This window comes from Arachis ipaensis, chromosome B4 (genome assembly GCF_059453495.1).
Source record: "Arachis ipaensis isolate K30076 ecotype BB chromosome B4, ASM5945349v1, whole genome shotgun sequence".
Classification (NCBI taxonomy): domain Eukaryota; kingdom Viridiplantae; phylum Streptophyta; class Magnoliopsida; order Fabales; family Fabaceae; genus Arachis; species Arachis ipaensis.
This window is the reverse complement of record NC_142439.1, coordinates 20,540,428-20,612,516: the sequence shown is the minus strand read 5'-3', so window position 1 is coordinate 20,612,516 and position 72,089 is coordinate 20,540,428. Positions and strand designations below refer to the sequence as shown.

Sequence of the window (72,089 nt, the reverse complement as noted above, 5' to 3'; positions counted from 1 at the left end):
AAAATAAAGGATTTTCCCCGCTTAATAGGTAAGCATTTGCTACCAATGGGAAAATTTGTCTCATCTTAAATTGTAAATTGAGGTGATTGGATTTCTACCAACCAAAAAACCATAAATTTGATACACAATAGAAGAATATATATAGATATCATTTTTTTTATTATCCATTTCTAAATTTTATAGATTTTTTTCAGTTAAGATAGTGAAGGGACCAAAAAAAAGGTGAATTGGATTATTCTTTGTTTACAAATATCCAAACTTTGATCCCTAATACGCCATAAATAGTTCGAATCTCCTTCATTTTTAATTGAAATTAAAAGAGTATCCCTAAATTCATAAGAGATTTGCTTGTCTATCTTATGTATAATTTCATGTGATCTTTTAGGCCCAGACTTAACCTCGATGGCGCAAGCCTCCCAGGTAATTCAGTCTTATGGTTCTTCATTATCTGCATATGGTCTCTTTTTCTTGGGTGCCCATTTTGTATGGGCTTTTAGTTTAATGTTTCTATTTAGCGGGCGTGGTTATTGGCACGTGCTCTAATCCTCTGAGCTACAGGCCCCATCCTGTCTCCACTGGATCTGTTTCCCGGAGTATCCTAAAACTAAAAAAAGGGAATCTACCTGATTCAGAAGGGAAGAACTTGCATCAAATATACGCAATACCAAGGCAATATCAATAAAAAAGAATTTGATCACGGAATAGGGTTATATACATTTTCATTATGAGAAAGGGGTCATTCGAGCGTATCTAAATAGATACTATGTTTACATATAATAGATCTCTGGTTCGAACAGGAGAAGTACGCCATGCTAATGTGCCTTGGATGATCCACATCTCAGGGTCAGGCGCACTTCAATTCGGAAATGGAACAAAAAATTCGTAGTTTTTCATTTATTATCAAATCTTTTTTATTTCTATTTCATTTTGGAATCCAAAGAGATGCATATTCTTTTTTTCCGCCATAAAAGGTCCCAGCCATAATAGGTGAAAAGCTATACGACTCAATTCCAACATAATTACTCGAATATAGCTGGCTCCTCCTGTTCTTTGAAACACATTGGTAGTGCTCTTTGATTGTAATAAAAATAAAAAATCAGAGCACAGGGAATCATCTTCTTATTCTTTCTATCAAGAAAAAAGATGGTAGACTAACTGATCGAAATATCAGTTAATGAAAAAGCCCAATATTCGGGAGATCCCTTTCCCGAACCCATACGCGTTTCGGTAGACCTCTCAGTAGGATTCGAACCCAGATGCAGTTCTGACCATCTGTCAGAGAAAAAAGAACGATTGGCTCTTGTAGGATTCCCAAGAAATTCTTCGATTTCTTCCGGAAGCAGATGAATATAAGAAAAAGAAAAAAACGTGAATGGTGATTGGATTGATGATAAAATTGAATCGATTCATTAAAAAGAATCGATTCGATCGCAACTTCGAATATGGAATTCAAAGGTATCAAATAGAAAATGATACTATGAATCATAGAACTATAATGAAATACACGATCAACCACCAGTTATCAAATTTGAAAAAGAGTCAGAAGAAATGGTTCGATCCTCTTATTTTGATTTCTCGAACCGAGAGATCCATGAATCGGGATCTTAATGCATGTAGATACAGATGGTCCAATGGGAGCAAGAATTTCCTCTCTTGTGGCTTTTGTGGAAATATTATCCTTATCCTTGTCTTTGTTTATGTCTTGGATTGGAACAAATTACTATAATTCTACCTCGTCTACGGATCAATCTACATTTTTCACAAATTTTACGAACAGAGGCCCGTATTTTCATATTTAGGGTTTAGGATTTAGGGTTTAGGGTTTAGGACCAATGTTAGAGTCTAATAGAGTAAGCCTGTAAGTTATTGTTCCCTAGAATAGTGAAAGTATAATTCCTTTGGGTGTTTGGCCTTTGGCTCCTGTCTTAATAAAAAAAAGTTTTTTTATTTTATATTATTTAATTATTATTAAAATAATTAAATAATTTACTAATTTTATATGTAAAAATATATAATTATAAATATTATGTGTATAAAATTATAGATATTAAATTAAATACAACAATTTTAAGTTATTTTCTTTTCAATATTATCATAATTTATCTAATGTCTCTGGTAAAACTTAGGGTGTTTCTAGAAGAACATAAAAATTAATCAAAAATCAATTACTAAAAGTTGACATATTGCTAACATTTAAAAACTATATAACTAAAGTTTGATTTGATAAAATTTTTTAAAAAAGTATTTGTACTTTTTCAAAGTATAAATTTTTTATTTTGTATTTGATAAATTAAAAATTATGTATAAATATACAATCTTTTTTATTTATCAAACGTAAAATAAAAAAAACACAAACACTTTTTTAAAAAAATTTAGCAGACGATGCCTAAATTTATATTAGCTAATTATTAATTGATTTTTCATTATTTTTTAAACAATAAAAAAACATACCGTTTAAGAAAATTTGCACTGTATCTAACATGACGCCTGATGCAGTCATACAAATCCACGTCCTTTGAGGAATCTTACACCTTGCCTTTATGGATCAACTTATCATCATTCTATATTTTTGTTTATGCCTAAGAAAAAAATTAAGAAAAGGAAGAAGAAGAATTATTAGTGTTTATGGTGTTGAACATCCTATATCATTTTTAGATTATAAGAAATATTTAGGATTTATTGTTCAGAGTTTTTAATTTTAATAATTTGTTCAAATATATCATTAATCAATGGATATTAGTATTTATGGTATTGAATTTTTCATGGCATTATTGGGTGAGTTAAATCTTAAAGTGGTCTTTGAAATTGGCGTCGTACACTAAAATCGTTTTCGAGATTCCAATTGTACTAATTACGTGTTTGAAATTGACAAAAGTGCACCACATTAATTTCTAACCTATATTTTGTTAACGACGTGATGACATGACTTGATGATGTATTGACCAGTGATATATGGCATATTAACGTGGATGATTGTGCCACGTGTCATAATACTATTTGGCCATGTGTCAATTTGTGTCACATGTTGCAACATTATTCATTTATGTGTCATTTATTATATTATCATTGTAGATGCACCAAATTAATCTCTGACTTTGCATTAAATGACTCATTTTAGTCTTTAAAATTGAATGTAGTGCACTAAATTAGTTCCTTCACCTACAATCGGTAGCCGAAGGTCCCATACTTGCTCTTCATGCGATTGATGGGAGGAATAGACCAATTTTACTACAGGGCCGAGAGGTTCCGCAACTGTGGGTGCAGTGGGGACCGGGTGCACGAGCTGAAAGGACATGGGGAGAAGCGGAGGACTTCTTCAAGACTTATCCAACTTTTAACCTTGAGGACAATGTTGAGGTTGAAGGGCGGGGTAATATAACGAACAAAGTTAAATATGAATTTGTGAGAGATTTTAAAGAAGGACAGAATGACTAAATTGGAACTGAATTAGTTAAAAAGAGTCGACATGTGGCGCATGATCCAGAGAATCAGGGACTGAGACGCAGCATGAAAGAACACACTATTAGTAGGAAGTTGCATAATCATGTGGAGTAGCCTGTTATAGTGTTGCCTCTCTCCGTGAATTTCATTCTTTTCTTTTTTCTCTGACTTCTCTTTCTGCATCTCTGACTTCACCTCTTATTTTCTTAGGTTTTGACCTTTCCTCTATCACACTTTTAACCTCAATAATTTTAGTCACTATTTTTCTATTATACTTCATGTAGTTGCATTTTTGATTCTGTCTCTGTACTACTTTTATACTATTTAATATAGAGTAAATGCCCAAAATAATCCCTAAATTTCAAATCGCTACTCAATTTAGTCCTCAACTTTTAAAAATGACCAACTAAATCCCTGAAATTCCCAGAAGTGCATCTCCGTTAGTCCACCGTCTAAACATTGATGATGTGGAGCGTGAAGTGCCATGTGGACATTACAGTTGTATGCTGATGTGTACTAAACTTGAATTTGATTCAAATTGGTATCTGAAATTTCTTAATAATACCCAAATTAGTCCATTTTCAATTATAAAGCCCTAATTCCCAAATTATTGTCTTCTCTTCTTTGACCTCTCTGTTGTCTTTTTCTCTTATTCGATCTCTCCGCTATCTTCCAGTTCATCTTACTTTCTCGTTTGCATGAGTGATGATGGGTGGTTGGGAGAGAAGACAAAGTAGCTCAAGTAGGAACAACTCTGCAGTGAAACCTTATAGCAGCAAAGAAATGCGTAATAAGGGAGGGAAGAACGCTGTTTTCTGCAGCTGCAAGCTTCAGATAATGATGAAGTACTCAATGACAGCTGAGAATCCTGGTAGACCATTTTATGGTTGTCCAAACTATGAGGTAAGGTTTTGGCTCTGAAGAAAATATTAAGATGGTTTCACTTTGAGTTTGGATTCACCTGCGTTTTTTACTTTGCAGTATGGAATTCATTGTAATTTCTTCCGCTGGACTGATAGATGTGAAGAACCAGTTTGTGCAATACCCATTTCACAAGAAGTTTTACATTAGTTTAATTAGAGAATGATAAGCTTAAAGAGTGATGTTAAAACCTTGAAGATGATGATAATGGTGTTGCTAGCTTTTGTAGTTACCTTTGGTATGTGTTTAAGTTTAGCTTGTTGGATTTTATTGTCAATAAATGATGAATGAATGTGTTATGAAATTTTAAATTTCTTAAGTGGTATGTAATGTTTTGATGAAGATGCAATAAAATAAAATACTAATTTTACATGAGTTCAACTCTTGATTCTCATTGAATTTCTAGATAGTCATTCACCTTCTTTATTGATTGCATATGCCCATTGAATTTTTGGACAGTCATTGCTCTAACACACTTCCAAAGCAAGCTCTTTAAGTGTGAGTCCTTCCATTATTTCTAGAAATTTTTCCACAGGGGCCACGCACAGAAGTGGTGATGTACGCCTGGCATAACCTCAGGCAATGCTAGGATCAGACCTTACAAGGTAACAAAATAGTCATTCAATATATGTTACAGTCACCGATAACACAGATAACTTAATTCGGAATAGTCTTTCAATTTTTTGTTATTAATACAAAATAGTCCTTCAAATTGTGTTCATTAATTCAAAATGATCCTTAAAATCATATATTGTGATTCTAATTGAACCTTATAGCCTATAGGTTACTTTCTACATGTCAGAGATGAAGCACTAACCATGCTCTGTCTGATCTCAAATATCTTCATGCAAGAGCTCCAAGAACCACTTTCAGGTGTCTTTGTTCTCAACATGAACAGTAGCCTATGCAATTGGGTATACATGATTATTTGCGTCCTGACCCATGACGCACAATAGCCAACCTCCAAAATAGGTCTTCAAAAAAGCACCATCTAGTCTTACCAAGGGTCTGCAGTCACCCACAAAACCTTTCTTACACCCATCTAAACAGACATAAAACCTTTTAAATACACCGTCTCTGTTAGGCATTGGACTAACACCTAACTTGATAGTTGAACCCGGATTAGATCTCAACAACTTCTCTGCATAATCTCTGAGTTTAGCATGTTCTTACTTAGCTACTTTAGCTTCTCTCTCCACCACCCATCATCACTCAAGCAAACGAGAAAACAAGATGAATTGGAAGATAGCAGAAAGGTCGAAGAAGAAAAGAAGACAGCAGAGAGGTTGGAGAAGAGAAGACAATATTTTGGGAATTAGGGCTTTATAATTGAAAATGGACTAATTTGGGTATTATTAAGCAATTTCATATACCAATTTGAATCAAATTCAAGTTTGGTACATGGTGCACAAAATCGTGATCGTTCATTCCTTGGTAACGGCGTTAAAAACTTAATACGCATATTCATAATTTTAGTTCTTTGTCGCAACTTCGCACAACTAACCAGCAAGTGCACTGGGTCGTCCAAGTAATAAACCTTACGTGAGTAAGGGTCGATCCCACGGAGATTGTCGGCTTGAAGCAAGCTATGGTCACCTTGTAAATCTCAGTCAGGTGGATTCAAATGGTTATGGTGAATTGATAATTAAAATATAAATAAAATATAAAATAAAGATAGAGATACTTATGTAATTCATTGGTGAGAATTTCAGATAAGCACATAGAGATGCTTTTGTTCCTTCTGAATCTCTGCTTTCCTACTGCTTTCATCCAATCCTTCATACTCCTTTCCATGGCAAGCTTTATATAGGGCATCACCATTGTCAATGGCTACATCCCGTCCTCTCAGTGAAAATGGTCCAAAATGCGCTGTCACCGCACGGCTAATCATCTGTCGGTTCTCGATTATACTGGAATAGGATTCAGTAATCCTTTTGCGTCTGTCACTACGCCCAGCACTGGCGAGTTTGAAGCTCGTCACAGCCATCCCTTCCCAGATCCTACTCGGAATACCACAGACAAGGTTTAGACTTTCCGGATCTCAAGAATGGCCGCCAATAATTCTAGTCTATACTATGAAGACTCTGATCTCACGATCAGGAGGCTAAGAGATACACATTCAAGCTTGGTTGCATGTAGAACGGAAGTGTTTGTCAGGCACGCGTTCATAAGTGAGAATGATGATGAGCGTCACATAATCATCACATTCATCATGTTCTTATATGCGAATGAATATCTTAGAGAAGAAATAGGCTTGAATTGAATAGAAAAATAATAGTACTTTGCATTAGTTCATGAGGAACAGCAGAGCTCCACACCTTAATCTATGGTGTGTAGAAACTCTACTGTTGAAAATACATAAGAACAAGGTCCAGGCATGGCCGAATGGCTAGCCCCCATAAAGGTCTAAGATAGCATAAGACTAATCAAAGATCAGTTGCCTAACATGATAGTAAAAAGTTCTATTTATACTAAACTAGTTACTAGGGTTACAGAAATGAGTAAATGATGCAGAAATCCACTTCCAGGCCCACTTGGTGTGTGCTTGGGCTGAACATTGAAACTTTCACGTGTAGAGGTCTTCCTTGGAGTTAAACGCCAGTTTGTAACCTGTTTCTGGCGTTTAACTCTGCTTTGCAACCTGTTTCTGGCGTTTAACTCCAGAATAGGGTAAAGAGCTGGCGTTGAACACCAGTTTGCATCATCTAAACTCGGGCAAAGTATAAACTATTATATATTGCTAGAAAGCCCTGGATGTCTACTTTCCAACGCAATTAAGAGCGCACCATTTGGACTTCTATAGCTCCAAAAAATCTACTTTGAGTGCAGGGAGGTCAGAATCCAACAGCATCTGCAGTCCTTCTTCAACCTCTGAATCTGATTTTTGCTCAAGTCCCTCAATTTCAGCCAGAAAATACCTGAAATCACAGAAAAAATACACAAACTCATAGTAAAGTCCAAAAATGTAATTTTTATTTAAAAACTAATAAAAATATATTAAAAACTAATCAAATCATACTAAAAACTATGTAAAAACAATGCCAAAAAGCGTATAAATTATCCGCTCATCACAACACCAAACTTAAATTGTTGCTTGTCCCCAAGCAACTGAAAATCAAATAGGATAAATAGAAGAGAATATACTATAAATCCCAAAATATCAATGAAACTTAGCTCCAATCAGATGAGCGGGACTAGTAGCTTTTTGCCTCTGAACAGTTTTGGCATCTCACTTTATCCCTTGAAGTTCAGAATGATTGGCATCTATAGAAACTCAAAATTCAGATAGTGTTATTGATTCTCCTAGTTCAGTATGTTGATTCTTGAACACAGCTACTTTATGAGTCTTGGTCGTGGCCCTAAGCACTTTGTTTTCCAGTATTACTACCGGATACATAAATGCCACAGATACATAATTGGGTGAACCTTTTTAGATTGTGACTCAGTTTTGCTAGATTCCCCAATTAGAGGTGTCCAGGGTTGTTAAGCACACTCTTCTTTTTGATTTGGACATCGACTTTAACCGCTCAGTCTCAAGTTTTCACCTGACACCTTCACGCCACAAGCACATGGTTAGGGACAGCTTGGTTTAGCCGCTTAGGCCAGGATTTTATTCCTTTAGGCCCTCCTATCCACTGATGCTCAAAGCCTTGGATCCTTTTTATTACCCTTGACTTTTGGTTTTAAGGGCTATTGGCTTTTTGCTCTTGCCTTTTGGTTTAAAGAGCTTTTGGCTTTTTCTGCTTGCTTTTTCTTTTTCTTTCTCTTTTTTTTTCGCCATTTTTTCTTTTCTTTTTTTTTCGCAAGCTTTTGTATTCACTATTTTTTCTTGCTTCAAGAATCAATTTTATGATTTTTCAGATTATCAATAACATTTCTCCTTTTCATCATTCTTTCAAGAGCCAACATATTTAACATTCATAAACAACAATATCAAAAGGGGCCCTTCTATGGTAAAGATTTAAATTGATACAGATTTACAGATTTTCTATCCCAATTATCATGAGATCGACACGTTGCTCTCTTTTGCAGAGCTTGTCTACTGGTTGATGGCATGGTTGGCTGAGCCACCAGCCGAAGCTTTTTGGTTGCACAGTCTGTTAGTGGACTTGTTAAGATGGGTTATGCCAAGAAAAATATTTGGGTATCCAATAGAAAATGGGTTTTGTTTTTTGGTATTGAAATTAGAAGGGAGGAAAAAAAATACAGACGCAGACCCTGATGCATCAAAGGGAAGCGAATCAGTGACGACGGTGTTGTGGCCAAAAATGATGCGCTAGGTTCGAGGCAGAGGGAGATAGTGTTGCTGCAGAGGCAGAAGTCGAAGGCTGGAAACAAACTCCAGTGTAGTTTGATGGTTCTTGTCGTATCTGGCGCTGATTAGGGCTGTGCGATAGACGTAACCGCTGCCGGCGGGGGAGAAACCCGGTTCTGCGCTACTTCCCGTGTCGATTTAGGTATGAAGTATGGTGGTTGTTGATCTGGTGGAATATAATCTGTTGAAAATGGTGTCTCGCTTCAGAGGTCTGAAGCATTGGGTGTGTTGAATTCAACTCAGTCCATTAATATGTTGTGTTGTGCCTGGCTTCGGGCTTCCGCTAGATGCATGAGGTACGGGGTTTACCCAGTTCTGCCATATATGTTATTGCCTGGGTGCTTTCCTCTTCTTCAATTTTTATGAGAAGAATGCCAGCTTGTGTCGTTCAACCTGAATACTGAATTGTTGGTGATATAGACTTTTGGAATTGATTTCTAATTGGTAATTGTCACACGAAATTTCTAATCCCTCTTTGTCTTTTTTATGTTTGACATTCAAGTCTTCCTTCCTTAGTGTAGCCTGTCATTGCGTAGAACACATGAATTGAGTCCTGTGCACATTGCCGTGCATCAGTTTAGTCTTCAAGGTACCTTTTTATGGAGTTGCCAACACTGTAAGAACGAAAATGAGATTACGGAGAAAAAGAAGTTAATTGTGATAGAAAGCAGGGTTCATAGAAAGAAAGGTTGACATGTTTGTGGATGTGTAGCGGGAGGTCAGAGATCGTGCAAGTAACAGTTGTATAGTCTTTACTAAGGATAAGTAAAACCATGGAAGGTCTCAGTGCATTAGTATGTTGTGTCTGTCTCACACCGAAGGTACCAATAAAAAATCAGACGAATAATAGTGTGAGAGTTGGCTTAAGAGAGGAGTTATAAGGTTTACATGTTCCATTGGTTGAGTAACGTGAGATATCTATTACATTGTGCTAGTTTTGTTTGTATGGCGTTAGGCTATTATTAATTTTTTTTTTAATTTTTGATAAGTCAATAATAAGTGTAATATATTTTGTATGGGGAGGTGTTGAATTAGATGTATTCAATGTAGGTTCCCACTCCATAGATCAGTGGCATAAGAAAGACTATTTACTTTAGTCAAAGATAACATTTCCTATACTAATGTTGTGATGGAGCATGGCTCCCATTCTTTCTGTTTTCTTTTTTTTGTTCTTGTTATGATCTCAATTAAAAACAGTTATTGTTGTTATGGTTTTTCTTTTAGAACATTTGGATAATTTTGCTGCATTGCTTAAATAATCCATTCCTCCAGGTTGAAGAAATTGGACAGAAGGCAAGTCTTTAGTGTTGATTGAAATCGATAAAGCTTGTTCATGGTATCCACATTGTGTCCATAAGTTGGACCCGAATGTATGTAAGTATGTTGGACTCGTGGCATTGTTAATGAGTTCACCGGTTAGTCAATGTGCGGTAAAATACGTAGCATCATCTATAAGCATAGACTTGTTGTGTATTTAATTATTTGAATATTTGAATATTTATGTATGGTTAGCCTGTTTTAACTACCTATTCCGATGCGGGTGTTTCATTAAGTCGCATAGTAAGTCATGATAGGTTTCCTGCCGATTAGCCATCTTCTAGGTGACTGACATCCTTTGTTGTTTGCTTGAAGAATGGATTCGCAGTCGCATTTCACTGTTGGAGAAGATGACTCGGGCAGTCTTAGTGAGGAGGAGTATTTCCGCGTGTCTTCTCCGATTGGGGATGACGAGGATGAATCCTTTCACAGTGACTCCGAGACGGCCGAAACGGGTGAGGAAACCCATGGGAACGGGGTCGGGCCAGGGCAGGAGACATGTGAACCTGATGCTCCCGGTTTTAGGTCGACGGACGATTTCTTAGACAAAGTGTTCAGTACCGAGGAAGATGCTTACGCGGCATACAAACAGTTTGCCAGACTCAGGGGGTTCGGTGTAAGGAAGGGTGACGTGGCCCGAATGAATGGTCTTTTGGTAAGACGAGACTTTTTTTTGTCATCGTCAAGGCACAAGGCATGAGAAACACTACGATCGTCCAGAAAGAGTGAGGGAGGAGAAGCTGGAGAGTCGCACGGGTTGTTCAGCGAAGCTGAAAATTTACTATGATCTTCAAGATCAGGTTTGGAAAGTCCGGAGAATAGACGACAACCATAACCACCCTCTTGCTACAACTATGTTTCGACATCTTCTTCCGAGTCATCGCAATCTGAGTGACAGTGACAAAGCTCAAGTGGATAGTCTAAAAAAGTTTGGCATTGCGACGTCCAAGATAATGGCGTACATGGCCGGGCAGTCAGGGGGTTACGGGATGCTTTGGTTTACTAAGAGGGATCTGTACAATTACGTTCATAGCCAAAGAATAGCACAAATTAACAATGGAGACGCGGCAGCGGCAATAAGTTATTTGGAAGGCAAGGCCAACGCGGACATGATGACTGTCGCCAGATATACCAAAACAACAGAGAATCAACTTGGTAGCCTATTTTGGGCGGATGGGCAGATGATGGCGGACTACCAGTTGTTCGGTGACGTCCTTGCATTTGATGCAACATACAGGTCCAACAAGTACAAGAAGCCTCTGGTGGTGTTCTCCGGATCAAATCATCACAAGCAGACAGCAATTTTCGGCTTTGCATTGCTAGAGGACGAGGAGGTCCGTACATATAAATGGGTGTCGTTGAATATTCTTGATGTCATGGAAAACAAGAAGCCTTCCGTTGTGGTCACTGACGGGGATAAAGCCATGCGGGCAGCGATCGCCGATGTGCTTCCCTTAGCCAGGCATCGCCTATGCGGGTGGCATTTGGAAAAAATTTGTGTCTTACGGGTCAAGGAGCCTGAATTTCGGAAGGTGTTCAAGAAGGCAGTTTATGCAAACCTCGATGTTACCGAGTTCGAGGAGTACTGGAGCACGGCGGTGGAAAGTTTAGGCCTAATGAACAACAGCTGGGTCAAAAGCACCTACGAATTAAGGCATAGCTGGGCAACGGCATATCTACGGGGCACCTTTTGCGTGGGTTACAGGACAACTTCCAGGTGTGAGGGCATAAATGCATTCATCAAAGGGTTCCTGAAGTCCACAAACAGCCTTCTTGAATTGGTTCAGAGCCTGGATAGGGTGGTAAAGGATTATCGCAACAATGAGGTCACAACTCAATTCTATTCATCGTACTACACGCCCGTACTGACCACAGGTCTTGATAACATCGAGCTGTTTGCTGCAAAAACATACACCAGGGCAGTCTTCAAGGAGGTTAGGAAACAGATAAAGGGGGTTGGGAGTTTACTGTTTCTGGGGAAAGACAGCATTAGCACAACCTCTGTCTACAAGTTCTCTAGCGTGGGGAACCGTCGTAAGGTTCGCAAGGTGCTTTACGATCCAAGCGAACCGAAGATTGAATGTGATTGCATGCTGTGGAACAGTGAAGGGATTCCTTGCTGCCATATATTTTGCGTGATGAAGTATGAGGGTTGGGACGAAATCCCACCTGGTTTGGTAGTCAGGCGTTGGTGTAAGGATGCAAAGGAATGGACAGCATCCAAAACATGTGATCTATCGGGCAACAGCAATTGTTTATTGAGGTACGGCGCGCTGTGCAGTGCAATGAGTGTCGTGGCGAAACTAGCTTCCGACGATGCAGCTGACTTCTTAGTGAGGGATGCACTAACATCTTTGGCCCGGAGGCTTCAGGTGCGTAGGGGCAATACCGTAGACCACGAGGCCAGGGAGAGGCAACAGGACGTGGTAAAGGATCCGCCGGTCGCCCGGACTAAAGGGGCCCCAAAACGCGGTAGGGAGGCTGGTTCCTCGACAAATGCAGAACTTGGGGGAGTAGGCGTTGCTGCACTTCTTGTGGGCATCCCGGGCACACGAAGAGGACGTGCATTTCTCAAAGGGAGATGAGCCAAGCTGGCATTCGAGAAGGGACTTCAGCGACGGTCGAGATTCGATCCTCCGGAGAGACTAGCGGGAATCGTTCGGGGCGTAGTTGCTCGGAGGTATGTTTTGTTCTGTTGGTTATTTTTTACATGTGATTTCAGTATGCACGGTGAAGTAAATTGACTTGGAAAATTACATGAGAATACTACTTTTCACTGATTATTGATTAATTTCATTCGTATTATATGCTGGATAACATCTTTCCACGATCATGATATTAAAAGTTTGTCTTTTAAACTTGGCTCGTTGTATGTGATTTACACTCTTCGTTGATGTCCGTCTGACGTAAGATGTTGCTTAAGTTTATTGACTTGCCTTTTGCCTCACGACGGTCGCTTCATTCTTCCGTATCCGTCTCCTGTGAATAACTTGTTTATCTTGTTGCAGGCTGCACCTGGCATCTCTCAACCTGGTTTTCCCGGCGGCACCGACCAATACGTACCAAGACCCCCCGAACCGAATGCAGCAAAGTCTAGTCTACCCCGGATAAGCCCAGGGGTTGCCGGCGGCAACTTCTTCCTCGGGGGGCAGCAGATACACCAGTTCTTTGCAGCTCCCAGCTGTTCAACACTCCACCGGGTAGAGCCTAGTCAAGCAGCTGCGGCGATTTCCTCACCTGAAGAAGCTCCCGCTATGACTGCTACGCACTTTAGTACGCCGGGTTCTGATGCCTTCCAACAGTGGGTTCTAGAGGTAAACATGTATCGAATTTTTTATTCATTGTGTTGCCAACGTGACTCATACCCCTGTTAATACTACCACAGTTATGGCTGACATCATGAATGTTAAATCTTATTCTAGAATGCATTGGGTAACTCTCGGTCCGCCAACAGGTCCGGAGGGAACTTCTAATAGGCTGAGCATGAAGAGTTTGCGGGAGAGTGTGACTCCGCTTCGTTCCAAGGCGCAGGTTTTGATAGGTGTTCGTTGCCCGACGGTGTTCCTTTCACATTTTAATGGTTGACATTAAAGGGTGTTCCGTCTAGTTCAAATTTGCGAGTAATGCGTACTTCATGTTAGTCGGCTTGTATTATTTTTACGTATTCCTTACGCACAGTATCAGAAAATGTTGTGGTAACATGTTTCCCATACATGACATCCATCTTGCGTTCAGTTATCTTTATGGTTCTTTTATGGTCCTGGGTTTTGTTAACAACATTTCATAAGCGTTAGTTAATTACAGGTTCAATCTGTGGTTGCCGTAAGTCATGCTGAGTTGTGGCAAGTGTTTCATCTGTAAGTGTGGGCTTGTTGATTGTTAAATTAGTCCAATGGTTTGTGTTGTGCGTAAGGATAGGCACAACTCATAATATACATGCCGTTGACGGCCATCGCATGCTGAGCTGTTCCAGATATTTAAGACCGTAATTGTAGTCACGTAGTTTAATAATTCAGAAGAATGGTGGATGAGAATAGCAAAAATTAATGCAGTTTCTTTAAAATTCTGTTACTTGCTTAGTCGAATATGGATGCAGTTAAAGTTGTTCCACACGCTAAAATTTGTTATACACGGTGATAAAAATTATTGAAGTTGGGGTCAAAAAGATTCAACACTGAACTCAACTAAAGTAACCATGCTTCATGCTTCCAACCCTTACATATACATACATAGATGACACTAATGTTGTAGTTTACAGCGAACAACTGCTAAAAATTTTTACAAACAAAAAAATTGCTTGTACACGGTGCAATTTGATTCCAAAAAAATGATTGCCTGTACAGATTCTGATCATCCTTAGTGACATTGTATAAGTAATAATTAGAGTGAGTTTCCAACTTCTGAAACTGGTTTCATACCCCATAAATAGTTATACCGAGTTTGCATGGCGACTCCTCTTGTTCTTACTATTCGTATCAATACTATGCGTATCAACTGCCATGGTGACCCACGCGGAATAAGGGTGAAATTCCTATCTACTATAACAAAATGACAAAAAATAACATAAAACCGGTGCGCATGTAAACGACGCAGTAGGTGTCGATGTCCATCATGACCAGGTGTATTTTCTGATCGGGGGAGGACGGAAACCAAAAAACAAAAAATGATACGTAAGTCCCCTCAACCGAGACTTATATGTTCTTCCCAGCGTATGTGGCTATCGTTGCCGTCGTCGTCGCGAAGACGCAACCTTCTTGCTCCAGAAACTCATAGCCTTTTTGACGATGTCGATTGCCTTTGCATTGTGTAATCTCAATACAAGATCAAGTGCTATTCGCATCCTAGTCTGGTCGTTTACTGCCTGCAAGCCATGAAACCGCAGTTTATAGGGTCTTCGAAATACAACAAGGTCATGTCACTTCTTATCTATGTTGGATCATTAACAAATTTCATTCAAGTATATCAAATTCGACGTATTTTGCACACGTACCGTCACGTTGTGTATAGCCCAAAGAGCTCCCCTAATCATCCATTGCAAGACCCATACACCGCAGTCCATCCTATGTCATGTAACAACAACAAATAAGAGTTTGGTTACATACTGATGCAGTAAAAGTACGATGGAGAAAAGACCCGACAAACAATTAAGAAGACAGTACGCCTATTGACAACATTATAACAACAGAACTCACGATTTCCTATGTTGCTGGGGCACGAGGGGCTCCTCGAACGGGTAAGACGAGAAACGTGGTCTTTCAGCGGTGCTCTTCGATAGCCACTTGGGGCCAATTGTTAGCGACTCCAAATGCAGTGCCTGCTTAAGAAACGAGTTCTACGATAGCAGCTCACGATATATTTCCCAAAAAAAAATCAAACCTATACATAATCGATTTCGTGCAACCAGGATAAGTAATTAAATCATGTCAAAGGCCCCGAAATTGGACTTAACCAGTTAAGCCTATTATTGGTGGCACGGTCAGATTCGACGGGATTTCTAATACCTGGCAATCTGCATTTCTATTACCATGTCACTATTTCATTTAATTAACCCAGTAACGTTAACAAGGCTACCATATAAAAACCAGAGAGATGCATCCAGCAATCTGACAAGTACATAGAGAAACCGGGTTTTTAATTGCACACAGTACGCAGTCCATACCTAAGAAGAATTATATGGTAAAAGGAGATAACCTACGTAAGAAGTATAAACATGCAGAGTACGGTAAAAAGTGACGAGACTTACGACTTGCGTCATAGCAAGTTTCTTGCCTCGGTCTCCGTTGTACACTTGAAAAAGTTGAAGTACATCAGCCTCTGTCGGAGAACATCCACAACCATCAAGAATCAGTGTCCGTCCGTCCACATTGGTTGAAAGATCTGTCACTTGCAAGAGAGGCAAAAAAAGTTTGTTACGGTGCATAACTTACGACTGCTAGAATCATGTTTGCCAATGGTTACGGGAATCGTTTACAAACCTCGGTAACCTTGTCGACCTTGCACCTCATATGCTTGCTCACAACAGCATCTATGTTAGCCTGCGTCATACTCGTTCCTTGGAGTGCATCTTGCTGCGGTTAAAACAAACATCGTCCCTTGTTAGTTAGCAAGACCTAACGTATAACTTATTGATATTAACAGACACGTAATAAAGACTTAATCAGACGTTGTACATGCTGTTACATTTATCGTGACTCACCATGATCATAGTCGGCATGAACCACTGGTGCTGGCTGGAGGTCTTCGACAACATCGTTGCCACGATAGTAATGACCTGACAACAATTTAGACATGAACATATGAGTAACGACAAGGGAAATTAGGCCGAATGCGCCTAGGAAGACAACAAATAATGCATTAAGGTACACTTAACCACTCACGTCATCCATAACTCTTTCATTCGGGCCAAGTGTTAATAATGCTGTCCTATCCGCAACACAATGACCAACGTCAGCCAGAATTTCACTGGAAATGAATTAGTAGGAGCGGTTAAAACATAATACAAGGAGGGCAGTTTCATAATCGGACATTAAGCGAAACGGAGCATGCGGATTGGGGAGCTAGTGATCGCATAACCACGTTGGGTTCTCCTAAACTACTTTGTCATGCACGTTTTATGCCGTAATAAATGAGACAATGCACGGATGAAATATTTGGCTGAAGACATCCATTTTACCTCTTCGGAAGATCCTTGCTGAAGATGTATGTAGCAACAGCAAGCTCAACCCCAGCGAGGTCCATACTCCGGGTTGGTACGAATGCTAGGTTAAAGGCCTACCTCAAACAGTGAATACCACAGACAGTCTCGTCTTAGTCACTAAGCACGTTGAAGGATAAATGAAATAGATGAAAGGAAACCTAACCTTGGGGATCTTATCCGCAACCATGCATAGCAGAGCTGACTCGTGCACAGCTCCATCGCTGCCAACCGGGGCAAGGTAATTGTAGTGCTTCTGTATACAGTTAGAGCGGCCCGGCGACTTGCTACGGGGACGCCGAGGATGTCCACTCTGCCGACCTCTTTCACCAGTAAGATCGACCTGGCAGGGATCACAGGGGCACTGGTTAGACAAGTATAAAGAGGAAAGGGATGCTAAAAGAAAGACGTCGCGTACGATTTCAATTAATTGTTGACGATGTTAGGGCTTACCATGTTAGGGTTTTTTTTCGTCTGCGACTTGTCTCGGGCGGTTTGTCGAGTGCGAGGTGCTCTCTTCAATTTCTTCGACCTGAATGGCATGTGATCCATGATAAACTTTCCATCTAGTGTCGGCGCATAGCTCGGATCATGGTGCTGCGACCGGTCCGTCTCCTGAGCAATAGGATCGTCAGCTTCAAAATCCTCCGTTCGTAGCCGCCGCTTTGACGGAATCCCACTCCAACACGGGCACCTAAATCTCCTTCCATGGTCACATTGTTGCTCCATATTTTGAATCTTCGCCAACGTTGTCAGCGCCTTCCGAAAATCGGCCACGACCTCGTTGTGTCGGCATATGCATTTGGTGAGCCTTCGAATTTCTTTATTTAGGCCAGATACGCTGGTGACAACACTGAGGGCGATTGGGCTGCAATCCTGTTTTCATAAGAAGCTCAGGAGGTTCATAGGTAAACAGCCTTCAAGACAGCACTTCCTAACGTTTAGGGTTTGCAATTACTCGGGGAGGGTCACCTCTATGTTCTTACCTTTGCAGCAAGGGCGCATGAGGATCCAGTACGGGCAACGAACAAACCTGGATCGACATCAGTTTGGCAAGGTAAGCTGCGGAAATGACGACGCCCAATGTCAACCCGTGGTCACAAAAAGATAACAAGTTTTCTATACGAATGATAATTATCGATGCAGGAACGGTGACAAACCTCTTGGTGTGGGATGGGGTTTCTTGCCTCGCGCAGGAACGCGTCGAATCAGACTGATTATGCGACCAAGGACGAACAGTAAGTGGAGGTTCGGAGAAGCCAAACTTTGACAGTGACCTTCTTACTCTGTTGCTTGTTCCACGCCTGCAAACAGAATGTAAGTAAGCGATTAAGGGATCAGAAAAGCACTTAGCATTATAGACACAATTGCCCTGGCCCAATCCAAAATTATATCCTACTAAAGTCTTCTCAAAATTTTTCTTTTATGTTTAAGGCCATAGTCAAGTTAGACGTTGTTATGTTTTACTTAAGACGCTTTTGCAAGGCCCAGTAGTTGTTAACCAGTTACTTCCAGGTATAAGGAATAACCAAACTTTTCTACCAAGCCCATTCATGTTATTAACCACTTGGCCCATAAGTTCCGCCTAAAGAAAAAGCTAATGGCCCAGACTTAATTGACCCAAGTGTAGATGCATTATTTTCTCGGGTTTGCCATCGAAATCCTACTCAACCCGGGCTGCACGATTTTCTGAGTAGTTGTTAGAAAATAATTCGTGGGTGGAGATAAGGGACCTCAGAATGCGCCGGCTTGGCCTGGCGTCAACGGTGGACTTAACGTCTCCCATACAAATGAACTGGAGTATCATGATTAATTTCAATAGAAGCTAAGGTGCATCCACATATGACAGTTTTCACAAATGTTTAGTGACACAATGTTTCGAACACTTACCTCCGTGAAGAACGATTTAAGACCCCAACCCCTTTGCAGAACGCGGGGCTATGCTTCGAATCACCATCTTCCCTCTGCGAGAACATGTGCCCTGACGAATTGTTACGGGAAGTGGACCGTATCCCAACCTGTTAGCCGTCAGAGATTCCCTAAAGATACCACACAATGTGACTCCCAAATGAGAAATCAGCAAAATACAGCATTGATATATCAGAATACAGCATAACTTTAGGGTTTGCTGAACATGGCCCCCTACCTATTGGGGGGCAATCAGGTTGACTACTCTAGTTGTGCCTGGTCCTTCGCGAGGAGATGAATCTTACCCAGTTGTCCAAGTTCACATGCATTGATATTGCTGTAGGTAGACAGTGGAACTATATTTCGTATGCCAGCCCTGGGACTCAGTTCTCTAATTCCCTCAGCGAAGTTATCTTCCCATTAAAAATACGAAGTGGAATATCTTAAAACCACGTGTAGCATCTACGGCCTGATGCCAATAACCAAGAAGGTCACGGGTGCATTGCAGGGACATTTTGGTCTTTTATACCTGAAATCTTCTACTTACCATGCCCGTAGCAAAGCTTCCCGCCAAGATCTGTCAATCACATCACATCCGACCTAATCCCATCCTTGGGAACGCAACCGCAGATGCGTGATCTCCCTACCAGTGTAACACGCTTTTATATACATAGGGATGTGAGCCTGTTGAACAGGGTGTGGGAACGCCGTTACGGACCATGGTACAGTCATCGTGGTGTAATTGTCCTGGATTGAAGGATCTCCTTCCTCCAATCTTACTGCTCCGTTACGTCTTCGACGGAGTTGTACGTGCACGAGCCTTCCCTTTGCATCTTCTGTATCAAACGGGGGCCGCAACGGGACCTTGTATTATTATGAATTAATCCCTAATCATGAATGAATTTTATTCGGAAGTTTCCAGTGAAATTTATTTAGAAACAACTTTCTAAAGCTTATCACAGTAGTAACGGTTAGTAGAAGGCCCGTTTACCTGGATTGGTGAAATTGTATTGCCATTAGCATAACTCGGGTTCAAAATTATATAAAATTTTAAGAAGACGAGTAACACTAAGTGTGTGTTTGGATTACAGTTTGCAAACGGGTGTTTGCATCGAATTGATTTTGCAAACTTAAATTTGATGACAAGTAAGTTTGTGTGAACGTGATTTATGTCTGGCAATTTTTTTGTCAGAATGGCGTATAGTAAAATAAATGTTGTGTGGATTATTCTACTCAAACTCACCTTTACATGAGAAATTACTAAAAGAGACATCAATTAAAATAATTTTGAATATTATTTTATTATTTTACTTTACATGTTTGAATAAATCTTATTAATTTATTCTATAATAAAATTAATATTTACTTACTAAATTAAAGTAACATATAAAAAATTGACAAAATATATGCTAATATATAAAAACACTAATAAATATTAAATTAAAAGATAAAAGACTAATGAAATACCAAAAAATAGTATGTTATACAAATTTAGTGCATAAGAACACTATTATTTCTACTATGTGTGATTAATAATTTGATCCTTAATTGAATCTCGAACAGGGTCCATTTCTGCAGAAAATAAAGTATAATAACATATGCAGTATAGTCAAATATAAAACGAGAACTCATCTAAAAAAAATGATAAAAATTTTATTATACCAACAATATACGTCATATGAATAACAGAAATATAATAAAAGATAAAAAAAATTATACGAACTATCTGAAATAAAAAAAATAAAATAAACTTCGTATAAGATATAAATACAGTGCATAAAAGAAAAAAAAATAGAATTCATATGAACAAGAAATAATAAGAATACCAGAAAAAATTTAATAACATACCTGAGAGATGACAACACTGAAAAAAATATTAAAAAATTCAATGATAAATATAAGTAAGAATATAAAAAAGAACAAACTCAAAAAAAAATAAAAAGGACACTTTACATATTAAACATAAAGGTTAGTAAATAATTAAAAAATTTACTATGAACTAAAAAACAATAAGAAATAAAATATATAAGGGAGTACTATACATTTTATAATATTCAAGAAAAAATATTCTATAATTTAATTTAGTGTCGTTAGTACTATTTAATTTAGTTTCATTTTGGACTATAAATTTTTATTATTTATGACTCTTTTGTTACTTATAATTAGGATATAATAAAAACAAAAATAAAGTACAGTAAGAAATACAATAAAAATAAAAATTAAAAACAAGAAAAATTCACACCAACATAGTATATAAAAATCACAACCAACAACATATATTGTATGAACTAAAAAATTATAATACTAAGTAAATAAAATTCATATAAATAATATCAAATAAAAAATAAAAAATATATATACACGATATAAATATAGTACAATAAAGGATAGAAAAAAATAATTTATATACACAAAATATAATAGAAATTTCATAAAAATTAATAAAAATAAAAATTTATACCAACAATAGTTGTCATATAAATAAAAAAAATAATAAAAATATAACAATAGAAAATTAAAAAAATAACATCAGAATACTAAAAAAATGATATTAAAAATATTTATCATATAAATTAAAAATACAGTTAAAAACATAAAAATCAAAATATGAAAGAAAGAACTATAAATAATAAAAAAAAAATAAGATCTTTACCTTTGCAGCGATGAAAACAAATTTGAAAAAAAAAACTGTTGCCAAGAACATACAGAAAAGAATATACAAAGAACACTGTGAAATTATGTAGTTATGTGCATCGTTTTTATAGAAGAAATGAAGGGTACAGTTGGTAGATATGGAATAAATTTCTTACCTAATTCCTCCAACGGTAATTAATATTCCCAACGTGATCGCAGAAGCTTGAAATTTTAGCTTCACGTGAACGTACGTCCAGAGGTGAAAGCACGTCTGGGTTAGAGATTCCAAGAAGTTGCCAAACATGACAATGAGACGTTCAAGACGCTCAAACGGGCTTTTCTATTCCCCAACGTGAACCCCGAACACACCCTAAGTATTCATTGTGCGTTGAACATGTAATAGCAATTCTCAATCACATAGCTATATAAGTTGAAAAGTTCTAGGGTGGCATCGGTTTTGGTGGCTAAAGGTGGCATAAGGATGACCAACAAGTAAAATAATGACACATGATAAGAAAATTAAATCTAAAATCAAAATGATTATCTCTCTTATAATTTTTTATGATTACTTTTATCAAAATTATTTTCTATAATTATTTTCACAATTCAAAAAATAATTATAAAAAAATAACACCAAAATAATGTTATAATTATGTTTATAAATATTATTTTACTATTATTTTTATTTCTAATTATAATTTTTATAGTTATTTCTACTGAAATAATTTGTTATAATTATTTTTATATTTTAAGTATTTCTATAAAAATTATTTTTAATAACTTCTAAAAATAACACCAAAATTAGTTTTTCTGTTATTTTTATTGTTATTTTAATTTACCGAAACAATTTTTTAAAAATAACCTTTTTGTAATTTCGAAAAATTAACACCAAAATGATATTCTTCATCTTGGTGTTAGCTTAAAAATAATCATAAAAAATTCTCAGAGAGAGAGTATTATTTTGGTTTTAGTTTTTCAAAATTACAAAAAAAATCATTTTAGTAGAAATAATTAGAAAAATAATTATAAGAAATTAATTTTAAAAAATAAAATAATAATAAAATAATAATTATAAATATAAGTTAGAAAATATTTTAATAATTTTTAAATAATATTTATAGTTACGAAATCTATAAAAAATTATTTTGATAAAACTAATTATAAGAAATTATAAGAAAGAGAGAATCATTTTAGATTTACAGTAATTATTTTTTTTTATGTGTCAACATTTTATTTGTTGGTCCAACTTATGCCACTCTTAACCACTAAAACCAATACCATCATAGAAGTTCTCGTTTAAGTTTCGTAACGTGACGAGATTTAATTTTTAAATATTATTTTTTAATGTAGCGAGAAAGTGAAAATATCAATAATCAATGAGTAATAGAAAAGGATAATCTTAAAACATAGATGCACCCTAAATCTATCAACGATGATTATATATTACATGTTATTTTTTCTCTTTTCTATGATGCCTATTGATATAACATGTGTGCACGATTTTTCCGTCTTAGTAATTAATAAATTTAACATAATCAATTATAACTTAATTCATCATATACTATTATATATATAATAGTGCAGTTACTAACTTATTTGTGAGTAGCGACAAAATATGTAAATAGTATAAATTGATATTTTTTTTGTGTAAAAATAATAAAAGAACATTATCAGGACTCAATTCTCAATTCTCAGACAGCGGGTGTTTCTTGTTCTTCCCGGTTGCCTTGACTTACGTAACCGACGTCGAGTCTCGTCAACAACAATTGAGGAATTTTCACTATTGATAAACGTATTACGTACACCAATTTCACAGGGTTGACACAACCCCTTCACGATGAAGTTCAAACCTCAGTGGAGCTTGGCTATGTAAATACCGAAGTATTCACACTTAGTGCTAACCCAACCGAAGTTCAGAAAATCGAATCGGTCATTAAATCGCTCTAGACACTGGTTCAATGGTTCGCTGGTTTGCTGGTCGAACGGGTCTAATCGGTGGTTCAACCAGTTAAACCGTTGTAGAATAGAATAAAAAATAAATTATAGCTTGTTTTATACACGTAAGATTATTGGAAAAATGCAAAAATATAAAAAACATGGGAAAGTACCTGTTGAAAGGTTTCCAATTACAATTGTTACCAAATATACGTGTCCTTTATGCAAGGATAAATTTGAATGGAAAAGCATCTTGTGTGCAATACATCGTTGAGGTCACATTCAATAATGTTATTAGCTTGAAGCTCATTAAGAAAATGAATAAAAAATGAAAACTCCATAGATCTTTGGCAAGCAACTGATTCAAAAGATACGTGAACATAGATCAGTTGTGCAGGGGTTGAGCACAAACATTTCAGAAGTTAGCAATACTCAACATCTAAAATAGAGAGAACAATTGTTCACAAAATAGATATTAGAAGTTTATAACTTGTGGGAATTAACTTAACATTCAGTAGTATATTTCTTCCCCGTTTCGTTTCTTTCTTTCAATGGATTCAAGATTTAACACCTAAAATCCAATAACCGGCCGGAGTTGGAGAAGGCGGGAATGGGGGACAACGCGCAACTTCTTCACTTTCAACGAACGAAACGAGGTCGTTTTATGTGAACCGGCCGAGTCCGTCCGTCCGGTCAGACATGCAGATAACCGGCCGGTTCATAGGTTCTCGAGCAGTTTGTGATTTTGCAGTTTTCCATATTGGACCGGACCGTTTTCTTTGCCGGTTCTTGGTTGTACTGGTTCGACTAGCCGGTACGGTCCGGATCTCTGAACATTCAACCCAACTAAGATAGGGATACCTCACAGATTCAAGTTAGTAGACGTAGACATACGTAAAGAAATCTGAGAATAACCCGACGCATTTCGCTCAAGTGTATGACTCAGGATATTTAGACTCATGGCTTTTACTTGAGTTCTTCCAGTGTGCCTTTCCTCGGAAAAAATTACAGAAATATAAACACCGAAATCTACATCCTAGTTTGCAGAACATGAAAGAGATTGACTTCTACAACAACCACCTTGCTATGTGAAAAAATCGGCCATCACAGCCCTCAGATTAATTATCTTTATTACTGACGGAATGCTTATTTGGAAGAAAATATTGTCCAAGTAGAGAGAACGTCTCACACAACTCTTCATAGAACACAACTAAAGAAGCCCTGATTTTCTCTGTTTGTTCCACACCGGAGTTACAGACGGTTGAAGTGGAGGAACTAACCCTAAACCCCATGCAAATGATAAGGGTTTGGGACGTGAACTTTTTTGTACATAAAGTTTAGAGTGGATAAAAATTTTTGGTCGCATAATTTACTTCAGTAAAAGATGATACAATTCAATGTGTGAAAATCTCAATTTGGGTAGTTCTTATGGTTGAGCCGAAATTTTTATTTGTTTTATTATGTTATATACATGATATTTTTGTTCGTTTGTATATAAATATTAAAATTTTTTAATCAAACACTTATTTGAATACTATATAATATTATATATAAATTGATATTAGTAACTGAATTTCACTTATTACATAGATGTTATATTTTAGGTAAACGTATTTTTTGTAGGATCATTTAATTATACATATTTTTTTAGAAGCAGTTACTATTGTGAAAGAATAAATAATAATTTTAATGTTTAAAAATTAAAAAATTAAAAATTAAGGGATGCTAAAACGTTATATTTCTAAAGTATAAATGTTAAAGTAAATAGGCTTTTATTTAATTTCAAATTTTACAGAACATGTTTACCTTACTTTTATTATGTTTTGGTTAATTTTATCATTAAAAGTAGTTATTATAATATGCATTTCTGTTGTTCCTTTTTCTCCACAATCTCAAGAGAACATTTGTAGAAGCTCAAAAAAAAGCGTATGTTTGTCTCCGTGGTGGTGGAGGTTATGGTGGTGGCGGTGGTGGTGGTGGTGGCAGTGGAGGTAGACGGGCGAGGACAGCAAAGAGGAGAATGATGATGATGATTGTATTGTGGTCTAAAAATTTTATGTAAGATGATTTTAAAGCGTCTTTGAACATCGGGGATGATTTCTATAAGAAAAAAAGGTTGTGGACGATTTTGTTTTCGAACGTAGACATCGAGGACGAAAAAAGTACGTCTCCCTAACAAAAAGGTAACAGTAACAATAATCACTCACACAATTAAAATAAGTAATCTAATTTATCACCTGGCATAATAAATATGAAAGTATAAAGACCTACTTATTTATTTGTATTAAAAAACATATAATTTGTACAAACTAAAGGGTTTAGTGAAAACACAATAATAAACGTTATTAATTAAGCTAAACATATAATTAGAAAGTTTTGAATAACTTTTAATTAATAATAAAAAATATTTTCATTGGTTTTACATACTACGAAGTTTATACCCAGCCAATTTCGACAATAAATCAACCTTCAATAAATTATACATTAGCAATGTCGAAAAAATAAATAGCTAACACGTTACATTTCTTCATTCACGAACTGACATATATTGTCGATTATTAAGTTATAATTAACTTCTAATCTAATTTTTGGTATGTTAAATTTCAGTGATCAAAGTTATTAGATTATAAATATGATGGACCTAATTGATTTTTTGATTGAAACTAAGAAAAGTTGAGTTGTTAAATAATTTTAAATTTAAATCTGAGTAACAAAATAATACACTTCTTGATTTTACTATTTTTAAAAGAAAAAATACCGGGCCATATGGAGTGAATGTTACTATGAACTGAGTCAGCAGGGAACGTGAAAACCCTTAGCAATGAACAAGTCATATATATATATATGGGGAGCCCTACAAAGGTTCAGATCACACTCTTTGTGCTGCCACTAAACCTGTCATCGCGGTCCAACTTTCAGCAAGGGTAAACAATTTTCAAGGGATGTCCAACATCAACAATTTTCAAGGCGCTTACGAGGAGGCAGCATCCGTGGAGCACATCCGCGCCCTAATCGCAGACGCACGTGGCGACGGTCCGGCTCCGGTGTCTGTTGCTGATCGTATGTCACAACAGCGGTGGGCTTCCGAAAACCCAGACGAGGTGGCCAGGATCATAAGCAACACACGGAGAAATGGTCCAGGTATTGATTCTCACCTTTTTCACGCAGATTTGCTCTCATGTTTTTCGGTGACCACCACATAAGGACTGGCTCCCGGTTGTTACATTTCCGTTAACACTGTTAACTTTTTTTCCTCGTTTGCGTAGCCGACGAGATGATCCCAGATCGTGACTGGAGCAAGGTCGTAGGTTGGAGGAGCCGCCAAACAGCCTTAAGACAACTATGCAACGAGCTCTCTAGACCCGCTCCTTATTACCAGATCCAAACACGAGACTTCACTGTTGTGGGCATTGTTCACAGGTTCTTCATTTTGGTCCCTCTGGGCCGCCGTACCGGTGCCTTGTCTGCAGTTGGCAGATTCTCCACGGACCCTCACCTTGCTCGGGAGGATGCCGCGGCAGAGATGATCCGTGTCTTACTTGAGATATCCGGAAAGCATCTTGATGATTACAACTACGACCTACTAGACGAGGCCCTGTCAGTCAATTACGAACTACAATGGGAGATCGGGGCGGTGAAGTCAAGCTACAAGGAGCTAAAGTCTTCCTATAGGTACGTTCTCCGCTGTAACAACCCGGAGTTGGTTGACTCTGACTCGGACTCCTCTTAATAGTATCCTGACGAACGACTTCTGTCAAGAGTGCCTGCTAATACAACTAGGCAACCACCTGTTTTACGCATCCATGTCTGTATCCTTCATGAACTACGTCGACCGGCCCTTAAATCGTTCCCTGTATGTTGTTCTAGTTAAGGTGAAATTTTTTTCTTGTTTCTCTTTAATGTATTCTGTCCACTGCGAGGATCAACAAGTCAAGAGGGTTGTTTATTGATAGGGTTAAAATAATTTTGTCAACGTAATCTATTTCCCGAAATTCGGTTCCCAAAACTAGGTGTCCTCGCTAAGCGAAGAAATTTAGCCGAACGCGCGGACAACTTAAAAAGGATGACTAAACTGTAACTAAAAAACATAACCGCAGCCGACGTCCACTGAGAAAGTGCACCCACGCGATCATGTTCAAGTTACTGTAGGCGAAATGCTGAACTTGTTATGAAGTTACTAACTTACTGTCTTACATGGTAACCAATTACGCATGTTGCATGTCACCGGTACTCTGTTTAATTAGACAAGTATCCCAGCAGGATTTATATTAACCATTGGGTTGAACACCCCATATTGGTAAATTTATAACCACACCAAAGAGCAACGGCTGGGAGTAGGTTATACTGGGACGTTCATGAGTTAATAAAATAGTAACAAACGTTAACAATGACCTTCATTTCAAAAATAATATCACCTCCAATATGTTGTTTAGGGCGAGCCAACAAAAGAGTGTATGGAGTTTAACGTGCAGGAGTGTTTTTCACGTGCTATATGCCACGAATGTATAAAGGAGGACCAGCTAAAAAACTTGTTACAGTTCCTACAAGGCTTTACACAGAATACTTCCGTTTGTAATATAAACAACCAACCATACACGCAAGTTAATTGATGCAGATGTCCTATTCTGGAATCATGGGTAATGGAGCCTAATAAGAGGATGTTACAAATTTTGTCATAACCCCCATATCATAACAACAACCGCTAAGGATGAGCAAGTTCAACAAAGTACACCAGGAACAGACCATTATTTTGAGAGTCGCACATAGAAGTACGTATTAGCCAAAGGTTAATCAAATTTCACGGATGCTACAACGGATTAACATCCAACAATTCACATTGTGACCAAGGAACTTGAGAACAATCAGCTATCAGTAAAGTACTTCCGATACATTCAACCAAGACTAAACCGCTGAGTATGTAAACGTACTACATCGGGCAGACATCAGCATGGTTCCCAGGGTTAACGTCTCGAACGCTAGAACAGGACAGTCGGTAATGGCCAACCTAAATGTTTGTGGGTGTATAGTCAATTTAAGTTCTTTTTTCCTCCCTCCGTCTGCCCGGTGAATTCCGGCTCCAGAGTAGAAAATCCTGCGCTCCGACTTTATTCTCGTGCTTTCCTTTATGGGAGTCTGCTAGAACCCTGCTGGAAAAAATAATTCGATTATCAAAAACAAATGTTGGCACAATCTCTTAGCAACCTTACGAAGAAACACTAACAACAGTGAAAAAGCAAGACAAGAAAAGGCAAGGAGCCACAAAATGTTTGTAATGGGTTACCGACATCACCTGCTATCGGAGGTTGAAGGTATTCTTTAACCAAATTTCGGTCGTACCTGCCTAATGTCCCCCCTCCTACTCCTCCTCCTCGTGAAATTGGTTGAAACATTTGTTACTATCATAATTTTAACCCAGGAAAAAAATATGTGCAATAATGTGTTGACCAAGTGAAAATGCCTGCACTTGTATCCTTTCTACGACGTTGCATCCCAATTAATTCATAATAGGATAATCTTTACTGGAAGTAAACACTATTTAATAATGTTGAAATTAAGTTTGTCATGCAGTAACTCTGGAAAAGTAATTTACAGCGTCTAGCTGAAATGTTGGTTGAGCATGACTGTTTTAAAAGGAAGCTTCGAAAGGACTATCCGATCCGAGATCATTATGGGCGCTAAACACGGGAATGGAATAAAAGTAAAATGGATCAAAAAAGAGGCTGACAGCATTTGGTTGAAGGAAAGTTGGCTCAAGGTTTACGAGTTATTCGGGTCACACCATGCGTAGCTTTTGGTCGTTAGTATAAAGGTAGGTCTCACGTTAAATTCAGATTGATTCATTTGAGTGTTTCAGAGATTGATTATTGTAGTTTCAGAAGTTTTTCTAACTATCACCCCCAAATGAAACGGAAATTCATTTCCCACATGGTGGTAACGGCTAGGGAAACTAATCTAACTTGAATAATCAACGTCGGAGTCACTCGAACGGATCACCACAAATTTAAAGTCGGCTTCACCATCACACTTAACGCCAAATAAATACTCACGAGTTAACCACAATAACTCGATAACTCTGAACCCCCTTTCATTCAACCAAATACCATCAACTTCTTTCTTGCTCCATTTTACTTTTATACAATCACAGTATGGCACCTCAAAACATATCGGATCTCGGAAGTCCTTTCCGTTTTTAAGAAATAAAAAATCATGCTACCGAATGAAATCGGCCGACTGAAGTAAACTCCATAAACCCCAAAGAAAAAAATGAATATTTTATATTTTTCACAACAGCGGAATGAGGTTCATTTGAACGGTTTCAGAGCGATTATATTCTTTTTATATTTTAGAAGAAACCGTTAAATAGGCCTTTCCCCAGGTAAAAAGATTTACATTAACAATAACTGTGTGGACAACATAAATTATAATAATGCGCACCTATTCAGAAACCCGGATTTGCGAAGAAGGATCTCCATCAACAAACTTCGACGACGTGATTTACCTCAAATGCCTATTTCTGCTAGTCCGGAGGGGGAGCGAAGAAAGAAAACATGCGGCGGCGGCAGCGCAAGTTTTCACGGTGGAGTTGGGCACATCATCCACCGACAGCATCAACAAAAGCACACGAAGGGATGGGAACTTCACATCTCATCAGCCCCACTAAAACATAAGCATCGGAAGGCTCATACTGAATTGGAGTGCCGACATTAGCTAGCTGATAACAACTAAACCAATATACAGTTAATACACTACTCAAAGTACAAAATAAGTTATGATGTGTTATACAGTGGAAGTTTGACTACACACCTGCACATATTTGATTTAAGAAATCAGACCAAATCAATAAATTTACTGAATCAACTTCCTCATTAAAGGGTAACTTACGCACCCGCACGAATACGAACGCAAGGAGCAATATCCGTGTAAGATTCATGCATTCCTGTTACTCCTGAAAATGATAAATTCCTCCAGAAAAAATATCAACCAATATTTTTGAACTCAGTTTTCAATGTCATGTTGACGAAGTTTAACTTAGTGCGTGTAGCCGACTCCGGAGGACTTTCCTTTTTCACTAAAAAATGGGAAGGAATATCAAACCCAATTTCGTTGGAGCTACCAACTGGTGATGGAATAAAAGTGAAACGGAGCAAGAAAGATGATAGTATTTGGTTGAATGAAGGTTGGAACACAGTTCCTGAATTCCTAGGACTAAAACATGGATATTTTGTGGTCATTAAGTATAATGCTGAATCTAAATTCAAATTCACGATAATCCTTTTGATTGATTCAGAGATTGACTAATCAAGTTTCAGAGGTTTTCCTAACGACCACCCCCATATGAATCGGAAAATCATTTCCCACATGCTACTGGTCGTCATGAAAACTTATGAAACTCGAAAAACCAGTCACCGAATCAATCGGATGGATGACCACGAATTTAGAATAGATTTACCACTACACAAAAAGACAACAAAATACCCAAGTCTTAGCGCTAAGAAATCAACAACTCTTTACCAACTTTCATTCAATCAAACACAAGCATCTATTTTGTTCATCCGTTTAACATTTTTTTCCGTCGTCGGCTGGTACCTCCAACGATATCCGGCTAAAAAATCGTTTCCAATTTTCTTGGGAAAATTTAATTCACATTACATGTTGTCGTCGGCGACACGAACTAAATTAACTGTTACCAACCGCAAAAACTATTATGCTGTGTTCCCTCTAAAAAATATTGTATTCTATCTTCTAACGGGACTGATTCAAACTCAGACGCACTTCTGGGTAATCGTGTCCACCTCTATCAATACTTGCTTTGTACAACGCCATACGAAAAAAAAATATTTACATTCGTAATAACAATATGTCAACCAACATTCATTTTTCATGACCATAGTCCAGCCAGCAAGCAAATTACTCACATTAAAGGTTACCTGTATCCATTGTAGTTTGGTAACAACTCCTAAACGGGCCATTCCAATAACACCACGACTCCCCACTACCTTATTTCTCGGAATCGACATTGAATCATCAACATAATCTGAAATCACAGACATACACAACATGTATGAAACACTGAATAACGGCATTCATCAGGGCAATTATATACATTAACAACCATGCTGCAACAAGATCATATGAAATGCACAACCTAACACAATGACATTACAGTTTAATCAATAAACCAGCAATAACTTACCATCAAAAGCACAATCAAATATCTTTGATTTACCAAGACACAACCCATCCTGTGACACACTACATGGAGTTAGGGTATTCATCATCCACGACCCGTGACCACAACCTCCTTGGCTCATCCTCATTTGTGCTTCTCTGTGAAAGGTTCGGTCGAAATTACCCTAGCCGATTGGACAGCTGCCCAGCAGGACCCAATCCCCTTCTCCTCCTCCGGTTACCATCAACCCGCCGCACACAGTGTCCTCCTTCCATGTCTGCCCCCACTCAACCATTGCGTCTCTTACCTCTGACTCGTTAACGGCGGCGTCATGATTCGATTCCTTCACCCCAAACCCCAACACGTCTCTCCATCAGCGGCATCTGGCCACCAGAGATCTTCCCGAGATGTTGACGCCGCGCCTCCATCTTGTGCCGCCTTGAAGACCCGCTCAAGATGGCAACCACCAGATCGCTGTGAGCCCACTCTGATCCGACGAATCCGGGGGATACAAGAACACGTCGCCGTTTGGGTTTCTATGCGCAAACCCTAAAGCGAACAACGTTGAATACGATCAGCTCATGTATAGAACCCTCTGTAGGTGTTGATATAGTGCTGTTGGGTGGGGAGATACAGAATCTTATCTACATAGGATAGGGATTTTGTGGCTCTGGTTCTCTTCTTCCAGATCCTCCTCTTGCTTTCTATGCTTTGGACTGACCGAAAGATAGTCGATGAGCCCCATTACAAAATCAATAATCCTACGCCAGGCAATGGCCCAACTACGTTAAAGAACTTTGGCACCCTAGAGACCAAAACCAAAAAAATAAATCAAAGGCCCAGCCCATCTGTCACCACATAGCTTTCCTCTATCAGCCGGCTCCTCTTTCAACATCACTGGCAGCCAAGCTTGCAGAGCTCTCTGCCAAGCCTGTTCCCCAAATCCACCGGCCTATCCAGATGTCAACATCCCCTTTAATCTGTACCCCTGAATCTGTACCATATAATTGGCCTATCAAAAGACATATGCACTGTTCAAGCATTCATTCAGAAAATAAAAAGTATTGTCACCACATCAAAATAATTAAACTAATTTCAAGGATGAATTCGAAATTCATGTATTTCTTGTTCTTTTGTAATTAAATCATTTTTCATTTAAGAGAGGTGATGGATTCATAGGACATTCATAGCTTTAAGACATGGACACTTAAACACTAATGATCATATAGTAAAGACACAAACATAATTAAACATGAAGCATAGTAAACGAAAAACAGGAAAATAAGAACAAGGAGATTAAGGAATGGGTCCACCTTAGTGAGGGTGACGTCTTCCTCTTCTTGAAGAACCAATGGTGCTCTTGAGCTCCTCTATGTCTCTTCCTTGTCTTTGTTGCTCCTCCCTCATAGCTCTTTGATCTTCTCTAATCTTATAGAGAATGATGGAGTGCTCTTGGTGTTCCATCCTTAGTTGTCCCATGTGGGAACTTAATTCTCCTAGGGAGGTGTTGATTTGCTCCTAATAGTTTTGTGGAGGAAAGTGCATCCCTTGAGGCATCTCAGGGATTTCTTGATGAGGGAATTCCTCATGCTCTTGTTGAGGTCCATGAGTAGGCTCTCTTGATGTGCAATCAAATGCTCTACTACTGAGCTATAGACCATTGAGATGAATCTCTCCATCTCTCATGACTCGGAGGTAGAAGCTTTTGCCTTCCTTCTTTCTAGAGGTTTCTCCAGCCTAAGGTGCCATAAATGGTTATGGAAAAACAAAAAGCAATGCTTTTACCACACCAAACTTAAAAAGTTTGCTCGTCCTCGAGCAAAAGAAGAAAGAGGGGGGGTAGGAGGATCCTGTTGGGTCCACAGATCCAAAGGGGTCAAGGACTTAGCATCCCTGCTCCAATTAGGCGTGCAAAACGCCCTCTGTATGCAATACTGGCGTTTAACGCCAGACTGCTGCCTGTTTCTGGCGTTTAACGCCAGGTTGATGCTTATTTCTGGCGTTAAACGCCAGACTGCTGCCTGTTTCTGGCGTTAAACACCAGACAGATGCTTGTTTCTGGCGTTTAAACGCCAGAATGCTCTTCCTCCAGGGTGTGCTATTTTTAATGCTGTTTTTTATTCTGTTTTTGATTTTTCAGTAGTTTTTGTGACTTCACATGATCATCAACCTAAAGAAAACATAAAATAGCAATGGAAAATAAATAGATATAATTAAATAACATTGGGTTGCCTCCCAAAAAGCGCTTCTTTAATGTCAATAGCTTGACAGTGAGCTCTCATGGAGCCTCACAGATGTTCAAAGCATTGTTGGGACCTCCCAACACCAAACTTAGAGTTTGGTTGTGGCCTCCCAACACCAAACTTAGAGTTTGGTTGTGGCCTCCCAACACCAAACTTAAAGTTTGGTTGTGGCCTCTCAACACCAAACTTAAAGTTTGACTGTGGGGGCTTTGGTTGACTCTGCAATGAGAGAAGCTTTTCATGCTTACTCTCCATGGTTACAGAAGGAGATCCTTGAGTTTTAAACACAAGGTAGTCCTCATTCAGTTGAAGGACCAACTCTCCTCTGTCCACATCAATCACAGCTTTTGCTGTGGCTAGGAAGGGTCTTCCAAGGATGATGGATTCATCCTCATCCTTCCCAGTGTCTAGGATTATGAAATCAGCAGGGATGTAAAGGCCTTCAACCTTTACTAACACGTCCTCTACTTGTCCATAAGCCTGTTTTCTTGAGTTGTTTGCCATCTCTAATGAGATTCTGGCAGCTTGCACCTCAAAGATCCCAAGTTTCTCCATTACAGAGAGTGGTATTCAGTTTATTCCTGACCCTAGGTCACACAAAGCCTTCTCAAAGGTCATGGTGCCTATGTTACAGGGAATTAGGAATTTACCAAGATCCTGTTTCTTTTGAGGTAATTTCTGCCTATCCAATACATTTAGTTCATTGGTGAGCAAGGGAGGTTCATCTTCCCAAGTCTCATTACCAAATAATTTGGCATTCAGCTTCATGATTACACCAAGGTATTTAGCAACTTGCTCTTCAGTAATGTCTTCATCCTCTTCAGAGGATGAATACTCATCAGAGCTCATGAAAGGCAAAATGAGGTTCAATAGAATCTCTATAGTCTCTAGATGAGCCTTAGATTCCTTTAGTTCCTCAAAGGGAAACTCCTTATTGGTCACTGAGCGTTCCAGGAGGTCTTCCTTACTAGGATTCACGTCCTCCTCCTCCTCTCTGGGTTCGGCCACACCAAGTAAGGTAATGGCCTTGCACTCTCTTTTTGGATTCTCTTCTGTATTGCTTGGGAGAGTACTAGGAGGAGTTTCAGTGACTCTTTTACTCAACTGGCCCACCTGTGCCTCCAAATTTCTAATGGAGGACCTTGTTTCATTCATGAAACTTAGAGTGGCCTTAGATAGATTAGAGACTATATTTGCTAAGATAGATGGATTCTGCTCAGAATTCTCTGTCTGTTGCTGAGTGGATGATGGAAAAGGCTTGCTATTGCTAAACCTGTTTCTTCCACCATTATTAAAGCCTTGTTGAGGCTTTTGTTGATCCTTCCATGAGAAATTTGGATGATTTCTCCATGAGGGATTATAGGTGTTTCCATAGGATTCACCCATGTAATTCACCTCTGCTATTGCAGGGTTCTCAGGATCATAAGCTTCTTCTTCAGAAGATGCCTCTTTAGTACTGTTGGATGCAGCTTGCAATCCATTCAGACTCTGAGAAATCATATTGACTTGCTGAGTCAATATTTTGTTCTGAGCCAATATGGCATTCAGAGCATCAATTTCAAGAACTCCCTTCCTCTGAGGCGTCCTATTACTCACAGGATTCCTTTCAGAAGTGTACATGAATTGGTTATTTGCAACCATGTCAATGAGTTCTTGAGCTTTTGCAGGCGTTTTCTTTAGATAAATGGATCCACCTGCAGAATGGTCCAATGACATCTTTGATAATTCAGATAGACCATCATAGAATATATCCAGGATGGTCCATTCTGAAAGCATGTCAGAAGGACACTTTTTGGTCAGTTGCTTATATCTCTCCCAAGCTTCATAAAGGGATTCTCCTTCTTTTTGTTTGAAGGTTTGAACATCCACTCTAAGCTTGCTAAGCTTTTGAGGAGGAAAGAACTTGGCTAAGAAAGTCGTGACCAGCTTATCCCAAGAGTTCAGGCTATCTTTAGGTTGAGAGTCCAACCATATTCTAGCTCTGTCTCTTACAGCAAATGGGAAAAGCATAAGCCTGTAGACCTCGGGATCAACCCCATTGGTCTTAACGATATCACATATTTGCAGGAATTCAGTTAAGAACTGAAAAGGATCTTCTGATGGAAGTCCGTGAAACTTGCAGTTCTGTTGCATCAGAGAAACTAATTGAGACTTTAGCTCAAAATTGTTTGCTCCAATGGCAGGGATTGAGATGCTTCTTCCATGTAAATTGGAATTTGGTGCAGTAAAATCACCAAGCATCTTCCTTGTATTGTTATTATTTTTGGCCATGTCTCCTTCTTTTTCGAAAATTTCTGTCATATTTTCGCCAGAGAGTTGTGCTTTAGCTTCCCTTGGCTTCCTCTTCAGAGTCCTTTCAGGTTCAGGATCAGCTTCAACAAGAATGTTCTTATCCTTGTTCCTGCTCATATGAAAAAGAAGAGAACACAAAAGAAAATATGGAATCCTCTATGTCATAGTATAGAGATTCCTTATATGAGTATAAGAAGAGAAGAATAGAAGAAGGAAAAGATAAAAATTCGAACATAGAGGAGAAGAGTGGTTTCGAATTTTTGAGTAGAAGAGAAGTGTTAGTAGATAAATAAATAATTAGAAGGAGATGAGAGAGGGAAGAATTCGAAAATTAATTAAAATAAAATAAAATATTTTTGTTTTTAATTTAAAATTAAAGTTAAACTTTGAAAATTGTAAAAAAAATGAAATTAAATTAAATTAGAATTGAAAATAATTAGTTAATTAAAAGAATATTGAAAAAGAGGAAGGTGATTTTCGAAAATTAGAGAGAGAGAGAGAGAATTAGTTAGGTAGTTTTGAAAAAGATAAGAATCAAACAAGATAAGATTAATTGAAAAAGATTTGAAAATCAAATTTTGAAAAGATAAGAAGTTAGAAGAGATTTTGAAATTGATTTTGAAAAAGATGTGATTGAAATTTATTTTGAAAAAAGATTTGAAAAAGAAATTTAAAAAGATTTGATTTTAAAAAATTAAAGTTGATTACTTGACTAACAAGAAACAAAAAGATATGATTTTAAATTTTAAAGATTGAACCTTTCTTACTAGGCAAGTAACAAACTTAAAATTTTTGAATCAATCACATTAATTGTTAGCATTAATTTTGAAAATATGAAATAGAAATAAGAAAAAGATTTTGAAAATAAATTTTGAAAATTTCGAAATTATGACAGAAAAAATGAAAAAGATTTGATTTTTGAAAAAGATTTGAAAAAGATAGAATTTTTAAATTGAAAATTTGATTTGACTCATAAGAAACAATTAAATTTAAAAACCTTTTGACTAAATCAAACCAATTTTTGAAAATTTATGAGAATAAGAAAAGGGAAAGATATTTTTTATTTTTGAATTTTTAATGAAGAAAGAGAAAAACATCAAAAAGACCTAATGCATGAAAATTTTGGATCAAAACAAATGATGCATGCAAGAACACTATGAATGTCAAGATGAACACCAAGAACACTTTGAATATCAAGATGAACATCAAGACTTATTTTTGAAAATTTTTAAGAAAAGAAGAACATGCAAGACACCAAACTTAGAAATTTTTAATTTTTAGACACTATGAATCCAAGAATGCATATGAAAAAAAAGATGCAACACACAACAAAAAAAATATGAAGATCAAACAAGAGGATTCATCAAGAACAACTTGAAGGTCATGAAGAACATATGATGAATTTTCGAAAAATGCAAGAAAGTTTGAAAAATATGCAATTGACACCAAACTTACAATTTGACACAAGACTCAAACAAGAAACACAAAATTATTTTTGGTTTTATGATTTTATTAAAAAAAATTTTTGGTATTTTTCGAAAATTAATTTGAAAAAAGAAAAATAAGGATTTCAAGATTTTTAATGAGAATTCCAGGAATCATGCCATGTTAGTCTAAAGCTCCAGTTCAGGAATTAGACATGGCTTACTAGCCAGCCAAGCTTTCAGTGAAAGCTCCGGTCCAAAACACTAGACATGGCCAATGGCCAGCCAAGCTTCAGCAGAACATTACATACAACAGCTAATTTGCTGGAAAAGACAAAGAAGCTCTTCTCTTGAGATAGTTGAAACCTCGGTCCAAAAGATTAGACATGGCTTAACAGCCAGCCAGGATTTAACCTATCTCATGAGATTCTAGAATTCCTTCTTAAAAATTCTGAAGAACATAGAGTAATTTATTTTTTGAAGAAATATATTTTATATTTTTTTTTGTATATTTCGAAAATAAGAAAAAAAAAAGCTTAAAATTAAAATACAATTACCTAATCTGAGCAACAAGATGAACTGTCAGTTGTCCAAACTCGAACAATCCCCGGCAACGGCGCCAAAAACTTGGTGCACGAAATCGTGATCGTTCATTCCTTGGTAACGGCGCTAAAAACTTAATACGCACATTCATAATCTTAGTTCTTTGTCACAACTTCGCACAACTAACCAGCAAGTGCACTGGGTCGTCCAAATAATAAACCTTACGTGAGTAAGGGTCGATCCCACGGAGATTGTCGGCTTGAAGCAAGCTATGGTCACCTTGTAAATCTCAGTCGGGCGGATTCAAATGGTTATGGTGAATTGATAATTAAAATATAAATAAAATATAAAATAAAGATAGAGATACTTATGTAATTCATTGGTGAGAATTTCAGATAAGCGTATAGAGATGCTTTTGTTCCTTCTGAATTTCTGCTTTCCTACTGCTTTCATCCAATCCTTCATACTCCTTTCCATGGCAAGCTTTATGTAGGACATCACCGTTGTCAATGGCTACATCCCGTCCTCTCAATGAAAATGGTCCAAAATGCGCTGTCACCGCACGACTAATCATCTGTCGGTTCTCGATCATACTGGAATAGGATTCAGTAATCCTTTTGCGTCTGTCACTACGCCCAACACTCGCGAGTTTGAAGCTCGTCACAACCATCCCTTCCCAGATCCTACTCGGAATACCACAGACAAGGTTTAGACTTTCCGGATCTCAAGAATGGCCGCCAATAATTATAGCCTATACCACGAAGACTCTGATCTCACGATCAGGAGGCTAAGAGATACACATTCAAGCTTGGTTGCATGTAGAACGGAAGTGTTTGTCAGGCACACGTTCATAAGTGAGAATGATGATGAGCGTCACATAATCATCACATTCATCATGTTCTTGTGTGCGAATGAATATCTTAGAGAAGAAATAGGCTTGAATTGAATAGAAAAACAATAGTACTTTGCATTAATTCATGAGGAACAACAGAGCTCCACACCTTAATCTATGGTGTGTAGAAACTCTACCGTTGAAAATACATAAGAACAAGGTCCAGGCATGGCCGAATGGCCAGCCCCCATAAAGGTCTAAGATATCATAAGACTAATCAAAGATCAGCTGCCTAACATGATAGTAAAAAGTTCTATTTATACTAAACTAGTTACTAGGGTTACAGAAATGAGTAAATGATGCAGAAATCCACTTCCGGGCCCACTTGGTGTTTGCTTGGGCTGAGCATTGAAGCTTTCACGTGTAGAGGTCTTCCTTGGAGTTAAACGCCAGTTTGTAACCTGTTTCTGGCGTTTAACTCTGCTTTGCAACCTGTTTCTGGCGTTTAACTCCAGAATAGGGTAAAGAGCTGGCGTTGAACGCCAGTTTGCTTTTTCTAAACTCGGGAAAAGTATGGACTATTATATATTTCTGGAAAGCCCTGGATGTCTACTTTCCAACGCAATTGAGAGCGCGCTATTTGGACTTCTGTAGCTCCAGAAAATCCACTTTAAGTGCAGGGAGGTCAGAATCCAACAGCATCTGCCGTCCTTCTTCAACCTCTGAATCTGATTTTTGCTCAAGTCTCTCAATTTCAGCCAGAAAATACATGAAATCACAAAAAAACACACAAACTCATAGTAAAGTCCAGAAATGTGATTTTTATTTAAAAACTAATAAAAATATATTAAAAACTAATCAAAGCATACTAAAAACTATGTAAAAACAATGTCAAAAAGCGTATAAATTATCCGCTCATCACACATCAGCATACAGTTGAAATGTCCACATGGCACTTCACACTCCACATCATCAACGTTTAAACGATGGACTAACGAAGATGCACTTTTGGAAATTTCAGGGATTTAGTTAATCGTTTTTAAAAAATTAGGGACTAAATTGAGTAGCGATTTAAAATTTGGGACCATTTTGAGAATTTACTCATTTAATATACATGTTTTCAATTTCTTGAGGCAGATATCACTAATTTACTGTTTTCTTAGTTGTTCTTCATCTTTACCCTTTCACATTATCACGGAGAAAGAGCAATGATGCACTTCGATTTTTACTGTAAAATTATGATTACCTTCTAAAACATTGCACCATAGATATTGTATATTAAAAAATCTTTCAAAATTTATCATGAGATGTTAAGTATTATTTAATTTTTAATTTTTATTTTCTTCAATTATGGTGAATATTATTGTCAAAAATAAAATTGTTGTCTTTACAGATTTAGTAAAAAAAAATATTAATGTGTTTTAAACTTTTAAACTTTATTGTTCTATTTCTAATTACACAGCTTAGTCACATATAAAACATATTTATATAGTGTATGTTCTTTTATTTATGTGCAAGTGTTTTATTATATATTATATCATTATATCATACTTCTATTTTTTTAGTACTTTTATATTTTCTTATAATTGATTTGATATATAAAAATAATTTCTAAAAATTAATGAATATATATATATATATATATATATATATATATATATATATATATATATATATATATATATATATAACTTATAAATAATTCTATATATATTTACATATCATATTTGTATACATATTGCACGGATTATTAAGTTTGTTATTACCCTAAAATTAAGTATGGCCCAAACAAATTTGGGATTCTATAAAAATGATGAGTTCCAGTGTAAGTGAGTATTGTATGGTATTTTTAAATTACTTTCAGAATCTCCTCATTTTGGAAAATAAAGTAACGATGATAAAGAATATTTTTGAAAATATACAAAAAGAACTGATATAATTAACTGTTTGCAGCAAATTTCTATGATTTGTTTGACTAGAGAAATATTAATTGAGACTAAAGGTTAACTTTATTTTTCAGATTTGCTTGAAAATGAATTTGGTTTTTAAATATATTTAGTTTGGTCTTCAATTTTCATAATTATAACTCAAGTTTGTCATGTAGTTACTATTTTAGTGAATAAAATATTAGTTCCGCTACGTTACCAACAGCATTTCTGTCAATTTCTGCCAACTCTTATTTATAACTGTGTTTAATTGAAGTGTCTTCGTGGATGTGTCTAATAAAAATATCTTTTTTATGGCTATGTTTAATAGAAGTGTCTTTATAGATATATTTTCTAGATGTATTTCTTTATATATGTGTTTAAAATATAATAATTAATTATTATTAGCAATAAATTAGCAGATAATATGTTGGTACCCTATACTTTTCCATAAAATATTAACATGTATAAGAACCCAATAACTAGCCAACATTTTACTACTAAAGTATGAAACTCAATTTGACCTATTAATCAACAAAATTAAGTCATCCACATTAGGGGTATTTGTAGTTCAGTTTGGATCGAGTTTGAGTCAAAAACATTGAATTTACAGTTTTAGATATAAAACAAGTCTTAACATCAAATTTTAAATAACTAACAATGACATAGCAACTCTCAACAATATCTTAAAAACTAATGATAACATAACAATAGAGATAAAATTGGTTAATAAAATTATAGGTTAGTTAAAAACCAATTTTTTTGGTCGCTAAAATCGGTCGCTATTTTGGTTATTTCTTGTAGTGTATTCGTGTCCTAGTTCTAGTCTATATAAACCGCGGCTGCCTCCCACGATTAATCATTTCAACATAATTTGCAGCATCCCTGCAGCGGTTTATGTGAAAAATAGGTGAACTAAAACACCCCAAGGTATAGTGAATTACGTAGGTATGCACAGTGATAATCCACTGTGACCTGCAACGGATTATGAATAGTTGGAGGCTCTATATATATACTAACTGAAAGTAATTGTCAAGGAGAGACTCATTTTCACAATGTTTAGTGAGGATAGTTTCTTAGCGTTAGTGCATTGCTCTGGAAAAATTCATAAAACCAAAAAAGAGAGTGTGAAGTTTACTGACAAGGAACACTTGAATGTATTTATCCATTCATCGAATACCTTGTCAGATCTAAAAACCAATATACTGCATAAGCTTAGGGTGTTTGAAACTAAGTGGGTGAAAAAGATATTTTATAAGATCCCTATTGCAGTTGTGTCAACCGGTGTTAAGTATGATACGTTTGTGATAGGCTCTGACGATCTACGGGTTTTGTTTCATTGTCGGAGAAGTTTTCCGGAGGTCAGAACACACGAGTTGTATGCAAAGTTGGAGGATGATGTCAACAGTTTTTGGGCACCAGCTCTAAATCCTCAGTCGACTACCTTGAGAGGTGCTTCCAGTTCAACGCCTATGGTTGCACCGGCTTGTCCATTCGTTATATCTCCATCTTTTGTGGTTGATTTGAACCGTGGAGATGAAGATGGTTGTGTAGAATTAGAGAAACGTTCGTTCCGGCAGCTGGCAGTTGAGATGGCTAGTTTTCCTATCATGATTCCTGATTATGTAGGCAATAGTGAACCAGATCGAGTTGAAAATACAATGTGAGAGGATGATTCAAACGAAGAGCCTGTCGACATAGTTAGGGACAGTAATGAGGATACAAGGAGCAATTCACGTACACAGCACAGCCCATCAAGTTCCGGCACACAGCAATATCCTCCACACTTTTTAACTTTAAACTTGGATAGATGCCGCCTTTGGGGATCAAGGATTGCATCATGGAACCACGCCTGTAGAATTTCAGATTGGGCAATCATTCCAAAATAAAGAGGAAGCTATGTTAAGTGTGAAGGATTATAGCATCCGTCGCGGAGTTGAGTACATGGTGTTAGAGTCAAATCATCTTAAGTCGTATGGGAATGTAAAGAATTCGGCAAAGGTTGCACTTGGTTGATTCGCATCTCACTTCGTCAACAAAAAGGCACCTGGGAGGTTAGAAGGTATAATGGACTGCACACTTGCCTGGCTACATCAATTTTAAGTGATCACTGATAGCTTGATTACCACGTCATTTGTGCGAGGATCTTTCTGTTAGTTAGAGCGGATGCTGTGGTTATTATGAAGGTGTTGTAGGAAGCAACAGAAGCAACCTATGGTTTCAAGCCTACTTAAAGGAAGGCTTGGCTGGCAAAACAGAAGGTAATAGCACAGATCTATGGAGATTGAGAAGAGTCCTACAGTGAGTTACCACATTGGATGCTTGGAGTCCAGTCCACCATGGTCGGCACCATTGCAGTGTTGAAGACTTCTCCAATTAGAGTTGGGGATTGGGTTGATAAATCTACAGTGTAATTTTTTCATCATCTTTTCTAGACATTTTCTCCTTGTATTGAGACCTTTTGACATTGTAAACCATTAGTGAGCATCGATGGTACTCACTTATATGGCAAATATGGAGGTACTTTGCTTCTAGCTTTAGCGCAAGATGGAAACTCAAACATCTTGTCTATTGCATTTGCACTTCGGGAGGGAGAAAATGTGGAGTTGTGATCTTTTTTCTTATCCAACCTATGACAGCATGTGACGCTACAAGAGGATATTCTTGCTATCTCCGACAGGCACAATGACATCAAGGCTTCCCTGGAGGCCCCTGATAGTGGTTGGCTACCTCCGCATCTTATTGAGCATTCTACATTCGTCATGTGGCAGCAAATTTTATACTAAGTTTCAAGGGTTAATACGCAAAAAGGCTACTTGTGAATGCTGCATCTGCAAAGACCGAGGCGGAGTTTGACTATTGATTTGATATTATGCAGACTGAGAATTCGGCAATGTGTGATTGAGCCAACCGAATGGAATATGATAAGTGTACCCAGCATTACGATAGCGGGAGACGCTTTGGCCACATGACCACCAACATCTCTGAATATGTTGATTTTATTCTAAATGGCACAAGGAACCTCCCAGTCACATTGTTGGTGAAGTCCACATATGAAAGACTTGCAGAGCTGTTTGTTATTTGAGGACAAACGACAGAGGTACAATTAGGGACTGGGCATCAATTGTGCTAGGCTTTGGTGAAAGCAATAAGCGCAACCTGAGTATCTCTGGATGAACCACAGCTACCACTTCAGCAGCAAAATAAGGCTCCCACAAAAACTGTAAAGGACAAGCTAAGCTTAGAAAACACCATAAAAAGAGACATATCAAGTGCATATGCTACAAATGCAACATCTAAACAACTTACGTATCGATCACGCAACCTGTCCAAAGCAAGACGCATCTGAATAACTCTTTGCTCCTTGGCATCGGAAGTTGGTAGATAACTTGCCCACCTACAAATTCACTCATTGTTAGCAGTGCATAAAGATGGATAATACATTAAAATAAATATGTATAATGCGTAAAACATTAAAAGATACCTCGAAGACAGTGGAAAATCAAATGTGTCAAAACCATTCTGCCTCAGCGTGGAAAACCGCCAAAAAATCAAAGATTGTAGTAGTTGAAGTGGTCCGGCCAAGTTAGTGACATTTTTGTTAGCCACCCGACACATGGATCTATATAACTAGGCCAATGCAGCTGAGCCCCAACTATAATTGCCCAATTCGTCAAACTTTACCACAAACGGCAACCACCGAAGGTGAACCCGGTTCCCATTCTTATCACCGAAAAGCTAAGTGAATAGTAGCAACATAATGTAAGCACGAGCATATATACACACAATGTCCTCACTCGCATTGTCCGGGAGCATCCTAAACCTCTCACGAAACCATGTGAAGTGAATCGTCATCTACTTGACTTTATTCGACAGCAGTAACTCGCCGAATAACTCCTGAAACCACTCCCACACTAGTTTCCCATTGAGAATGAACTGGTCAAAGTCAGTGAGACACCTACTAACAGTCTCTCCATCAACGGGCAATCCCAACTGATACACCACGTCTTGGAGCGTGATAGTGCACTTTTCGAACGGTATGTGAAAGGTGTACGTTTCAGGACGCCACCTCTCAATGAATGCGCTCACTAAAGGCTTATCCACCCAGAACTAATGAGTGTTTAGCCTAGCCAAGTAATACAAACCAGCGATTTCTAAATAAGGCATGATACGGTCATGTAAATGCATATTCTGTTGACTTCTAACACTATAAATACACCTAGTCAGCTGCATTATACAAAAAAATTAAATTGCTACTAATTGAATTTTCATTGAAAAAAATTAACACCTAAATTATTTATAAATTAAGTAATTCATATATAAAAGACTAACACATAAAGTAACAAAAAAATCAAATTGGTACTAATCAAATTTTAACCAAAACAAGAAAAGGACTAACACCTAAATTATTTATAAATTAAATAATTTACAAATAAAATACTAACACATAAATTAACAAAAAAATTAAATTAGTACTAATCAAATTTTAACAGATAAAAGACTAACACCTAAATTATTTATAAACCAACTAACATATAAAGGGAACATATAAATAACTAATCTCTTCATTGATGCTTCCTGTCACGTGAGTAATGCCGTTGAATAGATACAGGTGATTTTGTTCTTACATGACCCCACCTCAGTAGAGTATCACTATTACGTAATTCTCTCCCAAATTCTCTCAACTTCAAACTAAACTCAAACACTCAAGTACGCAATCCGTCATTGGCTATCACAATTTTTTAATACCTCTACATGTAAATCGCAGTAGGGTGCTATAAATTATGCACATTTCATCTTCTTCATAAATTATGGTAGGAGTCTCACGAATTATGTTTCTAAACTATTGCAGGAATGTCGCAGATTATACCCATTCGAAGGTCTTCATAAATTGCTATAGAAGTGTCGCAAATTATATTAAAAAGCTTAACCACGGTTTACATAGAATATAATAAGAACACACATGTAATTAGTTTCAGATTGTTATTTATGTAAATATAAATCTCAATTATTTTATTTGTGTCATTTGTCCTTTATAAAATTTAGTTTATTGAACAAACCAAATTAACTCACTCAAGCAATCTGATCTAACAATCACGGCAATAACCAACCTAAATGATGGTTATAAACCTCAAAGAACAAACTAGTTATCAAATGAAAATTCTCTCCACAAATTAAGCCTTAAGTGAATATTAATTAGTACAAGCGAGTATTCGTACTTGTTAACACAAAGGCAAAGTTAGAAAGACCTCATCTGAAGTCTTTTGAAATTATAGTATTATATTTAGCTTCTTTATTTTTTATTTTTAGAGTATTTTTTAATTTGATAGGTCAATGATATTAATTTGTTGCAGATTTAAACTCTATTTAAAAATATGCTGTTGGCCAATAAATTGTTACATACATAAAACGAGATTCGAATCTCTAATATTTAAAACGGAGGAATGAGCTAACTATTTGACCAACCTTTACATGCCTTATTTTATTTAATGTTATCACAACATACCTCTAACAGTAACCCTTTATGTTCCCTTTAAAAACTTAGGTTAACATTTAAAAAGTGTTGCTATATGAATCATGCAGTTTGTGCAGCAGCTAAGAAGGCATTGAAATCTTCTCTAGCTTTCCTCAAACGAGGACTGATGCAGAATGCTGGAGAGGCAGGGCATGATGATTCCGGCGACGGCGACAGCGAAAACCGAACATGCCGAGGGGACCCATCTGATTTCCTACCACTCCCTCCTCTAGATGGACCATTTTTTAGTACCCCTTTGAGCTCTTTTTCAAAAGCAAAAGATGATGCACCACTAAATGGTGAATTCACATCATTGCCATTGATCAATTCCATTGGTAGATCAAAGTATGAACTCCTAGAGTGTGTTCTTACCTCAGGGACTTTTGCTACTCCAGAAGCCCAAGACCCACATTCAAATTCCTGCACTGAAACTGTTCTTGACATATTCATAGCACCACGTGATTTTGATTCTGAACCATCTTCTTCTTCTTTTCTTGCCTTACATGGCTTCAATAATTTAGCACCAAAACCTGGAAGGTACAAGCATAGAGAACTGCATCTAAAACCATCATCACTAACTTGTTTCTTCTTCACACTCTTGGGACTTCTCTTAACAACTTCTGAGAATGTTTCATTATGATGATGTTCTTCCATTTCACTCAGTTTTGTTAGCCAATGATGATGATCAATTTCATATGATGAGGGTGCTAGTGATCTTGTTTCATCACATGACTTGCTCTTCCTTAATTGAGCTTGTTCTTGTTCTTGTGATCCGTTGCTTTCGCCTTTCGAGATCTTCCGGGGGGTGAATCGTGGCGAGGAGGAGGCCGAATTGGGGAGACTGAGGCTCAAGAATCTAGGATTTGGAGGGTGTAACGGTGGAGGGTGCAAAATGGTGCCAGTGAAAATAGTAGAAGATTCTCTTAATGAAAGTGGATCCACCACAATCTGTTTTTCTCTCTGCAAATTATTCTCACCTTTTTTGTTGGTGATTTCTAATCCTGCTTGCAAGGAAGCCATTCTTTCTTCTTTCTTTTTGTTTTTCAAGAATGATTCTTTCTTATGTGTTAGAAGATCAGCATAGTTCACTACTTATAAAGAAGAGTCATATATAAGACAAATGGAAAGTGTGACATGGGAGCATGTCATTTACATTAGTGATGAACATGTTCTAAGTCTACTATGGTTTAATAATTTTATGTTTCTTTTTCACATAAGAAATTGATAACACTGGAGAATAACAAAGGTCAACTGCATCTTTATATATAGAGCACATGCAGGACATGATGAATTAAATATAGTTCACAAGTTTAATTATAAACGTGCTGCCATCAACTCCATGTAGCTTTTCAAAGAGCTAGTATAGTGGCTAGTTTTTGCATATATTGATTTGTTGTCCTTTTTCTTGCGTTAGTTCCTCCTAGTATCTACCATTTAAGAAATTTGAAAGAAAAGTATCGACTATCGACCATATAATGGAAATGGAAATATTTTAGAGTTGATAAGCAAAATTTCTTTCCCAAAATATTATATATTATCATATATAATCTATAAAAAGAATATTTTGCATATTATGGAGATATGCGACCATTGGTATATAATTGTTTTTTTTTTTTCAAAAGTATCTTTCATATATATATATATAATTTATAAAGAAAATATTAAGTCTAAAAAAATTAACTCATGATATTTCAATTTTAATATACTTATCATGATGATTAATCTTAATTTATTATTATATTCATCTAAAAGGATGATAAAAAAAAATCCATAAAAACAAATGTCTATGAAGATTATTTATTTATGACAGAGATTAATTAAGGACCCGTAAAATTCTCATGATAATAAGACCCATCCCGCAAATGAATAGAGACGAAGATGAGGACATATGTATCCATTGAATAGGAACGGTTAAATTCCTACAAATATTCAATTACCAAATTAACATAATTTATAGGGTAAAAAACAGATATATGCCAAGGAGAGTTTAAAATTACGTATATCAGCCAAACGAGATTCTCATTCATCAATCAACCAAAGCATACTTTTATGTAATTCGAATCAACAAAATTCAAATTAGGTTTTTACATAATTCGAATTGATATAGCTCGAATTATTACCAAGCATTCTGCCAAAGTAGTTCGAATCAAGCTGCATCGAAATAGGGAAGTATAGTTCGAATTAACTCAATTCGAATTACTAAGACCACGTGATTAAAGAGGAAGTTCGAATCTTCTTGATTCGAATTACTCTGGTTTGGTAATCAGGGCTAATTCGAAATGACTTTATTCGATTACTTATATATAGTGCGAATGAGGATGATTCGAATTACTGTGAAGCAGATCTCTATATATATGATGTGAACGTGAGTTGCTCTCCATAGAGGGATCAGATGGCTAGTGAGGATAGTTTTCTAGTGTTAGTTCACCACAGAGGATCGATTAAGAGAAAAACTCGATCCGGTGTGAAGTTCACCAATAAGGATCCTCTCTGTATTATCGTGAGGCCGACGACGAGCTATGATGACCTTGTTAGCTCTGTACTGCTGAAACTTGGTCTGGAAGGTGTGAAAAAGATTAAGAAGTTTTTCTATCGCATTCCAACCACCGTGCTCCAAGATACCGTGAAGTATGATTGTTTCACGATCGGGAGTGATGAGGACTTGCAGGTCATATTTCATTGTTGCCGGCAGTTTCCCGAGGTGAGGACACCAGAGCTGTTGGCAAAGTTGGTTGATATGGTATCCAGCTTGGGGGGTTCGAACCGGAATACGCACACTTTAGCCACGGTGGCCGGTTCTAGCTCGAGACCTGCCGTTGCTTCTTCCTCTGTCCCTGCGTATGAGCCACCGATCCAGCCTGTGGCCTCCCCTTCGTTCGCTGTTGATCTCAGCGGCAATGTTGGCGACGAGGTTGGTACAGGGGAACATCTTCCAACCTCAGTACAGTGTGCTACACCGGCTGGTGTTGGAGACGGATTGTTTGATGATCCAAATGACGATGATGTTGAGCCGGATATGATTGCTGATGACAGTGGCGATGATCTCGGAGCGAGTGACCCGAGAGGGGCTGCAGGTGGATCTAGCTCTGGCACACAGCAGTACCCACCCCATTTTTCATCATTGGATCTGGATGCCATGAGGCAGGATGGGCTTCCTGGGCAGCCTGCTGGATTTGGCGCTAGAGATGCGGAAGGGACTGCTGGTATGACAGAGTTCCAGGTTGGTCAGCAATTTCAGGATAAAGATGAGGCCCTGTTGAGTGTGAAGACTTACAGCATCCGCCAAGGGGTACAGTACAAGGTAGTTGAGTCTGACTATCGCCGGTATGTGGGAAAGTGTTCTGAGTTTGGGAATGGGTGCACATGGTTAATTCGGTTGAGTCTTTGGCAACGGAAGGGCATTTGGGAAGTCAAACGGTACAACGGACCGCATACGTGTCTCGCCACCTCTATCTCCAGCGACCATAGGAGTTTGGATTATCATGTGATAGCGACATTAATTACGCCAATGGTTAGGGCTGATGCATGCGTCAACATCAAGGTGCTCCTAAATGCCACGGCCGCACACTTTGGGTTCAGGCCAACGTACAGGAGGGTCTGGCTGGCGAAGCAGAAGGCTGTTGCCGTCATCTATGGTGACTGGGATGAGTCATACAACGAGCTCCCTAGGTGGGTGTTAGGAGTCCAGTTGACCATGCCTGGTACTGTAGCAGTCCTCAGGACTATCCCTGTTCGAGTTGGGGGACAGCTGGACGAGTCTCAAGCTTATTTTCACAGGCTGTTCTGGACGTTCCCACCTTGTATCGAGGCATTCCGTCATTGCAAGCCGTTGGTGAGTATTGACGGCACCCATCTATATGGCAAGTATGGGGGAACGTTGCTTATCGCGATTGCACAAGACGGGAGCTCCAATATACTCCCTGTGGCATTTGCACTAGTCGAGGGTGAGAATGCTGAGTCGTGGTCCTTCTTTCTCTCCCACCTCCATCAGCACGTGACACCGCAGCCAGGTCTGCTAGTTATTTCGGACAGGCATAACGGCATCAAGGCCGCGCTTGAGGCTCCTGATGGGGGATGGCTACCTCCGGCTGCATACCGGGCATTCTGCATTCGACACGTAGCAGCAAATTTCGCCCTCACCTTCAAGGGCAAAGACGCTCGAAGGCTTCTTGTAAACACAGTATTGTGATGAGGGGCGCAGATTCGGGCACATGACGACCAATATCTCTGAGTGTGTGAACTCAATCCTGAAGGGGGTCAGGAACCTCCCTGTGTGCTCGCTGGTGAAGGCCACATACGGAAGGTTGGCTGAACTATTTGTCCGCAAGGGGAGGGAGGCCGAGGCCCAGCTGGGTACTGGACAACAATTCAGTCAACACCTGGTCAAGTGTATCGAGGCCAATCTGAAGACGGCTAGGTGCTTCACCGTGACTTTATATGACAGGGATAACTCGGAGTACACTGTGGCAGAGACGACTCCGACTGGTTCGTTCTCACTGGGTAGCTACAGGGTCTCACTAAGTTCTCAGACATGTGATTGTGGATACTTCCAGGCACTTCATTTCCCGTGTCCGCACGCATTGGCATGCTGTGCCTACTCACGGGTTACTTGGCAGCCATACGTTCACCATGTGTATCGCCTTAGTTCGGTTTTCAGTGTGTATCGGATGGGATTCACACCTCCCATTCCGGAGGGTTTTTGGCCACCATATGACGGGCCAACCGTTATACCGGACCCGAACAAGAGGCGTGCGAGGGAGGGTCGTCCGCGGTCTACCCAGATACAGACCAATATGGATGAGGCAGATCCGAACCGGCCCAAGAGATGTGGCCTCTGTAGGCAACCTGGACACACTCGTCGAAGTTGTCCACAGGCCGGAGGACCCAGCCATACAGGGTGAAATGAATACGAATGTCTGGTTTTGTGTTCTTATTTGTATTAGTTTGATCATATGTACTTTTTTTTAGAAAACGATGTTCTAGGTTTGCTAAGTAGTCGGTGTTCAGTGCTGAAAAATTGTTGTCGTACAAGACACGTATGTTAAATGTCTTACTAATTATGGATATAAGTAACATAAGCAAAGTACACAAATTTTCATAGTGACTGAAACAAAATAACGCAATATGAAACACACTGCTGCATGAACTGATGAACTAATGAAATAAAATATAACACCATTAATGAAAAAGATATAACATACAACATTGATAAAGAAATAACATACACCACGATACACATATCATCTAAAGAGGTGCGACCCCGTAAAGCAACGACGTGGAACCCGTGTCCTATGACCTCTCCGGATAAGCGGCTCCTCATCCTCGATCTCGTCCTCCTCGTCCTCTGGGGGTGGCTGTGCAGGCGTCCTAGGCTGGACATGTACGGGTCTGGATGAGGACGGCCCGGCAACTGAATGTAACCCAGCAGTATGTGCGGATGGTGGGGTCCCACCCAAGGCGAAAGTATGAACAGGAGCCACGGAGGGAGGCTCATTCAGATCGACATTTAACGGTGCATGTGTCCCCATCGTCTGACCCCGTCGACGGGCAGCCTCATCCTCCTGCATGATGATGGTGATCTCATCTAGGAAATATGATCCACCGAAATCCACATCAATCCCATCACCGGCAAGAAAGTCTGAAAACATGGATCCCGGACTCACCCAATGCGTACTCTCCTGAAGTGTCTGGTCGTCACCGGGCACGCCAACGAAGTAATCTCCGAGCGGCCCCACTCCAAGCCCATCGTCAGCATGGCTCGATGGATCTCCCAGACCGGATGGACAACCTGAAGGACGTCGGGAGTGCTATAGGGCATCCATATAAACTGAAAAAAGCAAATCAAATCCATTTGATTTATTCGTTAAACCATATAAACTGAAAAAAGCACTAACTATACATAGGTGCTTAGCGTACTTACATCTCTAGCCTGTAACATGTCGATCCTCAGTCGAGCCATCTGCACCCGAGGTCCCTTCTCACTAACCCCAGGATTGTAACCTGACCACCTGCATAGGAATTTAAACATGGTAGTGCATTCATGAATGATTCTAAAAGGCATAAAATTGCATGTGAAACTGAAAATAAATAAAATAAAGATGAATAGTAGACTACAATAGTGGTACCTCGAGGCAAGGGGCCAGCTAAACGCATCATACCCAACAGGCCTAAAACCAGGAAACCGCCAAAAGATCCAAGACTGAAGTAACTGTAACGGCCCAGCTAACTTCACGACATGTCTGTTGGCCACTTGGCACATGCACCGGTACAACCATGCTAGTGCCACCGACCTCCAACTGTAGCCACCCATCTCCTCAAGCCTAGCCACGAAGGGTAGCCATCTGATATGAATACGATTGCTGGACTTGTCGGCAAACAGCTGGGTGCCCAACAACATTATGATATAGGCACGGGCAAAGCGCCTAACTGTCTCCTCATCGGCCCCATCGGGGCACTCTCCAAAAGTCTCCTGGAACCAGGTGCAGTTCACTGCGAACTTTTGAATTTGGTCTGCGGGAGGTAACACACCGAGCAACTCCTGGAACCTCTGCCAAGCTGGCCGGCCACCCTCTATGTATACGTGGAAGTCTGTCAGGCAACCACTGACGTAATGCCCGTCCACTGGCAACCCTAACTGGTACGCGACGTCCTGAAGTGTGATGGTGCACTCTCCGAACGGCATGTGGAACGTGTGCGTCTCCGGCCGCCACCGTTCCACGAATGCACTCACAAGGGGCTCGTCTAATCGGAAGCATCTGTTGTTCAGTCTCGCAAGATGGTATAATCTGGCCATCTGCAAGTACGGAACGTACCTCTCATCAAGACACATCCCCTGCTGCCACCGCATGCTCGATATGCAACGTCGGGGATGCGTATTACATGAACCGCATAATTAGAACGAATTAAAATACCACTAACATATACAATTCACACCGTAAAGAACCAACAAAGTAATCATGCAATAGAAGATATATTAAACCAGTAACCAAAATTGCATACGTAAACCGCAAACATAGACCGGTTCTAAAAACCACATGGAAAAGCAAAACTTAGTAAAACATTAGCAAAATCGCATCCAAAAAACCACTAACATAACCCACATGCAAATCCACTAGAGAAACGAACATGCAAAACCACTCAGTTAACCACCTCCAATACCACCAACCTAAACCGCTGACATAAACCGCTAAAATAAACCATCGACAAAACCGCTTTCATAAACCACTAACACTAACATAAACCACTATCATAAACTACTAACAAAAACCACTAACATAAACCACTATCATAAACCACTAACAAAAACCACTACCATAAAGCGCTATCATCAACCACTATCATAAACCACAATCATAAAACACTATCAAAAAATAATATCAGAAACCACTAACCTCGTCATTGATCACCCCCGGCGATATGAGCAACTCCATCCAAACGATACAACCTCCCCGGATCGTCCCCCATCGCCTGAATATGCCGCTCGAGTCTTTCCCGACCCGATTCTAGGTCGTTTTCTCTGGAATTTGGTGGGGTATGAGAATGGAAAACTGATTCGAATGACCTTGGTTCGAACTCTTTATATAGGCGAAACCCATGTAATTCGAATCCACATGTTTCGAATTACCACTTGAAAAGAAAAACGCGTAATTCGAATCAATATGATTCGAACTCTATATGCGTCACGTGATACTAGTAATTCGAATTGATATAATTCGAACTACGTATTTGTAATTCGATGCAACATGATTCGAATTACTTAGGAGGAGTGGTGGGGATAATTCGACAAAGGTCGATTCGAATTATGTTGAAGTGTAGTTCGAATTTTGTTGATTCGAATTATATAAAAGTATGCTTTGGTTGATTGATGAACGAGATTCTCGTTTAGCTGATTTGCATAAAATGGATCTCCTCTTGGCTTATATCTATTTTTTTACCTAATTTATATATACATAAATGTTTATTTGAGTAACACTAATTTCTGTTCTCAATTTGAATTTTTTGTGCTTTTTTTCATTTTGTCTTGCTCTCTCAAGTTTTTAACTTTGTCTTTAAGTAGTGTCACTTTAAGAATTATGTTATGTTATTATGTTAGAATATATTTTTATATTTTTAAATTATTTTTTATATAAATATATTATGAATTATATTGTGTTAGATTATGTTAAATTGTCTTGGACGGAGTTGAATTAATTAAATAAGAGAGATGGAGAAGGGATGAGACAATTTTTTTAAAACACAATGGGACATGAGAGAAGGGATGAGAGATAATTTTTTTTACATTTAATTTATAAAAAAATAAATTAATAGTCATATTTAATTGTAAATCTACATAATTACAGTAATATATATTAGTAGAAAAAATACTATTTATATACTAAATATTCTTAGTAATAGTATAAAAATATGATTGTTACAATTAATTGTATACTTCAATTATTTTTTAATCAACAAAACAAAGATAATACCTGTATGGTTGAGTAAATGGTCAAATTCATTTTTGAAAGATCACTCATTTTTTAAATTAATTTTTGAAAGATTATTTTTTAATTAAATTTGTCTTTTAAAGATTTTAAGTTGGTCACATTAGTTCTTTCGTCACTTTCATTGCTTATAACGTCAAAATTTGCTGATATAATATACTAAGTGACACCATAGTATATTCATTACGGTCCTAATTAGCTGCTAACATGATATATTTATTACATTGTTAACAATGAAAGTGATAGAAAGACTAATATGACCAATATTAAAAGAATTCTGCTAGGGACACATGAGGAATCTAAACAATATGAACAATGACCTCTGAATTTGGCCAAGTACAAGGAAAAAAAAAGTAAGAAAACTTTTTAAATTACCTAAGCTAAAAAACCCAAACAGTTATTTCAAAAAATTAACCATCTCAACCTTAGTTTACCAAAGGAATTCACCCAAACACCCTCTTCCCCCCAAACTATCTGCCACCCCCATCTTCATCAATCATCCTACCTCTCCGGCGTTAGAAGCTCCCTCACCGACCATCATCGTCCACCCCTGTAGCCCCTCCCCCATCACCGTAGCGAGATCGTCATCAAACAATCATTTACATAGTTATTAAAATAATCACCTGGTTACCTAGTGAAATGATCATCTAGCATTTGTTAATTGTATATACTTTAACCGAATCGAACAAAATAATCATCCAATTAAAAATTAAAATAACCATCTATATACCTAGTGAATTGAACATCCAGCACATTTGGGGAGTGGAGAATGTCGATGGCGACGCATGGAGGCAGGGGAGGAGATCCGGCAACAGAGCAGCCACGCAATGACAACTTCGGTTAGGCGAGGTTGCGAATCTGCACGGCCGGCGATGGGTGGGCAGCGGTAACGAGGACGCACGGGGCTGCTGTTGCACGATCTTTTGTTGCTATGGCACACAAGTCGAATGCGGAGAGGCTGAACAGCGTCAGCGGGAGGATGGGCGACGTTGGCTAGTCCGCGAGTGGCTGTGGCTGTGGCTGTGGCGGCGACGACACGACGGATGGGGGATGCAGCTGCAAGGAAAAAAGCACAGAAACGACTGCAGAGGAATCCGCCTCATCTATGGAAGAACATGGGCATGAGGTGATGCTTCGGTGGCGTCGACAGGAACCCGCGGCAGCGTTGGCATGGTGGGCGGTAGGGGGTTTCAACGACGCACTGGAGGCTGCGGAGGCACAAGGGGGGAGAAAGGTATAGATATTGGGAGGTTCAAATGACATTATATGTAAATGGACTTAATTATTCTAATTTTTTAAAATTTAAATTTTAAAATTAAATAATTAAGAATTTAATTTTTTAATTTACTTTTTTTAATTCTATTGTTCGTATTGTTTATAATTGTAATTGTTTTCTCATATTTTTTTAATATAAAATCTTTAAAGAGTAAATTTAATTAAAAATAAATTCAAAAATCAATTTAAAAAATAAATGATCTTTTACATACGAATTTAACTATTTACTCGTATATAATTATTAAAAAAAATACTAATGTCAAAAAAGTGTTTATTATAAAAAGTATAAACATAAAGAAATTATTATTAGAAAGGAAATGAAGGGTAATTATTCCAATAAATGATCACTTGAAAATAATATATTCTCACGTTTATTTCAAGTTTTAAAATATTTATTATCAGAAATTAGTAATTAAATCATCAAATTTTATTATTTTATTCTCAAAATGGAGGTTGGAAATAACTTCTTCACGTCATAGAAATAAAATAGCGTAAATATACTTATATATCCTTTAATTAGTGACCTGATTAAAATTAATAAAATAATTAATAGCTAAATATTATTAAAGATGTTTTAAAATTATAATTTTCCTAAACGTATTTATTATGAACCAAAGAATTTTTTAATGTTAAAAAATTATATTTTTATAATACTCCAGTATAATATTTTTTGTTAGAACCTGACACCCATAGTTTTTGCTTTGCTCGGACCTCGGAGTGACATTTAAGTTTTTTTTTTTTTTTTTACCAACAAAAAAAATAGATGCTCATTTTCTTTTTAAAAATACATATATACGGATATCCCAATTTAGATTTGCTAAAAGCCTTTCTGAGTTTTTTTTCCTGAGTGTGTAGTATTCATCGTTTGGAGGGAAATAATTAGTTTTTTTTATGACACAAATAATTTAGCTTATTACCAAGATCAATACCCTTCTTGTGGATTTTTTGTTTTTGTGAAGTTACAACTTGTGGATTCTGTATTTCAGTTGCATTATGTCTATGTTTTTTGGTCCGCGCATTATGTCTTGTTGAATACATTTTTTTGGTATTCCCGACATTTACTTAAACGGACGAGTGAGCTGACCACTCGACCAACCCAAATTGATTTGTTCGCGAGTTGTTACATACACACAAAATCGATATTCTTGTTTTTTCGTTTTTTGGACCTGAAGTTGATATTCTTGTTTTTTTTTTTTTTGGTCATTATCTAGTGTCCGAAAAGGCCCAGACCAAAACCCCAAAATCCAACCCGACCCAGTATTGGAACTTTCTTCCCCACAATTGCATGCTCCAACTGCGTTCCATTTTCAAAGCTAAAACACCCAAAAAATCAACACTGTATTATTGCCTTCTCTATGCAAAGAAGATGCTGCTCCCGCACCTCATCGTTTCTGAATCGACTTGCTCTCTGTGTTTCTACATGGCTATCTTCTGTTGTTGTTGGGATTCCTTACTGTGTTTCCTTCATCGCCACTAGCTACAACTCCATGTTGGCCATGGTTTGAAATTCGTGACTTCTCTCTAATCTGATCTGCTAGGGTGACTTCAATCTCTCTACACATCTTCATGAACTGATAAAACTTATTTGGACCTTAAACCAAATAAAAAATTGGCCTATCCAGACCAACAATGAAGGGAGAGCATCGTATCCACCTTAGGATATCCACATAGAAGAGACATGAACAAAGACAATATGTTTAGAGATACTGAATTAGTGTATTTTGTGATAAAAAGAACACAGAGACACTAACAAAGGACACAACTTACTTTTTATTTTTTCTTTTATTATTCTTGTTAATTTTTCATAATTATATTTTTTATTATTATATTTTTCATTTCAAAATTTTTGAATGAAAAAAAAATAAAAATAAATTAAATTTTCATAATTTGCTCTAATTTATCACTAAATAAAATACAAAAACACACAATTTTATATCTGTCTATCAATATCTTATCCTATTCTCAAAAATAAATGTAGCCTTCGAGTTGGGCAAAAAGGTGTGGATTACTTGATTCAGATATTCAAAGAGAGACCTAACATATGTTGAAGATGAAGAATGGTGCCAACGCCTAAACCCTAAGCTCGTCGTAGCCGTCGCTGCCGCCATCACCACCGCCGTCGAGCAAAGGCGCCTCCTCCACGAACGCATCTCAAGATCTGGCAGCAACGCCCAAACCAAACCTCTGGGTCGATTGAGGGAAAGCGCCTCTTCACGAACGATGCTGTCGCTGCATTCGGCTCTGCCTTTGCCTCCTCTTCACAACACCGCACCTCCGTCGCTTGCACCGCCGCCCGTCTTGCGCGTAGGAGCACAAGATCGTCGCTGCCGGTAGATCTTTTCTCTTTACTTTTTCGATTTTCTGTTTTTCATTTTATATTTTTGCTAATTCTGAAATTCAGCAAGATTTTGTTGTTGTTGCCGCCGTCGCCAACGGTTGTTGCTGCTCCTCTGTTTCTCTTTGGTGGCCAAACTTGTTGCTCGTTGTTCGTTGCTGCTCTGCTCCTCTGTTTCTCTCTGGTAACGATCGCGACTTCTCCCTCTCCTCATATTTTTCCGTTGTCGAATTTTCCTTTTGCTCAATTAATTGTTTGGTTTGAATATTCAGAAGGCTGAGTTTTCATTTTTAATTTTATCTTCTTTTGTGGAATCTGAGATAAGAGAGTTCATAGAGAAATTTGACTATTTGTCATTATTGAAGGGTAATTTTTTCATCATTTTCTTGTATTATGGTGTACATAGACAGGTATAGGGGTGTTCATTACTTTATTTGATAATAGTCACAGAAGTTTGAAGTTGTAGGTTTCTATTTCCTGTGAATGCTAACTAATGTAAATAGGTTTCATGGTTTGGATTATAGGAATTATCAAAGTAAAATGATGTTGTTTTGGGCATAAAAATACCCTTATTCAAGAAGTGAGACTCAAAGAAGAAGAACCCGCTGTGACACAGAAAATGAGCAGCAAATAGAGCTTCTAGTTTATAGTGAGATTTGGCTTAAGAAGGTAGGGGAGGTGGGGACTTTAAAAAGTACCATGTTATGTTTCACTTTTTGGACTTGTTCTAGGGAGAAGCTGTTGCATAGGCAAGGGGCTAGTGAGTGCAATTAAAAAAGGAGGGTTACACTGATAACTGTCTTGGTGCATATGCATATGGTGGCATAATAAGTAAAAAAGGAGAAGAAGAATACAATGAAGACAACGACATAGGCGAAGAAGAAGAAAAGGGTAAACCTGAATGTGATTTTGATAAATTGTACTTATGTTGCTAGTGCAATTCATACTTATTTATACAATTGGAAGAGCCATACTAACTAACACCTAATGACTCTTAACCAAGGTTTTAAAAACCGGACCGGTCATCAAACCGCTTTAATCACTGGTTCACTGGTTTATTGGTCTAACCGGTCCAACCAGTGGTTCAACCGGAAAAACCGTTTTAGAATAAATAATAAATAAATTATAAATAAACATCCTAAAATATCTTCCAAATTTAAAACACTACACTAAAAATCATCAACCAAATTTATATGATCTTATCCAAATACAAACTCAAAGGTTAAATAGTAAAAAAAAATATCTAAATATTAAATTTTTGACTTTGAGGGTTAACAGGATCACTTAACACCTCAGATTCTAATTTAGAAATGTCAAGAGACAAAGGATTATCAATTTCAACAGAATGTTGAGCTAGTTCAGTTAGAAAATGTTGATCATTCTGTGGTATTATGCTAACTGAACATGAACCTGAACCTTGCAAGATGACCTTTTTGATTTAATCTTAGGCAACGTTGTGATCATCTGTTGTAAGAGAGCTCTCTTAGCAATAGATTCTTCTTGCTGAGCAAGCCATAAACGGGATCTAGTGTTATTTCCAAGTTGAGGTATCAACATAACAAGTAGTCATTGAATAAGAAAGCATAACATATCACAAACTACCTATACACTTTGACTCTCCTTCTACTACCATCATCATCATTCTTCAGTTTATTTATATATGGCATTGACAGGTAGCTACCCCCCACTCATTCAGCAACAACCAGCATTTGATTTTATTTCCATATGATCTTTATCAAAATACAAGAAGAAACCTGATATAAGACACACGCCACTAAAAGTTATAGACTGCATATAAAAACGAAGTTGCAAGTTTAATATACTGCTTTTGAGGCTTACACGATAGGCTTTCGGCATCATCATCAACCTCTGCAGTAGCAGGCTTTTGATCTTTCCTCTTAAATACCACTTTTCCATAATTTTTAAACAATTCATCATACATCTCATCTATATCTTCACCTACATCCGGTAAAATTTGTCTTTCATGTTACCTGCATCATCATTCATTCATTTGCAAGGCACAAAAATTTACAAATTCTCCCATTTAGACATAGAACAAAATCTAAAAAGTGAATGAGAGAAGGATTTTCTTAAGAAATTAAAGTGGCCATTAAATTAGTGTTGATTTAACTAAAGTTACAACCCCCTCATATTTTAGAGTCATCAGCAACTAGTAATTACAAAACAGAGCCATCAGTAAATTTGAACAAAAATTTCAAAGCCATCAGCAACTAACAAGTACAAAACAGAGCCATCAAAAGAGCAGCATAACAAAATCACTAATCACAAATCACAAATCACTTGTCACAAATTCCAAATTCAAAACACTCAATGCCATAACAAAACAGCAGCTTAACAAGTCACTAGTCAGTAATCACAAATTCGAAACTCAAATCAACAGCATTACAAGAGACCCAAGAAATCACAAATCACAAATTCAACCTCAAATCCTTGAAACAGAGTAACAGACTCAACTTTCCACTAACCTCAAATCAGTAAATCACAGTTTCACTAACCTTCCACTGACAGCGGAAGACGACAGCGACAACACGGCGCACCAGCTGAAGGCCTCGAGCAGCGATTTCACCTGTGAATGGAAGACGTGCCGAGCTAGAAAGGGGAGACGCCGTGGAGAAGGAGAAGGAAGAGGCCGCGGAGACGCCGACACAGACGAACGGTGGCGGCGGTTCCGTCCAAGAAGCTGGATTTTTGGGTTGGGAAGGAGCTAGGGCTTGCTCTTGCTGTGTGTTCTGTGTTGTCTTTCAAATGAGGGTGTGTTTTGGTGGGGTGAGGGGAGTAACTCGCGTGGGGTGGGTGGGTTTTCTTTTTTTTTTTTCCCTTGACAAAATCAAAACGACGGCGTCTTATACGAACCGGTCGGTTTCCGGTCCGGTCCAACGACCGGTTATCAACCGGTTCAATGGTTTTCTAACGGTTTTGTCATCAACGGTTTTAGTAAGAGGACCGGACCGTTTTCTATGTCGGTTCCCGGTTAAACCGGTTCAACCGGCCGGTCCGGTCCGGTTTTCAGAACATTGCTCTTAACAGACTCAGTTAGCGTGACTAACTCAGCTCATAACAGATTTAGATTTTGTAACTAATTCACCTATTTATGACTCAAGTAACTGATTCTTCCTCCTTAACAAAAATAATACTGTATGAAGATGTGAAGCTAGTTTCTAAATTTTTATAATTATTGCTTCATTTTTCTTCTCACTTTATATATATATATATATATATATATATATATATATATATATATATGATTGTGGAATTGAAATGATGATGCAGATACCAGCAGACATGGTGGCAAACTCAATGATCATAGCACTATTGGTTCATTCTAAGAGTAATTCTTCTAACAATTTGATCTACCATATTGGCACTTCTAACAATTTTTCTTGCATTGCATGTATGGTTATGGTCTCTGATTATTATCCCAAGTTAGTCACTATGTGGCATGAAGGACTTCTTTTAAGCTTTTTCAAACATATTTAGGCATCACTCTAGATTCATGGAGCTATTTAGTCGTGCTTATATATACTTTCTATGACAAATAGCTCCATAAATTTCTTTCTGCAAAATGAAACTTCTTAGCAACTGCCACTTCTTCTGTTTCTCTAATTCATTCATTGGATTCACTGAGGAACTTAAAACACACTAATTCATTCATTAATTGCTAAACATGCTTCCTCTTATCCCATTTTGACATGCTATTATTCATGTAATTATAAGGTTCAAAGTTCAAACAGTTCTTTTATCCCTCTTGTGCAATACTTGTTTCTTATGTTAGTCTTTATAATATTTTTTAGTTCTAATTTAGTAAAATTTGAAAGATCTAGAAGTCTGTTCTTTGTTTACAATGGGATGACATGATGAGAAGAAATATAAGAGGGATTGATGTGAAGGGTATGTCAGGGAAGGTGAAGTTTGAGTCTCAGAGGGTGACCAAGAAATTGATAAAGAAACTTTGCTTTGATTAGAATACAAGAGACTCGGAGGTAAGTAGTGTTAACCGTTGGCCAAACTATTTTCTATCAAGGAAAAAAAATGCAAAAAAATATTTTATTTTATTGAGGGCTTTTTTTCCCCTTTAATTTCTCTTTCTTGCTTTTAGAAAATTAGGACCAACGCAAAGATTTATTTTTTATTTAAAATAATGAATGATTTTTAATTATTTAAAATTGAAGTAAAATTTTATAGTGTTTGTGTTTATCTCTGTTAGAATTCAAGTGGATAAGACTTAAAGTGATTATTATCTGAGTCAGAGAAGGTTTGTATGTGCTAACTTCTAATGAGGCTCAATGTCCTGTTTGTGTGATTATGGCATGACTTTCATTTTGATTAATTTTTTAAAGATTTATTAGGGTTTATTATTCTACAAAACTATGGTCTAATTTCTCTTTTTATCAGATCAAATTTTTTTAGTTTAAAATATTACATATAAATATTCTTTTAATTATTTATAAAAAATAATATTTATATAATTATGATTAAGATTTGTAACTATTAATTAGTTCTTATTTAATAACGACCTTTTTTCCTAGTTTGGGTGTTATTGTTGTAATAAAAATTATATTTTATTGAATCTAATTTTTTTGTGTGTTTTAACTTATATATATTTTTAGAAGAGTCATTTCAATCTTCCAATCAGGTTGTTCCTTTATTTGTCTTGAGATTTGTAGAAGTCCTAATCCAAGTCTTTAAAGAACCTGTTAATTATATTTGACAGTTAAACCCAACTATTGTCTCCTCTAGTCCTCTGTTAATTATTTCTAATATACACTCTGCAGATTGAAGAGTAAAAGAAAATGGCTGAAAATATTGATTTCGACTTTCTTACAAGTGGATGTCACTGCTACTGCTGGCTATCTTTGTTTTTCTTAATGTTCAAAATTTTAATGATGAGACCTTAGATTTTAAACATGAGGACAAGGATCTTTGTTGTATGAGGCATTTGAATTACAGATTTGCAAAGTTTACTTATGTGCTGATGCTTTTATTTAATATCATGTGTATAGGTTTTTGTTGTGGTTGCCCTTTCACTCATTCCACTGGTGCCAGGACATCTTTCTAATAGGGCTTATCGACTTTCTTTTTTGGGTACCACGTGCTCTTCTCTGTTTTCCTTGTACTCATTATACGGGGTAAGTTTGTTGTTATGATTTTAGAGATGATTATTTTGTTATATTTCCTTAAACCAGGTTTCATATGGGGTGAGGTAAGATTGATGAAATGCGCCCCACTCCTCAATGTGAATGTCATTTTCTTTCCATTTGTACTTGATAAACGTAACTTACTGGTGTGGTTTTGAGAACCAAATAACTGGTGCATCTTCATAAATTTATTCTTTTAATCTTTTTATTTTTATACAAACTGTACTTATAATTCAACTGTTGCTGTATCTTGGACTCTTGGTGCAGGAGGTGGAGTGGTGCTTCTTTATGCTTCTAAATATGATGATGTTAAATTAGTTGTCAACATCTCTGGACGCTATGATCTGAAGACAGGAGTTGAAGAAAGACTTGGAAAAGATTATATAGAAAGAATCAAGAAGGACGGTTTCATTGACGTGAAGAATAGGTCAGGTAACTTGTCAATTGATCATGCTGTTTCAATTCCTCTAAGCTTGGATGAGGTTGTGAGAATTATTTAACAAAAAATTCAGTGTCCATAGATTTCTCATTATCCTACGTAGGTACATGATTATGTTTTATCTTTATGATTATATGAATATGATTGGGAATTTGCTATTGCAGTAAGTTTTAATTACCGTGTGGCGGAGGAAAGCTTGATGGATCGCTTAGGTACAAATATGCATGAAGCATGCCTTAACATTGATAAAGATTGCAGGTCAGAGAAAAATCTTGTCTTCTCTCTTTTGCTTCACCCTTCTGCCACTTGTTGCACATTCTTTTATTGCCTTTCATTTGTTACTTCACATCTTTGTCTCAAACGTGAGTTTCCCTTGATTAATTACCTTGATTAGAATATTCAGTGTTTATTCTTGAGTTTGTAATGGGAGGGGAATTATATTATAAAATTGTAAGAATTTATATCCTATTTGTCTATCGGATATGCTGGAGATTGGTTCTGCTATATTCATCTTGAAAATTAGTTTAACATGTCAAAGTTGTGTTTGATGTGTGTACGGTTACACCCTTTCTGGATCTGCAAGCTCAGCAGGGAAAGCTTTCTGAAAATGATTCTAGACGCTACTTTCAACAACATATAGATAATTTTGCTCATTGGAAGAGGACACTACTTTAATTGGTCTAACATTCGGTGGTTACCTTAGATCAAAGGTAATTTATGTTTGTATACTAAAACCTACTAAACTATTATGTTTTCCCCCTTTCCTGTGTTATAATGCACCAATATAGTGTTGTCATGCTTTTGCAATAGATAAATTCCTGTCATTTTAAGATCCATTAATTCAAACAATGTGGAGAGTAAACATGCACCTCATACTTTGCAGATAAAATGCACGAAATGTGGAGGGAAATCTGAGCGTCAGGAAAGGATGATGGATCTTACCAATGGCGTTGAGACAGAAGGGGACATAGCAACCCTGTAGGAAGCTCATTTTGAGTTTATAGACTTGTAGTATTTTTTGTTATTTAGATTTGTAACATGATTTTTTATTTTTCAAGAGAAATTTGTGTATCAATATTTTGAGTTTAATAAAATATTTCATTTCGTAGTAATTAATTTCAGTATGTTTATATTATGCATAACAATAATAATTGTTAGCAAAAATTAATTGAGATTCTAAAAGAAAAAGGTAGTTTATTGTTTCTAAGAAAATAAGTATAATATAACTAAAAAAAGTTTTAACATTTTAGCGGTAATAGTAATGGCCGGTAAAAGTGAATAACATTACAATTTTAGAATTATTTAGTGACTATATAAATTGCCGGTAAAATGGATTTTGGCGGCAATAGTAATGGCCGTTAAAAATGAATAATATTAAAATTTTAGAGTTATTTTTTGTGGCCATATATATTGCTGCTAAAAGCAAAATAAATGGCCGCTAAAAGTGATTTTTCTTGTAGTAATTAAAGAGCGTTTAAAAATAATAAAATATTATTTGATATTTTTATTTTATCATTAAAATAATTTTAAAAATAAAAAATATTGAAAGTGAAAGCATAAATAAAATAAGTCTTTTAACATTTTCTTTAATTCCTTCTGTTTCTCATCCCCTCGTTACATGGCGATTTGTTAACTTATTTTGTTTTTTGGTTTTTTAACATGGGCACATAGCAATGGGATTGGCATATCGAACATAAGGCAGATATGACCGTAGGAGAAGAAATATGTATATAGAAGTAATGGGATTGGCATATCGAACATAAGGTCTGATTTGTATTTCGTACATTACATCATTTCACATTTTAGAAAAATACCACAATAAATTACAATTTAAAAAAATATTATTGTTAATCTAATATTAAAAATAAAAAAAGTGCATTTTATTTATGTTTTATAAATATTTGTAACCCTAAATATTAATTTATTCGATAACATGCCATGTTTATGGAAGATACAATGTAGCAATCAACAAGGTTGTTAGAGTATAATTAAGATCAATTAGTATTATTTATAGATATTAAGAAAACCGAAATAATAAAAATATAATATCCTATAATATATTCATATATGTTAAATAATGCTAATTAATCTTAATTATACTCTAACATGAACTGACAAAGGTCTCAAAAACATTTGCACAAATCCAATAAACTAGTAATTGCACAAACTCAGAAGAAAGAAAATACCAAGATTACAATTGAGTATAATGACACACAGAATTTACGTGCTGTGGAGTTGGAGACCATGTTCTAGCAAAGGACCTCACTAGTATAAAGATGATAAAAACAACATTTTTTTAATTGTTTATTTAGTCATAATTAATAAATATATTTTAAAAAATATAGATTAATAATAAAAATATAAATTATGAATAAAATTAAAAATCTAAGAGAAAAATAATTATATTAATGATTCAAACTAATATTAGTTCAAATAAAACTAAATTTCTTTATCAAATAATTTTTTCCAAAATCTCAATTTCATAATAAGTTTTAGTCAAAGAATTTAAAAATAAATAAGGATTACTAGACTAAAAGTAGATCGAGTAGCAATAAGAATTGGTAGATTAAAATATAGATTTTCAAAAATAAAAAAATTATTAAAGGAATTATAAAAAGTATAAATAAAAACTCAACTCCTAAAAAATTATTAAATTCGTAAAATGAGAAAAAAGATCAAAATGATAATTAAATAAAAGCAAAAAAATAGTATTATAAAATTTATAAAAAATAATAAAAAATAAAATAAACCTCTAATAAATTTTTTGTTAAAAATGTAAATTTCAAACAAATTAAAAAACTAGTACCAGAGTCAAATTAATGATTAAGAATATAATAACTCATTTAATCTATGTCACGTATCGAAAAATCTAATTAACATATGATAATTTATTCAACAAACGAGATCAAACGCTTTTATTTAAAGACGTTTTAAACCAGATCCAAATTTTCAACTTTTTAATGATACTCTTTATTATGAAGAATTGAAGATACTTTTTAAATATCTTGATTTAATATTTCAATAAAAATATTATAATTATATTTAATAGTCATTAATAAAAAGTTGAATTATTTTACTGTTCATGAGATATTTAATTTTATTATATGAAATGCTCGTAAATGGCATTATTTTTTTTGGAAATTTATTAATTTATACTTATACCATATATATGATATACATTTGAGATCTTGCCAGTTTCAAAAGCATGCACTAACAGAGATACATAGGTGTGATGTTAACCTTTAAGCAATTGGTACATCTTGAAGGATGTCATTTTTTTTTGTTGGGGTGATTATTTTTCCAAAACCCATCATTAAATTAATTGTTTATATCGTATATATATATAGGTTATGTTTATAAAATTTTATATTAAACAAAAATAATTTATTATACTTTAATTTGTTATATGGATTAAATTAACGTAATATAAATATTTGAAATCTATATATGAATATTAGAGTATAAAATATGTAGTTATAATTCAATGATTTAGCGAGTAAAAAAAAGTGTATAGCTAGAAAGAATTACTATACACGCCTACCCGGTATATAACTATTAATATAACTTGACCATAAATATCAAGAAAAATATATTATTATTGCAGAAATAGTAACGTATTTATAAAATTGCTCCAACCACTTAATTTTCTGTCTCTCTGTTAACATATTTATAAACTGCGATAAATGTTTCATTTATATAAACTCAATTTAGACATAACTATCTTCTACACATGCACTTTTAATTTACTTCTTATATATAAAAATTATAGGCATTATTTTAACATTATTTTTTTTAAATAATTAATACATTTTTTATTTTATTGATAAAAAAATAATTTTAATACAGAATTAATTAATAACCTCAAATAATATCTTTGCAAGCTATAAATAGATTAGAGTCCAGATTATTATTATTATCATTATATCCAATAAATTTTGTGCTTCCATCAGTTTTTTATTTGTGTTTATCAAATCTCCCTTCTCTTTCATGGAGAAGACTCCATCACAAGAGCCAGCATTCCAGCACGGATCTCTGAGCATGGCTCCAACAAACAAGAACTACGAAGCACTTGAAATCGAATCCATCAACAACATTGAAGAAGAAGAAGAAACGGAATTAGAAATGGGCAACAAGAAAACACAAGAAGAATTGCATGCAACAACAGATCAAAAATCCATAAGAAATAAGAGGTACATGTCCCTTCTGGTTCTGAATTATTTTCTCCTCTTTGTGGGTTCGGTCTCTTCAAGCATGCTTTCAAAGTATTATTTCACCCACAAAGGTTCAAGCAAATGGGTTTCAACTTGGGTTCAGTGTACGGGATTTCCTCTCTTACTCATCCCCATTTTTCTCCCATATTCTCTCCTCAAATCCACCATCCGAAAACCCTTTACCGATTTCAACAAAAAGATTCTAACTTTATCGATCTTTGTTGGAATCATGCTGGGAATCAATAATCTTCTTTTTTCATGGGGGGTTTCGTATCTTCCAGTTTCAACCTCGTCGCTTCTTCTTTCTTCTCAACTTGGTTTTAATCTCATTCTCTCTGTCATCATTGTAAAGCAAAAGATAACCTTTTCGAATCTCAACACCGTGATTCTCATCACGCTGAGCTCCATCATTCTCGCATTGAATTCAAGCAAAGAAAGACCCAAAGGTGTAACGGAAAAGCAGTATTTCATCGGATTCTTTTGCACCATTAGTGCAGGTTTGTTGTTTGCTTTGTACCTTCCCATTGTAGAGAAGATCTACAAAAAGGTTTATTGCTACGAGATGGTGATGGAGATGCAGCTGGTCATGGAGATGACGGCGACGGCGCTGGCCACCGTGGGAATGGCGTTCGACGGCGGATTCTCGGAGATGAAGAGAGAAGGGAAAGAGGTGTTTGACAAAGGAGAAAGGGTTTACTGGGTTTTGATCGTGGCAACCATCTTGGCGTGGCAGTTTTGCTTTATGGGCACGGCGGGGATGGTTTTCTTGACATCGTCGTTGACCGGAGGGATTTGCATGACGGCTCTGTTGTCCATGAATGTTTTGGGAGGCGTTGTGTTTTTGAGAGAGAAGTTTGGTGGGTTGAAAGCTGTGGCCACTGTTTTATGTTTGTGGGGGTTTTGCTCTTATGTTTATGGCATGTATACTAAGATGTTGGAAGCTAAGGCTATTCCTCAGCAAAACAATAACAACAACAACCACCATTCTGCTGAAGATTCATCTTCCCTGGAGTTGGTTAGTATGGTGAGAAATCTTGGGGTTAGTCATTGAAGTTTGAACCATATAGGATTTGATGATTAGTCATGATAGGTAGCTAAGTACATAAAGTTGTTTTCGCTTGAATTCGAAATCGTTGCATGATCTCATAATTTTTAATTATTATCTTTATATCATAGTAATTTTATGTGAGTATTCACCTTAATAATATGTACATTAGTATTGTAAAAATTTCATGGTCATTATAATAAGTATAATTATAGTTATTATAAAATTTATTTTAGTAATATTGTTGGGACTAATTATATTAACAAAAATATTTTTTGTATATTAAAATCAACCATTAAAATTAGTTACCAATATATTTATATATAAATATATGAATAATTTAATTTATTTTTAATGTGTATGTAGAATAACTCTTATATTAAATACACAGCATATATGATAATAAGGAGTGTCATTCTCAATTACACGAGGTGTGTGTATTTAGTGTGATCTTTAATTAATAATAAACAAAAATATATTTATATACTAAAAGCATTCATAATATTATATATAAATATAGATAAATATATATGTTATTTAATTCTTTTTAATAATTAATTTTAATATACATCGATCTAATATAATTGAATAATAAAAAAGCGTCAGTAGTATCTGAATTATTCATGATGGTGAGGGATTATTGTTGGCTAGTTTGGCTAAGAATCAGAATGGTTTACTTGAGAGTTGAGATCTTCTTGCCAAATTTATTTATTTATTTATTTTTGGATGCATGGGATGGATACCATGCATAAAAAAATTTGCTTGATTTTCGGATGTGTGAATTCCATGAAAATGAAGAGAGAAAAAGAAGTAAATATGAATAACAAAAATAGCTGAACACAAATAAAGAAATAAAAAGAAATTTTTAAATTAAATAAATATTGACCAAGAAAACTTATATCACAATCTTTTTACATATTTGAATTGAGAATTAGGATTATGATGATGACAGAGTTTTTCTTTTTTTAAATTTCAACACAAAGGTGTACGAATCAATAATTTCATGATTCCTTTCCCTGAAAATAAAACTCATAAATAAGTTCTTAGAGACTTTTATTAAAAGGACCCTCAAGAAAAAAGGTGCCAGGTATTTCAGTTACTTCAATTGTAGCACAACCATAATTAATTTGTCTTATATATATCAATGAATAATGAACTTAATTAATTCAAGATAAAATTCATATCATGAAGTAGGAAATTGTAACTTTGGCATTACTTTCAGTTTCAGCATTTCCCGGCAGGTAAAATTGAGCTTAATTTGGTCAAACTTGGCACAGGCAACTTTGGTATCACAAGAAATCCGTTGCTAAAAGTGTTGAATGCTTAATTTCAGTCATGTGTAATATGTGCTGGAAACTGTAAGGTACTTTCAACATTTGTATACATAAAAAGAAAGAACAGAAACGTATTCACAAGCATCATTATTATATAAAGCAATTTGTATTATTCTACAATTTCAGTAGTTAACTGCAAAATTTATACAACATAATTTTTGCTAATATAATTATTGAGTTATAATCACATATTTATATATTTTGATTATTAAAAAAATAACAACAATAATATGTTCAGATAATTCACTTAAACATATATATGTCATTTTTTTTAATTATATCACTGCAAGAAAGTAACATAATGTATTCAAAAAGTGTAGTAACATTATGATTGTTAGTTCTATATGAAAAAATAACATTGGTAGCATTTTTTATGGCGAATTGTATGGTGCCTTTTGTTTGGTGCCTAACTTTTGTCTAAATTACTTTTTATAGTAACTTTAAAATATTTAAAATTTTTTAACTTTATACTTTTAAATTTAGAATTTAGGCACCATAACAAACACCTTCTTTTATACACATATTAGGTGTATACCTTATAGGCTTATTTTTTAATATTAAAAGACAAACATTTTGCGTTCTCTTTCTTTTCATTATTAGATAATTTCAATATTAAAAAAGAGCAGTATACTACTTATTTAAGTATTTTAAAAAAATATACATATAACACTTTTTTAATTACAATTTAATTTTAATATATTATTATTATAAAATAATTTTATACATATATTTATCTACGTACCGATATTTTAATAAAAATAATTATATTTTATATTAATTATATAAATAATAATCTAAAAATAATATAATTAATTAAATAATTATATAAAATATTTATTCTTTGTCCATTGAAATTAAATTCTTTTAATTATTAGTATTAATTTTTGATGGGACAAAGACTTGGTTTAGAAAGTGCCACTATTTTCGGTAATTTGCTACGTACAATATGATTTCCTGGAATCTTTTTCGTGTTGTAGAGCATTCTTCTTGTGAATAGCCTTGGCTTTTATCGTGTATATATAGCTGAACCTCATTTATTGGTCCTCTTTGACTATTATATCTTTTCATCTCTCTTAATTAATTGCACTCTTTTATTACGGGGGAAAAGAAAACCAATAAATGACACACATTTAATAAAATTAGTAATTAAAATGGTTCTCACCAGATGATGATGTATGAATTGGTTTAATTTTTTGTTTTTTTTAATGTATATAGCATTTTTATTTTTCAAAAAATTAAAGATGAATTTAATATATATTTAATGTCTCACACTATAAAACACGGACATGGACATAGATACGAAATACAACACGATAAAAATACGGCGACACACCAATTATAAAAAATTATCGGACACAGAGATACAAATATATAAATAATATATATTTATTAATATTAAATTAATAATTATTTTCAAAAACAATTATATGATATACATTTTTTTCTAAAATATATAAGTATTCAAAAGATAAAATTTTAATTATTTGTCTGAATAGAATTAGTAAGAATATTGTATATTATATGTATACACACAAAAAATAATCTAAAATCATACTGTATTTCTCTATCATATATAGTTGATATCTTCATCTTTAGAAAAGTTATTCATTTTAACTCCGGTTCATCAAGAGAAAGATGAACAACTTTAAAGACACCGTTTTTTAATCAATTAGAGAAAAATTATCTCTAGCAATATCTCATATTG

The 72,089-nt window shown here is 36.3% G+C and overlaps 7 protein-coding genes and 1 non-coding gene across 9 annotated transcripts; 6 read left to right on the top strand and 2 right to left on the bottom strand.

Annotated features, from left to right (window-relative positions):
- Nucleotides 1-10,947: 10,947 nt before the first annotated feature.
- LOC107636207 (protein FAR1-RELATED SEQUENCE 5-like) lies at nt 10,948-12,579 on the top strand. The gene has a single exon (XM_016339733.2). The coding sequence runs from the start codon at nt 10,948-10,950 to the stop codon at nt 12,577-12,579; it is 1,632 nt and encodes a 543-aa protein (XP_016195219.2).
- Nucleotides 12,580-15,838: 3,259 nt separating this feature from the next.
- On the bottom strand, nt 15,839-18,664 carry LOC107639078 (uncharacterized). The gene is made up of 10 exons (XM_021120934.2): nt 18,579-18,664; nt 17,849-17,992; nt 17,675-17,750; nt 17,142-17,564; nt 16,855-17,031; nt 16,668-16,765; nt 16,372-16,456; nt 16,191-16,265; nt 15,970-16,062; nt 15,839-15,871 (listed from the first exon to the last, which is right to left on the bottom strand). Exons 1-10 carry the CDS (start codon nt 18,662-18,664, stop codon nt 15,839-15,841), a joined length of 1,290 nt encoding a protein of 429 aa, XP_020976593.1.
- Nucleotides 18,665-26,107: 7,443 nt separating this feature from the next.
- On the top strand, nt 26,108-26,895 carry LOC110271454 (uncharacterized). Its single transcript, XM_021122379.2, has 2 exons — nt 26,108-26,306; nt 26,432-26,895. Exons 1-2 carry the CDS (start codon nt 26,108-26,110, stop codon nt 26,893-26,895), a joined length of 663 nt encoding a protein of 220 aa, XP_020978038.1.
- An 8,453-nt stretch (nt 26,896-35,348) lies between these two features.
- Nucleotides 35,349-35,456, top strand: LOC148566861 (small nucleolar RNA R71). Its single transcript, XR_015882637.1, has one exon. It is a non-coding gene; the product is annotated as a small nucleolar RNA R71 (small nucleolar RNA).
- A 10,713-nt stretch (nt 35,457-46,169) lies between these two features.
- On the bottom strand, nt 46,170-47,129 carry LOC107637661 (uncharacterized). Its single transcript, XM_016341037.3, has one exon. The coding sequence runs from the start codon at nt 47,127-47,129 to the stop codon at nt 46,170-46,172; it is 960 nt and encodes a 319-aa protein (XP_016196523.1).
- A 1,717-nt stretch (nt 47,130-48,846) lies between these two features.
- On the top strand, nt 48,847-50,298 carry LOC148566860 (uncharacterized). The gene is made up of 2 exons (XM_088484463.1): nt 48,847-49,308; nt 49,975-50,298. The coding sequence occupies exons 1-2, from the start codon at nt 48,847-48,849 to the stop codon at nt 50,296-50,298; spliced, it is 786 nt and encodes a 261-aa protein (XP_088340589.1).
- Nucleotides 50,299-50,320: 22 nt separating this feature from the next.
- Nucleotides 50,321-51,010, top strand: LOC148566859 (uncharacterized). The gene has a single exon (XM_088484462.1). It carries the CDS (start codon nt 50,321-50,323, stop codon nt 51,008-51,010), a length of 690 nt encoding a protein of 229 aa, XP_088340588.1.
- A 16,719-nt stretch (nt 51,011-67,729) lies between these two features.
- Nucleotides 67,730-69,198, top strand: PUP4 (purine permease 4). Of its 2 annotated transcripts, XM_088485305.1 has the most exons (2): nt 67,730-67,984; nt 68,498-69,197. In XM_088485305.1, exons 1-2 carry the CDS (start codon nt 67,782-67,784, stop codon nt 69,054-69,056), a joined length of 762 nt encoding a protein of 253 aa, XP_088341431.1. In that variant the 5' UTR covers nt 67,730-67,781; the 3' UTR covers nt 69,057-69,197. The 2 variants fall into 2 exon arrangements, with proteins under 2 accessions (XP_088341431.1, XP_088341430.1); XM_088485304.1 differs by having other exon boundaries at nt 67,730-69,198.
- The last annotated feature ends 2,891 nt before the right edge of the window (nt 69,199-72,089 follow it).

Excerpts from the sequence above, each read along its gene's own strand:
- LOC148566859 (XM_088484462.1), top strand. The coding sequence starts at position 50,321 with ATGACGACCAATATCTCTGAGTGTGTGAACTCAATCCTGAAGGGGGTC.
- LOC107637661 (XM_016341037.3), bottom strand. The coding sequence starts at position 47,129 with ATGGCTTCCTTGCAAGCAGGATTAGAAATCACCAACAAAAAAGGTGAG.
- LOC107639078 (XM_021120934.2), bottom strand. The coding sequence starts at position 18,664 with ATGTTCTCGCAGAGGGAAGATGGTGATTCGAAGCATAGCCCCGCGTTC. Across the intron at positions 17,032-17,141 it reads CGAAAAAAAACCCTAACATG|GTCGATCTTACTGGTGAAAG; the intron begins GTAAGCCCTAAC and ends GATCCCTGCCAG. Across the intron at positions 16,266-16,371 it reads ATGAAAGAGTTATGGATGAC|GTCATTACTATCGTGGCAAC; the intron begins GTGAGTGGTTAA and ends AATTGTTGTCAG.
- LOC148566860 (XM_088484463.1), top strand. The coding sequence starts at position 48,847 with ATGGTATCCAGCTTGGGGGGTTCGAACCGGAATACGCACACTTTAGCC. Across the intron at positions 49,309-49,974 it reads CTAGAGATGCGGAAGGGACT|TATGGGGGAACGTTGCTTAT; the intron begins GCTGGTATGACA and ends CTATATGGCAAG.
- PUP4 (XM_088485304.1), top strand. The coding sequence starts at position 67,782 with ATGGAGAAGACTCCATCACAAGAGCCAGCATTCCAGCACGGATCTCTG.
- LOC107636207 (XM_016339733.2), top strand. The coding sequence starts at position 10,948 with ATGGCGTACATGGCCGGGCAGTCAGGGGGTTACGGGATGCTTTGGTTT.
- LOC110271454 (XM_021122379.2), top strand. The coding sequence starts at position 26,108 with ATGTCCAACATCAACAATTTTCAAGGCGCTTACGAGGAGGCAGCATCC. Across the intron at positions 26,307-26,431 it reads CACACGGAGAAATGGTCCAG|CCGACGAGATGATCCCAGAT; the intron begins GTATTGATTCTC and ends TCGTTTGCGTAG.